We start from the raw sequence: 72089 nt of genomic DNA, 5'->3' as shown, positions 1-72089 counted from the left end.
AATATACAATTATGTTTAATAAAATTTTCAACCTTAACAAACTATTCAGTCATTTGAATTCAAGCACTAAGTCATAAAGAAATAGGATTAATGTTCATTATTTTTAAGAATTTACACTTCTATATATATGTGTACGGTCAATACCGATTGACTCAGTTGTACGGATTGGTCGAAATGATGATGTTTCGATCAAAGGGTATCTACGTGACAAGCTCGGTCGAGGTCCGAAGTGAGGGCGTCGAGTTTCGAGCTATAAGACCGATCAATGGTAAGCTCGGAATCATTATCGAGCTCATATCCAAATCGAACTACGAGGCAAGGCGTAGATTATCGAAGGTGCCTAGACCAACCAACACTCACCCCGAATATTGATACCCTAAGGCAGAATCAAGCTCGAACCTAGACCGGGGGCTCGATCCAATACCGAGCTTGAGCCAGTATCAAGCTCGCAGACAAGAGCCGTTGCGATCACAATATGAAAGAGAATCTTGGCAGAAATCAAGGAAAAGATAATTCATCGTGGGACCTCCACTACATATTTTTATTATTATAGAAAAAGTAGGATCCCTCTAATATAAAAGGGGGATGTTAACACATTTAGAGGGGTGCTTAATTGAGGGTGGAGGAACATTTCCTTTCCTCTATTTTTCGTATTTCATTCCATTTTGCCAAGAAGAAAGATTTTTACATTTCACTCTACAATTTGTATCAAGTTATATCACGTGTCCTTAGAACCATATATAAATTCAACTTTATCCGATTTTCGGGTAAACAATTTGGCGCCAACCGTGGGGCTAAGGATAACAGTGATTGTTTGATATAAATCTACAGTACACACCAGTTTATAACTTCAAATCAGCAATGGCTTTACCTATCGACCACGAAGCCGGCCTTCAAGATGAAACCAATAACTTGACACACGGGGCTGGAAGGCGAATTAACGATGCCACCAAAACTCGAGTCGAAGTACCGCTAGATGTCAATTCACAAGTGGCTCTTGAGGCGAACCAACGTTCCGAACCGAAAAAAAATATTCAGGGCGGTACTCGATCTGTAGCTCGAGACACCCATAACGTGGAGGAGATCAGAGTCAGCTTATAGATGATCTTCGAGATGTTACAAGCCCAGCAAGTAGCAATAACTCAGTTGCAGAGCCAAACTCAAGCACAAAGCAGACCGGAGCCCAATCGGCTTCGAGAAATCACCCACAGAACGGAACCAGCCTTAGTGAAGTCAAATGAGCAAAAATCGGGGACTACTCCTAAAATTACTAAAATGCTCGAGGAACTCACAAAACGAGTCGAAGCCGACGATAAAAAAGTAGAAACATATAATTCCAGGGTCGATCAGATCCCGGGAGCTCCACCAATGATAAAAGGGCTAGATTCAAAAAAATTCATTCAAAAGCCTTTTCTCTCGAGTGCAGCCCCAAAACCAATCCCTAAAAAATTCTGTATGCCCGAAATACCCAAATATAACGGAATGACCGACCCCAACGAGCACGTCACTTCTTACACGTGTGCCATCAAGGGCAATGATTTGGAAGATGATGAGATCGAATCTGTATTATTGAAAAATTTCAGTGAAACCCTGTCAAAGGGGGCAATGGTATGGTATCATAATTTACCATATAACTCTATTGATTCTTTTGCTATGCTTGCAGATTGCTTCGTAAACGCACATACCGGAGCCATAAAGGTCGAAACCAAAAAAGTCAGACTTGTTCAAGGTAATACAAAAAGATAACGAGATGCTAAGGGAGTTTGTATCTCGTTTTCAAATGGAACGAATGGATATGCCAACAGTCACAGATGATTGGGCTATTCAAGCTTTCACTCAAGGTCTAAACAAGTGGAGCTCGATGGCTTCACGGCGGCTGAAGCAAAATCTGACCGAATACCTAGCTATTACTTTGACCGATGTGCACAATCGGTATCAATCCAAAATAAGAGTCGAAGATGACCAGTTGATTTCTAGGTCCGTTACAAAAAGAACTACCAAGCAAAAATCGACCAGAGATCGATACCAGCCATATAGCAAAAACGATACCACTGATGAGTATCCGAGGCCTCTTTAAAATCAACCTCGTATACTGAGGGACTTTATCATTGAACTCATCTGTGATGATTATCAAGTTCGGTGCAAAGGAAGTTACTTCGTTATTTCATGACAAACAATGTCTCAACATGAAACGTTGTAAGAGCCAAATGATCAAAACGAACCATGCTTATATAGTTGGCCCGAGCCGGGGTGCAAAATAGGAACACATATATAATGACTTGCAAAGACAATCTTCTTTACCGATGTTCTATGTTCAAGATTTATTATGCAAATAGGATCGAGTTCGAGCAAGCATTCACTCGACTGCTAAGCCTACGGGCTACTTTTATTTCGAGTTCGAGCAAGCACTCACTCGACCATTAAGCCTACTGGCTACTTCGACCATTACGCCTACGGGCGACATTGCATCGAGTTCGAATCATTCACTCGACTGCTAAGCCTACGGGCTACTTTTATTTTGAGTTCGAGCAAGCACTCACTCGACCATTAAGCCTACAGGATACTTCGACCATTACGCCTACAGGCGACATTGCATCGAGTTCGAATCATTCCCTCGACTGCTAAGCCTACGGGCTACTTTTATTTCGAGTTCGAGCAAGCACTCACTCGACCATTAAGCCTACGGGCTACTTCGACCATTACGCATACGGGCGACATTGCATCGAGTTCGAATCATTCACTCGACTGCTAAGCCTACGGGCTACTTTTATTTTGAGTTCGAGCAAGCACTCACTCGACCATTAAGCCTACGGGCTACTTCGACCATTACGCCTACGGGCGACATTGCATCGAGTTCGAATCATTCACTCGACTGCTAAGCCTACGGGTTACTTTTATTTCGAGTTCGAGCAAGTACTCACTCGACCATTAAGCCCATGGGCTACTTCGACCATTATGCCTACGGGCGACATTGCATTGAGTTCGAATCATTCACTCGACTACTAAGCTCACGAGCTATTTTTATTTCGAGTTCGAGCAAGCACTCACTCGACCATTACGCCTATGGGCGACGTGTCATTGAGTTCGAATCATTCACTCGACTACTAAACCCACAGGCTACTTTTATTTCAAGTTCGAGCAAGCACTCACTCGATCATTAAGCCTACGAGCTACTTTGACTATTACGCCTACGGGCTACATTGCATCGAGTTCGGATCATTCACTCGACTGCTAAGCCTACGGGCTACTTTTACATCGAGTTTGAATCATTCACTCGACTATTAAGCCCATGGGCTACTTTTATTTCGAGTTAGAGCAAGCACTCACTCGACCATTACGCCTGCGGGCTACTTTACTTCGAGTAAAATTACTCATTTCTTCGAATTCAAATGAACACTTGACTATTTAAGGCTGAAGGATGTTCGAGCCCGATAAAGCAAATGAGACTACCCACAAAGCCCGAAGGCAACAGAGATTAAAATTCAAACTATCTATTTAGCTTGAAAGGCTATTTTGCTTCAAAAAGAAGAAGGATTTATATTTACAATTTTTTTGTACAGAGGCGGCTACTCTGCCAAAAGGAAGTTCTTTATACAAAAACCGAAAGCGGTATCGAAAGAACGCAGCAAACGACCTAAGGCCCTAAAGTATTGGAGACTGTATTCTCAGCATCGTCCTCATCTTCATACTCACCCGAGTCATCGGAGTCCTCCTCGGGAAAGGCCAACCTCCGAGCTCTGTTCTCTTCCGCCCTGGCGACTTCAATCTCGGCCCCCAATATTAAAGCCCTGAGCTCTGACCTCCTCGAGAGCCTCTCTCTGAGCTTGCCATTTTGCATGTTCGACCATGCTCTCAGCTTTGGCTTGGTTAACCTCGACATCGATCCTGAACTGAGCCACTTTGGCATCAGCTCTTTTATTGGCCTCGATCACCTCAGATCTGGCCACTTCAAGTTCTTTGGCTGAATCTGCTTTATCTGAAATGGCCAAATCCAACCGATGTTGAAGCTCTTTCATCTTTTCGATCAGCTCCAAAGCATTTTCTTTCGCAAATCGAAGTTGAGCATCAGACAGTTCCAACTGAGCTTCGACGACTTCCTTTTTCGAGACAAGGATATCCATACACTTTTTAAATTCTTCTGCCTCGGCTAGTAGCGTATCTACCTGTGAGTTAAGCTATCCAATCTGCTCGATCCTCTGCCGAACCTGCAGAATCGGATCATTAGTGGTTATCTCTTTTTCATCTTCATTATCATGGAACATTCGGAATACTTGCTCGGCCATCTCCTCATGCTCTTCTTGAGCCGCTGTCAAATCTGCTCGAAGGTTTTCACTAAAAAGCTTGTACGAGTCACTCTTCTCATTGAGGCTTCGAACCTCGGCATCATGCTCGTCCCGGATTCAAAGAAAGGCCTCGTGATGCAACACTGAAGCCTGCAAATAAAAGAAGAAACATTAGAATTACCTATAACTCTATGTGTAAAAGAAGCGGCGAAAACGCCGTCAAATTTACCCGATTCAAAGCATGTTGGGCCTAGTTGAAAAGATAGGCGGGCCCCACCGCATTCATCACTGACTGATCCTCTTCGGTTACCAAGGACCTAAGGTAACTGGCAATCCCCACAGAGGAAGAAAAAATTCGGGTATCTGCAGGTACAAAAAGCACTATCTTTCGCCTTCGGTCGGCATCGATACTCGGGGCCGAAAATCGGTCAACCAGTTTATGAATCGATGAAGGATCAGCAGAACCCGACCACGATGCTTTTTTGGGTAGCGACATTCCACCAAAATCGGTAACCTCCTCCGAGGTACCTGACTCGAGCCCCTCCAGAAAACCATGGATATCGGCCGACTCCTGAATACCCTTATAGGACCGATCCTCCAACATGACGGCCTCTCGAATCATGGCATCCGAAATCTGAGGGGATCCGCCAATGTCAAGTCAACCAGTTTATGAATCGATGAAGGATCGGCAGAACCCGACCACGATGCTTTTTTGGGTATCGACATTCCACCAAAATCGGTAACCTCCTCCGAGGCACCTGACTCGAGCCCCTCCAGAAAACCATGGATATCGGCCGACTCCTAAATACCCTTATAGGACCGATCCTCCAACATGACGGCCTCTCGAATCATGGCATCCGAAATCTGAGGGGATCCGCCAATGTCAACTATCCCGAACTCATCCCTTGAAATATCTTCTACTGCCCGAGAAGATCCACCCTCGTTATCCCTTTCTATCATCTTAGCTCGAGAAGGGATAATCTCGATTTCTTTTTGTTTTGGGATTATGGCCAAGGTTCCCTGATTTGCTTCCACTAAATTGGAAGGATGTTGAATCTCAACATTAGTCCGTACGCAGGATAAATTTTTCTCTCCTTCTTCGGGCTCGTCCCTTAAATGGCGGACCACTTCCGAAGACACAACACCAGAGCCCACCTTCGTCTTTCGAGATCTTTTAGCCGGTTTCTTCTTTTCCGAGCTCGGGGAGCCCGATATGTCTTTTCTCTTCCTTTCTTTTACCTGCTTGGGGACATGAACTTCTTCGCCACCAGATGGGGGCCTCATGACTACATCTTTCCCAAGTCCTACAAAAGGGAAGAGAGAGATTTACCATACAAACCACGGAAGAGGCAAGTTGACAAAAAAGATTTACCATGACTGCGGGCCTCCTATCGACCCTTTAATAATTCGACCCAAGCACACTCGGAGTACGGTCTCTGCAACACTAGACTTTCGACCCATTGTCTAAGATCCGGGATCGGTTTCGGTATTCAAGCTACGGCTGTGATTAGGAAAAAAAATGGATCAACAAAATAGAAGGCAATCAAAAAATCAAAATGGGCAAAGAGAAATGTTTACTCACGGCTCATATTGCATTTCTCGGGAAATGGCAAGTCATCGGCAGGGATCAGGTCCGAGGTTCTGATTTGAACAAAGAGGCCCATCCAACCCCAATCTCGAGTCCCGTCTATGCTCGAGAATAGCGCTTTGGTTGCTCGTCGAGCAAGCTTGATCAAGCCTCTTCGATAAAGTCGGGGACTGTAAAGGCGCATAAGGTGGTCGAGGGTGAAGATACGCTCTTCGACCTTGCTCGAGAAAAATCGAAAAAGAATCACTATCCTCCAAAAGGAAGGGTAGATTTGGCCAAGGGTCACATCGTACCTCTTACAAAAGGCAACGATGACAGGGTCTAGGGGCTCCAACGTGAAAGGATAAGTATAAACACTTAAGAAACCTTCGATGTGGGTAGTAATTATTCATCGTGCGATGGAATTACTACGAGTTTATTATCCCAGTTGCATTCCTGTATAACTTTATCGAGAAATTTTTCGGTAATTGAACATTGGTACCTCGACATCGGCTCACACTGACCCGGTATGGGAGAAGGCTTTTCAATTTTAAAATCGCCTACAGTCGAACACCCAATCGGAACGAATTTCTCGAGGCGGGGCTCTTCCACATCCTCGCCACCAGCAGGTCGAGATGAAGAAGCAATCTCTTTTTGCGCAACAGTTTTAGACGTTTTTTCCATTTAAAATTTCATAGACAAAAAATGGAAGTATTTGGTGTTCTAAGGAAGAGTTTGCAGTAAAACTCGCAGATTTGCAGGCAGAAAACTCAGAAAAGATGAGAATAAACTTAGAAAATTTGGAGGATTGAAGACGTAAAAGTGATGAATGGTGGAAAGAAAGGCTATTTATAGATTGAAGCAATAACAGTTCAATATCAGCGGTGGCCGACCACCGTCTGACACACATTAAATACCTCGGTTAAACTAAGCTGATGGGACAGCTATCACATATGTCAAAGTCGGGATCGAGGTAAACGTCAGCATATATCTGATCGAGCTGTTGGGAAATCATATCGTTTCTCGCCACATCCTTTTCCGAGAAACGAGGGGACTATCTGTGTACAGTCAATATCGATTGACTCAGTCGTACGGATTGGTCAAAACGATGATGTTTCGATCAAAGGGTATCTGCGTGACAAGCTCAGTCGAGGTACGAAGTGAGGGCGTCGAGCTTCGAGCTATAAGACCGATCAATGGCAAGCTCGGTATTATTATCGAGCTCATATCCAAATCGAACTACGAGGCAAGGCGTAGATTATCGAAGGTGCCTAGACCAACCAACACTCACCCTGAATATCGATGCCCCAAGGCAGAATCGAGCTCGAACCTAGACCGAGGGCTCGATCTAATACCGAGCTCAAGCCAGTATCGAGCTCGCAGACAAGAGCCGTTGCAACCACACTATGAGAGAGAATCTTGGCAGAAATCAAGAAAAAGACAATTCATCGTGGGACCTCCACTACATATTTTTATTATTATAGAAAAAGTAGGATCCCTCTAATATAAAAGGGGGATGTTAACACATTTAGAGGGGTGCTTAATTGAGGGTGGAGGAATATTTCCTTTCCTCTGTTTTTCGTATTTCATTCCATTTTGCCAAGAAGAAAGATTTTTACATTTCACTCTACAATTTGTATCAAGTTATATCATGTGTCCTTAGAACCACACATAAATTCAACTCTATCCGATTTTTGGGTAAATAATATGTTTATTTATATTTGTGATTCCACATATATTTTTGAAGTATGTATAAAAGGTTGTGTTTTTTCTAACACATGATATACCATAATACCATATATAAAATTAGGCATGAATGTTAAAATGCCATAGTGATCGACAAAAATAACCTCAAATGTTGACCGGCTAATATTGTTGACATATTCAAAGAACCAAAAGCTTCTTCTCCTTTCTGTAATTAACAACCACAACAGGCAAGTTTTTATGGCCAAATTATTTTATTATCTCAGGTAAGTTTTCCTTAACTAATTTGTTCATACAAGTGATGAAGAATGAAAAGTAGGGGTGTACGTGAGGCGGTTTGGTTTTTTATTAAATCAAAATCAAACCAACTATGTCGGTTTACTAAATTTATAATCAAATCAAACCAACATAAACTCGGTTTTTTCAGTTTCGTTTTTTCTATTTTTTCTATTTTCTCGTTTTTTAGGTTTATTTTCGGTTTTTCTTTTTAGTTATATTATGCTTGAAAGAGATCAAATAATCATCACTTATCCGCATGATTACTATTCATTAAAATAATATATGAGGAATAACAATTGTTCGTATGAATCATAATTCCAAGACCTTCCATAATAGAAAATGACAACAAACATGTGATAAACCAAAAGTTACAACCCAACTTGTAGTTCCACAAAAAATATCAAGTTAATTAAAGTTGGCCAAGACAAAAGTTAAAAATAAGCAGCAAGCAGCCAAGCACCATGAATAGGCTGATACTATTTTGTTTAACTGAAGTTCTGAAGTAATCAATACTAAAAGGGTCACCTGGACATTCTGGGAAAAAAAACACAGTTATATGTTAAACAATATAAAGATAGAATCAAATTCATTACGAATTAAATATATAAAATTACCTTCTTGAACTTGCTCAATTTTCTTAATTTCTTCTAGATAGTCTTGAAGCTTGCATTCCTTAGGTGACTTTATCCATTGTTGAGTGCAAATAAGAGCTTCTACCGTCTTTAGTGATAAAGAACTTCGGTAAGAATTAAGAATTCAACCACCGGTACTGAAAGATGACTCAGATGCAACAGTAGAAATAGGAATTGAATGAACATCCCTTGCCATTTTTGAAAGAATTGGATATTTACTAGATGAAGCTTTCCACCGAGCCAAGATATTTAAATCCTTGGTCTTCTCCATATTATCCGTCAAGTATTTCTCAAGCTCAGAGCATTTTTTTCTCAACATCTCCCTTATCTTCCAAATATTTTGCCCAGCGAGATAGCAAAATATCACCAACTTCACTCACCATACTAGTTTCACCTCCAGAATTGTCATTAGAAGATTCAGAGAAAGAATTATAGTAATGATCATACAAACGAGTCAAAGCACCTGTCACCTGATCTGATTTCAATTTTCCCACCAAAGGATTATATGATATACTAAGAATGAATTTCACATACTTCATCTTATATCCGGGATCCAACACAACAGCAATGAATAATAACATGTTCAAATTCTCAAACTTACCCCAGTATTTATCAAACTTTCCTTTCATCATGTTAGCCATATCAATTAAAATAAGATCTTCATTGTAAGAATACTTTATAATAGCATTTCGAACATTAAAAAATTCATGGAAGAATGCATTCGAAGTAACATATAAGCTTCCTGAAAATTTTAAAGTGGTCTGGTAAGAAATATTAAGGAACATGATAAAAGCTTTCACAATCTTCCAATCATCAACAGATGGATGTCCTTTTGTTACCTCTCGATAATACTTTTGGTACTTATGGTCATCCACGTACATTCTTGTAAAGGCCTTTTTAAATTTCACAGTTGTGTCTAACATTGTATATATAGAGTTCCGCCTAGTCTCAACATCAAGACTCAAAAGACCATGATTGTCTATCTTAACTTTTTCAACATGTGACTTGAAAGAAGCAAACCTTGAAGAGGAAGACTTGACATATTTTACCGCATTTCTAATACGAAAAATGGGATCAATTTGTTCATCTAACCCATTTTTTACAATCAAGTTCAAAATATGTACATTGCATCTAACATGTAAAAACTCATTTCCCAATATTACTAATTTCCAGTCATCAATACGTGCCTTCAAATGCTTAATAGCAGCAGCATTTGCACTTGCATTATCTAGCGTCACCGTAAACAAGTTTTCAATACCCCACTCTAACGTACAAGCTTCAATACCCTTAGCAATAGTCTATCCCTTGTGATCTGGTGTTTGGAAAAAGTTAAGTATCTTCTTTTGTATATTCCATTCATCATCAATCCAATGGGCGGTGACAACAATATAAGTAAAATTTTGGAGTGATGACCATGTATCACTAATAAAACATACATGTTGGTTCTTGATAAGTTTTTTCAGTTTTTCTTTCTCCCTTTGATAAATCTTCAAACAATCTCTAGCCACAGTTACACGAGAAGATAATTCAAAATTAGGCAAAGCCTTAGCCATTAAATTTTTAAATCCTTCTCCCTCAACAACTTTAAATGGCTGCTCGTCAATAATAACAAATTCAGCAATTGCCCTCCTAATATCCTCCACATTATATACCACCTTTTCAATAGAACTTTTACCAGTTTCTTGTCCCCCTTCTTGGATAGGTGTAAGTTTCAATGTAGATTGCTTCCTATCAACAAATCTAAAGGGAGATTTAAGACACATCAAATTTAAATGATTCCACAAAGTAGAAGTTCCATTAGTCTTGGTCTCGGAAGCAAAGTGTTTTACACAATAATTGCATTTTGCTCTACGTTTGCCTCCTTCATCAATAAATTTTGTAAAGTTCTTACACCACATATTTTCGTACGCGAAAGTACGCCATAAATAAATTGATGAAAGCTCGGAATGAGATATTACATCCCGCATTTTCGTACGTTAAAGTTTCGTCGTAAGTTAATCGACGTAAGTTCGGGAATGAGATTATTTTGCGATTATAAGCATTATGCTATTTCAAACAAGTGATGAGTAAATTCATGAAAAAGAGAGGGTAAGCAAATCAAAAAAATAAATTTCGTCGAAGTTTGACATTTTGGGATAAAATACGGTTCGAGATATAATACCCGATATTTATGGACTAATACCATACAAGGTACCATATGACCATGATAGTATGATGTATAAAGTATATTAAAAATGAGTAGTATTTTAAGTAATTTGAGATAATTCTCAATTATGCGGGTAATTAGTTAATTACCGGGTAATGGGACATTACCTAATTAACTAATAAGTTGGATAAAGATCTAAAATTTTCACCCCACCCCCACGTGGCAGCAAGCCACATATTAGATAAATGACTCTTGGTCATTTATGATTAGGTGGCAACCTAATGCATTAATTTCAAGACACCTTTCATTCTAGGATATTAATTTCAACCTAATATATTCATTTCTAGGATTTTGAATACAAAGACTTCATGTCGGAGTGTTAGCAACACTTCATATTTGGAATACAATACTTCAATCAGATTCTAAACACCACATTAGCAACGTGATTCTTCAACCAATTCCTACACACAAAAAAAATCCAATGGGAATTATTGAAACTTTAGTAACGTAAAATTTTGTGGTTCTAAAGGAGTACGGTGCAACCTTTTCCAAGAATATCATACGGATTTTTTTCTACTCCAGGTATGTTAAGGCTATCTCTTCTTTCTTTTGGCGTGATCTATACGACACGAACGAAACGAGCAAATGCACAATTTTCATAAATGACTCTATGTGAATTATTATTATATCTTATATTCATGGGTCTCAGAAAAATATGCATTTGATAAAATTTATCCGACATGCATATTATTTTTATGACATTCCGAGAGATTTTATTGACATATTTCATATGCATTTCATTCATTTATACATGTACATTGACTCATGAGCAGATGGCGTTATATACGCGTATATATATATATATATATATATATATATATATATATATATATATATATATATGGGATATGGAAATAGGTTATGGCGTTATATATGCACCACCACCTGATCAGCTGGTATACGTTGATGATTTTGCCCACAGTGGCCGAGATGATATGATGGGATGCCCTCAGAGGCTTGATGATGTTATGAACGCATATACCTATGCATGGTATGACATTTATACGCATATGCATGACATTATAAAAATAAAATGATTCACAGAGCTATGCAAACGTACATGTCGAGTCTTTTACTCCATGTTTCTCTCATGTCTATTATTTACTGATTTTCATTCCTTTCATACTCGGTACATTATTTGTACTGACATCCCTTTTGCCTGGGGACGCTGTGTTTCATGACCGCAGTTCCCGATATACAGGTCGAGAGCCCTCCAAGTAGACTATCAGCTCAGCGTAAGATGTTGGTGCTCCATTTGCTTTGGAGTTGCTTGTTTGGTTAGTATGATTTAGACGTGTATTGTCTGGTATGGCGGGACTCTGTTCCGACCTTTATGAGACTTATGTATTCTTAGAGGCTTGTAGACAGATGTCATGTACGTAAAAGATTGTATGGCCTTGTCGGCCTATGTTCAGTGTATGAGTGGTTATTTTGGTCTTATAGGCCCGTATGTCTTATGTATAAGTTGGTATTACATGTTGTATTCTACTTATCTCACGGTAGCCTTCCGACTCAGTTATCTATGATAGTATGACATGAAAAGATACATTATGTTGGTACTCGGTTGAGTAAGGTACCGGGTGCCCGTCGCGGCCCATCGGTTTGGGTCATGAAAAAAGTAGTATCAGAGCAGTTCTGTCCGAGGGAGTCTACAAGCCGTGTCTAGTAAAGTCTTGTTTATGGGTGTGTTGTGCACCACACTTATAAGCAGGAGGCTACAGGACATTTAGGATTGTCACTCTTTCTTCTTACTCTAGATCGTGTGGTAGAGCTCACTTGTAAGAATTCAAACTCCTAAATTCGATTTTATTCATAATACAATGATACCTATATCCAGAAAGACAGTTGGTAAGAGATATAGTTGTGGAAGAATTGATTAAGAGGAACTCGATTTTTGCATCATGCTTATGATGGATAAATATGAGGTATTCAACAGATCATGTATGTACTAAGATGTGTGAGCTTCTTGATGAGGATTCCTAAGGCAAGAATGTCTATCCACTCTTACGGTAAAAAGGAATAAGAGAATCGGAAGGTAGATACAAGTTTCAGCAAGCAATAGAAGCAAGGTGAAAAAGGGTACGAGGTACCCAGTTAATGAAGGTTAACGGTAATTACAATTCAAGCAGAGAAATGTAAGCATTCTGAGTTACTTTCAACAGTAATAGAGATATATACAATTGATCACACTCATTTCAGTTATGCCCTATGGGGGCTGACATGTGTAGTTTAAGAGAAGGACGGGATATCAGGATTCGGATAGGGTTAGAGTAACCCAAAATGGCGAATGGATTATTTGTGTCAGTTGACATTTCCTAAGGATATTGCAAATGTGGTAATAGATCTCCTTGTAAGACACCCAGATGGTGCACTCTAAAATAGTACAACCAGATATGAATACTACAAAGAAAGGCATTGGAATCCTGAAGGGATAAATATTATCTTAGTGTGGCTCCCGTCCCTAGTAAAGAAAGAATGTTAGGCAACCCGAAAAGCCAACAGATGAAGCAAGGGGAGCTAAAAGCAAAAGAATGTCTTGTTAAAGTTTTCAGAATAAAGTGATACACAAAAATATTAGCAGGGAAATAAGAAGAGAGATAACAAAGCATTATGAGTAAGATGTGATGCATGGATGACAACGGTTAAAAAAAATGAATAACAGTATTACAGAGTCCATAGTCAAGTGAAGGAAAAGACGAGAGGTGACAGGCCTTGAGACATCAAAAGAGTATAGGCCATAAAGTCATACCCTCATTTCGAGAAATAAGTTCGTGACTCAAACATGATTACCAAAAGGAAAAGTTAGACCCCAGAGTAATAAGAAATCAGCATGGACTGATGAACAAGATAAGCTAAACATGAATTAGGGACTGAGTGATTTGATAATAGTCGCCATTATGAGAATTTCAGATTTACGTTCCGGCGATAATAGAAGGGACGACGGAAGAATAACCTTTGAAGGTCATTTAGGAAGACGCTTCCCTAAAGCGAGCAAGGTGAGCAAATTTAAGCTTAAGAGACTGTATGTGCCAGTTACACTAAGTGTCACCCTCACGAGTAAGGAATTTCGTTATCCTTGGTACATAAGGATTGCCGCGAGGCGAGTAAGGATCATCGATGATGTGAAAAGATGCCAAAGATGAGAAGGTAAAACATCTATACGTAGATCATCGTAGCACTAAATCTTAGTGCTCCCCTAAAGGGGAAAATATGGAGTGATGTGGAATTAAGTCAGAATTAAGTGATCCTAGTAACTATGGAATAGTAAAGGAAGAATGCGAAAACAAAATATATGAAAGAAATGAGATTGCACTTATCCAAATCCAATAGATATGCTACGATTCCAGAATATTATGCAAACACGACGTCAAGGAGAGGAAGTAAGAATTCCTGCCAGAGATGTTATTGATAAATAAGGAGCTAGTGCGAGACGTAAGTTAAGACAAAGAATATAACCCAAGAAAGATTATAGGGAATATTGATATGAGAGTGGGCCAACGAGTTGTTAGTAGTTGATTCAGAAAGAGCCTAGTCATGGCTAGACAAGAGGTTACAGGCAAATCAACAGATCTTGCAAGATAAACATAGTGAACCCCGAACATAGTGAATCCAGTCTCGCAGATAATGATATCGTGACCCTTGAGATATATTCAGATAGGAGTTGTGGTAGTTAAAGGTAAATAAAAGAGAATGTCACTGGGAAGACAGTCAAAACTTCAGTTCATGAGCAACCCTACAAGTACGAAGGTGTGGAAATAAGTAACTACGGATAATTATAGACAAGGAAGAATATCAAAAATTCTGTCAAGTATACGATGTAATAAGCACGCAGCTTTACAAGAGTTAGAAGGTCTTCCCTAAGTACTACAACGAAAGACTAGCTGAGGAAATAAGGAAGAAGGCTTCAACCTAAGCACAGTGACCTAAATAGGAAATGGTCATGTAAAAAAAAGTCTCACTACAATATTATATGCACTCCATAAGAAAGTGGCACCTACCGTGGCTAATGAACGGGACGTAAAAGCAACAGTAGGATTCGAGATCATATGAGTTGCACAAAAAGAATTATTCGATCAATGATCCATAGTTAGTTACGTTATGAACGCACTTACGATTTCAGAGTATTATCCATGCTGCATATATATTGACAATCATACAGCCGTAGAAGACTCCAGTATAAGTTAAAAAAAAAGAAAGAATTGAGCCCAGGCCATAGACAAGGGATTGACTTGTTAAAATATTGTATCATGGATATTCCATAGCGCTCATGAAAGGCTAAAGTAATTTCTAATACCAGAAGCCGCAGATCGGAAGATAGCTTAAGCCTACATAAAGGCTGATCAAAAGGAAGAGGAAACTAAAGAGTTACATCAACAAAGTAAATCAGGAGTCTGATTATTGGACCCAGAAAATTATAGAAATAGTGATTAAGAACATTGCAAAATTACTCTTAATATCAGAAGTACAAGAGTACAACAACCATATTCTATAATGGCTCTACGAGAAAGCCAGTTAGAAAAGTACCAGCCTCATAAAAAGTCAGTATAAAGCTCCCACTGGATTATGTATGCACCAGAGGTGTAAGTATTATAATAGAACTTCAAATTATGGATGTAAATGATACCTTTGTAGAAAGGAGGTCATGAAAGAGATAGAAGATGTGATGCGAGACTTTAAGGTAAAGTAAGGTAAAGGTGGACAACATAAGAGATACTTAAACATATAAGGTTGTGGATAGTCCATACTTCGGATAGAAGGCTAAAAGCACCGGGATTCAGTACCAAGGAATAATAGCGGCATCATCAGTGGCATGTCTTCCAGCCTATGGTTTCTAAGTATCAAGAGGTCTAATTAAGAGAGTAAAGAAGAGTTAGAGACGATGTGATGTCTCGCTTGATGTTACAGGATGACATAAGAAAATCTATGGTGCAAGCAAGTTGAAGGAAGGTTGCAAGTAGTATAAATAGATACGTATAGGTCGCAAGCTAAAGTAAGGTAAAGCGACAAGGTTTTAGGAAGACAAGAGTAAGGATAAGAAAGGGTGAGTGAGAAGGTGACAAGAATGGATAAGTCCTCGGGATTAAGCCCATGAAAACTGTCACGACCCGAAATTTTTCACTAACGAGACCGTGATGGCACCTAAAATTTCACTTGCTAGGCAAGCCAACATTAGAGTATCATCACCAATTCCTTATTTTCATTCAGTAAATAACAATAACTAACTAAGATAAAATATAATAAGTGCGGAATATCGTAAAACTGTGTTAATTACTACCACCCGGATCTGGAGTCATGATTCACGAGCATTTTAGAATTTATTACAAGTAATAGTCTGAAAGAAATAAAACTGTCTGAATAAAAGAAACAGTAGAACAGAAATGATAGACGGGGACTTCAAGGTCTGTGGACACCGACAGATCTACTTTGAGTCTTCGGACAACGGACCAATAGCAAGATCTCGATCAACCCGAGCCAGTATCAAAATCTGCACAGAAAGTGCAGAGTGCAGCACCAGTACAACCGACCCCATGTACTAGTAAGTGTCGAGCCTAACCTCGACGAAGTAGTGACGAGGCTAAGGCAAGGCACCTACAATCAACCTGTACAATTTAACAGTGTATATGCAAATAATAGGAATGAAGAACTAAGCAGGAAATGTCGGGAGGGGAGACATACTGAGGGGAATACAAGATAAAGAACTACAATAGAATGATCACCGGAGCAGTCAATATACCATGAATCAACAGGAATAGTGAATACAGTAAAGAAAAATGCACGGCATCACCCTTCGTGCTTTTACTCTCAATCTCACCATAAAATTAATAGAAACGACACAGCATCACCTTTCGAGCTTTTACTCTCATATCATGGCACGACATCACCGTTCGTGCATTTACACTCACAATATGGCACGGCATCACCCTTCGTGCGTTAACACTCACAATATGGCACGACATCACCCTTCGTGCATTAACACTCACAATATGGCACGGCATCACCCTTCGTGCATTAATACTCACAATATGGCACGACATCACCCTTCGTGCATTAACACTCTCCCTTACCATAATGCAATGCATAAATAACAACAGAGAGATAGAATAATAAGTACAAACCTTACTTCAATATTTGGATCCATAATATCAATCCCAACTTTGAAATAAAAACTAAATTATCACCAGAAAATCCGTAAACATGATAAGAACGATAAATTGAACAACATTAGTATAACACGTAGCAATTTGGCATAGGAATGAGACAATATAAGAAAAACAGAGAAACATGGAAAACAGATAAATTGGCGGCTCATAAGTACTCGTCACCTCACATATAAGCCGCTCACATGAATTTCACTTAGCAAGTAATCTAAGGTTCCTAATTTTCTCAAGTCAGGGTTAGACACAACACTTACCCCGCTTCGAAGGCCACTTAATTCTCAATCACAGCTTTTCCTTTAGAATTCACCTCCAAACCACTCGTATCTATTCAAAAATGACTCAATAATATCAAATATTGCTAAAGGAATCAATTATACTGCATAAATTAAATTTTCCAATTTTTTCTCCAAAAAGTCGAAAAATCGACCCCGGGCCCGCTTGGTCAAAACCCGAGGTTCGGACCAAAATCTTTTATCCATTCACCCCCGAGCCCGAATATGTAATTAGTTTTGGAATCCGACCTCAAATTGAGGTCTAAATCCTCAAATTCCCAAAATCCCTATTTTCTACGCTAACCCCTAATTCTACCATGAAAACTCTAGATTTTAGGTTAAAAATTCAAGAAATATAGTGGGTAATTGAAAGGAAATAGTTTAGAATCACTTACCAACAATTTGGGGAAGGATTGACTCTTGAAAAATCGCCCCTCACCGTTTAGTTTTTGAGAAAAATGAGTTTTTGGCAAAAATCCCGTTTTGGGTTCTGTTAAGTGCTGGGCGATAGTGTTCATCGCGTTCGCGAGAGCACTGTCGCGTTCGCAAAGTGTATGGGCTGCCAAGCCTTCGCGTTCGCGAGGCAGTTCCCGCATTCGTGTAGGCTAACCTTCCCTGGTCTTCGCGTTCGCGAGACATTGCTCGCGTTCGCGATGAAGAAAAGGCTGACTCCCCCTCCCTAGTGCCTAACGCTACGCGTTCGCGATGGGCTTGTCGCGTTCGCGAAGGGTAACGCCCCCATCGCTTCGCGTTCGCGACCAAGCCTTCGCGTTCGCGAAGAAGAAATCCTTAGCTGCCCAGTTCGCGAAGGTGACATGCCAGAACAAAGATTCTGCAGAAAAAACCAGATTTCCAAAGTCCAAAACATCCCATGGCTTATCCGAAACTCACCCGAGCGCTCGGGGCTCCAAACCAAATATGCACACAAGTTCCAAAACATCACACGAACTTGCTCGCATGATCAAATCGCCAAAATAACACCTAGAACTCTAAATTTAGCACCAAATCAAATAAAATTCTCAAGAACACTTTAAAACTTCTAATTTCTCAACTGGACATTTGAATCACGTCAAATCAACTCCGTTTCTCACCAAATTTCACACACAAGTCTTAAATATCATAATGAAACTGTACCGGGATCCGGAACCAAAATACGGACTCGATACTAACAATGCCAAACATCAATCAATTCTTAAAAATAATTAATTTTTACACTTTTAATTTTTATCAAAAATTCATAACTTGAGCTAGGGACCTCTGAATTCGATTCCGGGCATACGCCCAGGTCCTATAATTCGATAAGGACCTATCGGGACCGTCAAAATACGGATCTGGTCCCGTTTACCAAAAATATTGACCGAAGTCAACTAAAATTAACTTTTAAGGCAATAATTTTTATTTTCATTAGTTTTCAACATAAAACCTTTCCGAAAACCTGCCCGGACTGCGCACGCAAATCGAGGAGGGTAAAAATGAGATTTTTAAGGCTTAAGAGCGCAGATTCAAGTTCTAAAACATTAGATGACCTTTTGGGTCATCACATTCTCCACCTCTAAAACAACCGTTTGTCCTCGAACGGACATAGAAAAATACCTGGGCTGGTGAAAAGGTGGGGATATCTACTCCGCATATCAGACTTGGACTCCCAAGTAGCTACCTTAATAGGCTGACCTCTCAACTGCACTTGAACTGAAGGGTAACTCTTTGACCTCAACTGACGAACCTGCCGGTTTAGAATGGCCACCGGCTCCTCCTCGTAAGTCAAATCCTTATCAAACTGGACAGAGCTGAAATCTAATATGTGGGATGGGTCGCCATGATATTTTCGGAGCATAGACACATGGAATACCGGATGAACTGAGGATAACCCTGGAGGCAACGCAAGTCGATAAGCTACCTCCCCCACTCTCTCGAGGATCTCAAATGGCCCGATATACCTAGGGCTCAACTTGCCCTTCTTCCCAAATCTCATAACACCCTTCATGGGCAATACCCGAAGCAATATTCTTTCTCCAACCATAAATGCAACATCACGAACTTTACGGTCGGCATTACTCTTTTGCCTGGGTTGAGCTATACGAAGCCGATCCTGTATAATCTTGACCTTGTCCAAGGCCTCCTGAACTAAATCTGTACCCAATAACCAAGCCTCCCTCGGCTCGAACCACCCAACTGGCGACCTACACCGTCTACCATATAATGCCTCATAGGGAGCCATCTGAATGCTCGACTGGTAGCTGTTATTGTAGGCAAACTCTTCTAACGGCAAAAATTGATCCCAAGAACCTCCAAAGTCAATAACACAGGTGCGGAACATATCTTGCAAGATCTGAATAGTATGCTCGGACTGCCCGTCCGTCTGAGGATGAAATGATGTGCTCAACTCAACCCACGTACCTAACTTACGCTGAACTGCCCTCCAAAAGTGTGAGGTAAACTACGTACCTCGATCAGAAATGATAGACACAGGCACACCGTGAAGACGAATGATCTCACGAATATAAATCTCTGCCAACCGCTCTGAGGAATAGGTAACTGGCACAGGAATGAAATGTGCTGACTTAGTTAGCCTGTCCACAATGACACAAACTGCATCGAACTTCCTCTGAGTCTATGGGAGTCTAACAACAAAATCTATAGTGATACGCTCCCACTTCCACTCAGGAATATCTAACCTCTGAAGTAAACCACCAAGTCTCTGATGCTCACACCTTACCTGCTGGAAATTTAGGCACTGAGCTACATAGGCAACTATGTCTTCTTCATTCGCCTCCACTAATAATACTGCCTCAAGTCCTGATATATCTTGGCGGTGCCAGGATGAATAGAATACTGGAAACTGTGGGACTCCTCAAGGATCAACTCACGAAATCCATCCATATTAGGCACATAAATACGACCCTGCATCCTCAAAACTCCGTCATCTCCAACAGTAACCTGCTTGGCATCACTATGCCGCACTGTGTCTCTAAGGACAAGTAAATAAGGATTGTCATCTTGCCGATATTGGATGCGCTCAAATAAAGAAGACCGAGTAACTGTACAAGCTCGAACACGGTTGGGCTCAGAAACATCTAACCTCACGAATTTGTTGGCCAAGGCCTGAACTTCCAATGCAAGCGGTCTCTCACCAACTGGAATATATGCAAGGCTACCCATATTGACTGACTTTCTACTCAAAGCATCGACCACCACATTGGCCTTCCCGGAATGATACAATATGGTGATATCATAGTCTTTCAATAGCTCCAGCCACCTCCTCTGCCTCAAATTGAGTTCCTTCTGTTTGAACAAATACTGCAAGATCTGATGATCAGTGAATACCTCACATGGCACGCCGTAAAGATAGTGCCTCCAAATCTTCAGCGCGTGAACAATGGTTGCCAGCTCTAGATCATGAACAAGGTAATTCTTCTTGTGAACCTTCAGCTGCAGTGAAGCATATGCAATAACCTTGCCACCCTGCATCAATACCGCACCCAGACCAATACGAGATGCGTCACAGTATATTGTATAAGATCTTGAATCTGTGGGTAACACCAATACCGGTGCCGTAGTCAAAGCTGTCTTGAGCTTCTGAAAGCTCGCTTCACACTCGTTTGACCACCTGAACGGGGCACCCTTCTGGGTGAATCTGGTCAACGGGGCTGCTATGAATGAAAACCCCTCCACAAATCAACAGTAATAGCCCGCCAAACCCAGGAAACTACGGATCTCTGTAGCTAATATGGGTCTAGGCCAATGCTGGACTGCCTCAATCTTCTTGGGATCCACCTGAATACCCTCTGCTGATACAACGTGACCCAAGAAAGCAACTGAACTCAACCAAAACTCGCATTTTGGACATGCCAGAACACAGATTCTGCAGAAAAAACCAGATTTCCAAAGTCCAAAACATCCTGTGGCCTATCCTAAACTCATCCGAGCCCTCGGGCTCCAAACCAAACCTGCACATAAGTCCCAAAATATCATACGAACTTGCTCGCACGATCAAATTGCCAAAATAACACCTAGAACTCTAAATTTAGCACCAAATCAAATAAAATTCTCAATAACACTTTAAAACTTCTAATTTTTCAACTGGACGTCCGAATCACGTCAAATCAACTCCGTTTCTCACCAAATTTCACAGACAAGTCTTAGATATCATAATGAAACTGTACCGGGCTCCGAAACTAAAATTCGGACCCGATACTAACAATGCCAAACATCAATCAATTCTTAAAAACAATTAATTTTTAGACTTTTAATTTTCATCAAAAATTTATAACTTGAGCTAGGGACCTCTGAATTCGATTCCGGGCATACGCCCAGGTCCCATTAATCGATACGGACCTACCGGGACCGTCAAAATACAGATCCGGGCCCTTTACCAAAAATATTGACTGAAGTCAACTAAAATTAACTTTTAAGGCAAATATTCTTATTTTCATTAGTTTTCAACATAAAAGCTTTCCGGAAACCTGTCCGGACTGCACATGTAAATGGAGGAGGGTAAAAATGAAATTTTTTAGGCTTAAGAGCGCAGATTCGAGTTCTAAAACATAAGATGACCTTTTGGGTCATCACAAAAAACAAAAAGAGTTGATGGTTTCTCTAAGTTATACAAAGCTCAGTATAGCCTGAATGAACTCAAAGGAGTCTAAGACTAATGACATTTAGAAGAGATGGAATGCTGCCCTGATAGTACAATGAGGGTGTAATTGTGATAGATAAAGGATGATGTTTGAGCCTTCAATTGAGTAATAATTTGATTTCATGAATTGTACATGACTAAAATACCCACATAAGGTGAATCACATCTGGATGCTATGGAATACGGTTATGAAAGCATGGTATCGCCCCAGGTGGATCAGTCTAATCATTTCAAATATTCCCCGATGAGACGTGAGCCCTAGCGGCAGTATTACATAGAAGGTCAAGTTATCACTGGTAGATTATAGATCAATATTGAGGTGAATCAATAATGGATGGAAAAAAGTCACAAAGTATGAGGTGAGATTAGGCCGTCATTCTTAAGATGAACAGTAATGAGGAAGCATTAAAGGACATCAACTTATACATATGAGATAAGCAACGAACGTAACCTGGAGTTTGGTAGCAGACCTCAGTAACGATAAATAGAGACAAGGGTTATGGTATATTATGACCTACTTAAATGTAGTAAAGTCATGCGGATAGATAACCGGATATATGAAATAAGGTATAGCAATATTCGTAAGTTCGACAAAGTATCGAGCGAAGGACTTTAGTATACCTATAGATGCCCAGAGGGACATCTTGTCAAGTTCTGTATATGTTCACAAAGTGAGGCCTAGAGATTGGCTAAAAGCTGAAGGAAAGAGTCGCATAGGCGCATTTACAAGGTCAGAGTCGTAAAGGCCGCATGATAGAAGGTAGCAACAGTTACGAGATTGGAAGGATTCCGACCACAAGTCGTGGTGTGAGAAAGAGGCCTAAAGGGAGGGGATGCCCTGGCCTTTGGATTTATTCAAAGAACAGTTGCCTAGATGGCAAGGAGAGTACTAAGTATTCAAAAGACATAATTTACGAAAATGATAAATGCATCAATCAACATTCAATGACGAATGTTCCAAAGGGGGAATGATGTTACATCTCATATTTTCGTACGTGAAAGTACGCCATAATAAATTGATGAAAGCTCGAAAATGAGATATTACATCGCGCATTTTCGTATGTGAAAGTACGTTCCTAGAGATTTTATTGACATATTTCATATGCATTTCATTCATTTATATATGTACATTGACCCATGATCAGATGGCATTATATACACGTGTATATATATATATATATATATATATATATATATATATATATATATATATATATATATATATATATATTATATGTATATGGGATATGGAAAAAAGTTATGGCATTATATACGCACCACCGCCTGATCAGCTGGTATACGTTGATGACTTTGCCCATAGTAGCCGAGATGATATGATGGGATGCCCTGAGAGGCTTGATGATGTTATGAACGCATATACCTATGCATGGTCTGACATTTATACGCATATGCATGACATTATAAAAATAAAATGATTCACAGAGCTGTGCAAACGTACATGTCGAGTCTTTTACTCCATGTTTCTCTCATGTCTATATGTACATTGACCCATGATCAGATGGCGTTATATACACATATATATGTATATTATATGTATATGGGATATGAAAAAAAGGTTATGGCATTATATACGCACCACCACCTGATCAGCTGGTATACGTTGATGACTTTGCCCACAGTAGCCGAGATGATATGATGGGATGCCCTCAGAGGCTTGATGATATTATGAACGCATATACCTATGCATGGTCTGACATTTATACACATATGCATGACATTATAAAAATAAAATGATTCACAGAGCTGTGCAAACGTACATGTCGAGTTTTTTACTCCATGTTTCTCTCATGTCTATTATTTACTAATTTTCATTCCTTTCATACTCGGTACATTATTTGTACTGACGTCCCTTTTGCCTGAGGACGTTGCGTTTCATGCCCGCATCCGATAGACAGGTCGAGAGCCCTCCAAGTAGGCTATCAGCTCAGCGGAAGATGTTGGTACGCTCCATTTGCTTCGGAGTTACTTGTTTGGTTCGTATGATTTAGACGTGTATTGTTTGGTATGGCGGGATTCTGTCCCGACCTTTATGAAAATTATGTATCCTTAGAGGCTTGTAGAAGATGTCATGTACGTAAAAGATTGTATGGCCTTGTCGGCCTATGTTCAGTATACGAGTGGTTATTTTGGTCTTATAGGCCCGTATGTCTTATGTATAAGTTGGTATTACATGTTGTATTCTACTTATCTCACGGCAGTCTTCCAGCTCAGTTATCTATGATAGTATGACATGAAAAGATACGTTATGTTGGTACTCGATTGAGTAAGGTACCGGGTGCCCGTCGCGGCCCATCGGTTTGGGTCGTGACAGAAGTGATTCCAAATCTGAGATATTTCTCTTCCAATATTACCAGGCTTAGAATCGGGATTTGAAGGATTTGTCCTTTTTTGCTTTTTAGGAGGAGTACATGTATGAGGAGTGCTTTTACCTTTCTTTTGAGGTGCCACCGGCACAATCAGAGGATCATTGACAATCATCTCCACATCTATTCCAATAGTAGTTTCCATCTAGAAAGAGAACCTCTACACATAATAAAATATTCGAATTACTTACTGAAATTTAAAGAAAAATAAATGAGAAAAAAGAGAAGTTCGGAAGCTTCTCAAATTCATGTTACTTCTTAGAGAACCTTTAACATTAAGCAGTGATTTCATCACAAATACAAGTACAATATTGGAGTGAAAGAACTCAACTCGTAACATCAAATTTCAGGACCAACAATCTAAGATAACAATTATACCCAAATTTAAAAGGACAAAATAACATAATTGGTTTAATCAAATACTTTAGCTTACCAAATTGTATTGGAGCAGTAAGACTAATATGTAATTACAAACTTGAACAGTGGCTCGAAATTGCAAAGAAGGAATTGTCGTGAAGTGGATGGAAGGGTTTTTACTATTTGGGGTTCTTTGACTTTGGAGTTAAAAGATAAGAAAGATACGGAAGAATGAAGATAAGGAATAACCTATTTTATTATCTTTTCTTATTGAGTTTTAGTTTGGGCTTCAAATTAGGTTATGTAGTTAGAATCTATTAAGTAGATAGTGAATTTACAAGCCCACAAATAAATAATATCTCAAGACATTGAAAACTATAAAATAATTTAGAAAATACTTACAAATTAGATTTTAATGATTATTTTTTATGTATATATATATATATATTATGTCGGTTTGGTTTAGATTCGGTTTGACTTTTTTTTTGTTTGTTAATATCAAACCAAATCAAGAGTGATCGATTTTTTATTTTCCAACACCAAACCAACCAAACCAAACCATAAGTCGGTTTTTTTCTTCGGTTTAACTTGGTTCATCGGTTCGGTTTAACTTGACGATTTGGCTTGTACACCCCTAATGAAAGGTCATAATGAAATACTCATGGTATGAATTAGCTAAAAAATGTAACGTCTTTGATATTTTCATAAGTTGTATGAAATCAACTATTTTTTTTAAACAAGAATTAGTCGCATTTATTGACTATTGTTGTAGACTTCTAATATCTATTGATCTCTTACATTGTTTTTTATTTTTTCATCTTTCTGTTTTTCGGTCCTAAGAACTTACGTGCGAGGCACGTACATACAGACTAGTACTATATTAAAAGCACGAAGGCCCTTAGCCAAATGCCGTTCACCTTTTTTACCCTTTTAAAATAGAGTTCACATTAAATAAAATAGTCATTTGACTTGAAATCAACTAAAAATTAGGTTATTAGATATTTTCTTATTTGAATTATTTAATTTAAGATGTCCTAATATATTTAGAACTTTTCAAGTTTACTAAAATTATCCAACTTTGACTTTTTCTACATCTTTTTAACAAAGAGAATCGAATCTTGGACTAAACTAATAGTTAGGCATTTGTATTCCAACTTTAATTCTCAAAATTGCGTAAGGAAAATCTATCTATTTTTGTTGTGAGAAACTTTAATTTTGCTGCTTATCAAGCAGTAAAAGATTTAAAACTTTCTCGTCCTTTTTGGTAACCAAAAGAGAGCAAAACAAAATTCTATTGTTAATTTGATCCTTTGAAATATGTTCATTAATCTTATTTCTTTTATGTCAAAGTATCAAAGTATTTTTTTTACGAAAAATAAAAATATCCTAAACGTAAATAAAAAATTATTTTTTCAAGAAGGGACGGAATTGTCCTCAAAGTATTTAGCAATTTTAAATTTAAATAAAAAGACATATACTGAGTGTAATTACAACTTTGTCTAATACTAAAATATATTTACGACAAGTAAAAAAAATCCAAACAAGTTAAAAGAAAAATAGAACACTTCTAAATTCCTCACGCAAATAAAATAAAAATAAAAACATGCATTCCTAAAATTCATACATAAATAAATGAGAAAAATATGTTTTCAATAAAGAAGAATTAACCCAAATAGCCGTTCACCCAACCACTTAAACTAAAAATAGCCGATGAAGGTATAATATATGCATAATTTATGTATTATATATGTATAATTATATATAATCTATGTTTATAGCTAGAAAAAGTAAACAATGATAATGACCGGCTATTTGTGTAAAGATCCCTTCAAAAAATAATTAGATTTTGTTCATTTCCTAAAATTTAAGCTAAATAAAAGAAGAAGAAAAAATTTCAACAAGTAATCGAATTGTAAAAAAAGAGTAAATAATTTATTAAAAAGGAAATTCTAATTAACTACTTTTGTTATGGAAATTTTTGAGAACATTGCTCCTTGTCAAACAAAAATTTATGAGTCTTTTCTTAACCCTTTTGTATTTACGTTTTAAATTTTTAATATGTTATGTTTTTACTTTGAATACAACCTAATTTCTTCTTAAAAAGTTTCAAGGTTCATGTTAATTTTATGTAAGAAATGAACCATCCTTACTTTTTTATAAAATTATATTTAACATTAATTTGTCACTAAAATTAAGAATTATAACTCATATAATTATTTATGGATGAACATATCCTTTAGCATTGACAGATCCTCTTATCCTTTAATCATGTACTATTTCTTTAAAACATAATACATACTCTCTCCGCCCCTATTTATATGGCAGTATTCGAATTTTGATAGTCAAACGAGTTTTTCTTTGATTGTAATTTTTTATATGCCTTCTAAATATTTAGATTTTTAAATAATGTAATTATAGTACTTTTGAAGTAGTTTTTAGATATGTAAATTTAACGAATCTATCAATATCAATTATTTTTAAAAACTTATACTTTTTCTTTAATTTTTATTTATGCAATATAATACTGTCATTGGTCAAATTGATAGTCAAAGTTGTATTACTTGTATTCCAAAGAGATGTTAGGCGAGATATACTAACATAACATATTTATATCTTATTTAACAGGATATTATAATTACAACTATTATATAACTAATTCAACTAAACTCATCATCTTTGTATGTTAAGAAGATATTTTTTCAATGCATGCAATAATTTATTTTTCTTATATATATTTTATATCGATTGACGTGAAACACACGTACAACGCACGTACACTAAAGCTAGTTATATTAAAAGCATGAAGGCCCTCAGCAAAAAGTCGTTTGTTTTTTTTGACCCTTTTAAAATAGAGTTCGTACTAGACAAAATAATCATTTGATTATTTTCCTAATATTTAGGACATAGTCAATTAATAATTTTTCTAATATTTAAGACTTTAATAATTTCCTAATATTTTGTACTTTTATATTAACTAAGTTTTTTATATGATTTTGTTTCTTATTTTAATTATGTAGTATACCATATTTGCAACAAACAAAAAAAGTAATAACACGTAATACATAAAAACCACACGTGATACATTAAAAAACACATTTTTAGGTATAGAAGCTTTAGAAAATATTGCAAATTCACCTTAGTTAGGAGAAAAGAAATTTAAAAGAATTACAAGTAGAGAAAAAAAATATTGATTAAAAGGGGGATGTTTCATAACTAACAAACTTAACAGCCTGTTTGGATGGTTGTTATATATCGTTTCATAATATATCAAAAAGTATTTATAACGATCCGCCTGTCGTTTTGAGTTGTAACGACCCAGCCGGTCGTTTTGGCTATTACAATCCCGTTCCCCCATTTACTGCTCAAATTGTGAATTACAGTTGTTATTTGACTTGCCGGGGTAATTGATTTGGGTTCGATGAGGTTTTGAAATGATTCGGAGAGCTTAGCTCCAAGGTTTAGAATTTAAGTTGAAATGGTTGACCGGATGTTAACTTAGGTGTAAAGACCCCGGAGAATTTTTTCTAAGGAAATTAAGATTTGACCCGACCCAACTTCGATTTAAAGCCCTTGAAGCTCATTTTTGATACAAAATCTGATATTTTAGAGAGAAGTGAGAGCATTTTAGAGAGAGAAACTGAAGACTTGGTCATTTATCCATCAATTCTTGTTCAAGGTTTGAAGATTTCACAAGGATCTTGCTAGGGCTTCAAAGAGGTAAGAATTTCTTTCCCTAATTCTTCAATTTCGGGTTTGGAGTAAAGATGGGTGATTAATAGTATGATTCTTGGGTGTAGAGTATCATGTATACATACCAATAAGGATGTGGAAAGATTGTTAAGTTCAAATGGGTAAGGATTGGGTTGAAAATAGTAGAAATCTTCATAGACTTTAATTGAAGATTTGAGGGTCGAGTTGGTATCGGATTTTGGTAAAATTTATATGGTTGGACTCATGGTTGGATGGGCGTTCATATTCTGTAACTTTTGTCGGGTTCCGAGACGTGGGCCATACGGACGATTTTTGAGTTAATTTCAGATTTTATTGGAAAAATTAGTATTTTCTTATGGAATTAATTACAATAATTTGTATTGACTGATTCGAATTAATTGTGGCTAGATACGAGGCTTTCGGAGATCAATTCTCGTAGTAAGGGCATAGCGGAATAAATGATTACACGGGTTGAGGTAAGTAACAGTTATAAATCTGGTCCTGAGGGTATGAAACTCCGGATTTTGTGTCATGTAATTATTTTGGAGGTGACACATATGCTAGGTGATGGGTGTGTGGGCGTGCACCGAAGGGATTGTGGCTTGGTCCGTCCCGTAAAACTGTAAAGTTGAATAACTTGTTGTTAGCTATAAGCTCTCTTTATGTTAAAGAAATTTGACTGTAAATTATGTTAAAAATCATGCTTAGGCTATGTGATAGTACTGTTGGGACCCACAGAGATCGCGTACTTGTGGAATTAATTGCTAATAGTTATGTTGTACTCCGTCATGATTTTTCTTGCGTATTATACCTCAGTATTTCTTGATATTTATTGATATACTATGTTATCCTTGTTTGGGCTAATCTTTGTGAGTTCTGAGAGCCCGAGAGACTTAAAAGGTTGAGGACTGAGTAAGGCCGAGAGCCTGTTGGTGAGGTAAGGATATTATGGCACGTGAGTTGTCCGTGCAGGATATTATAGCACGTGAGTTGTCTGTGCAGCACGTGAGTTGTCCGTGCAGATTATGGCGCTTGGGCTGTAGGAGCCCCTCCGGAGTCTGTACACACCCCCAATGAGCGCGGGTACCCATTGAGTGTGAGTGTTGAGGGCTGAGAGCCGAGTGGTTGAGCTGTTGTGATGAACTGAGTGACTGTTGCCTGAGAGGCTATACTTGCTTTGAATATGTTATTGCACTTGGTTGCTATTTGTCATTGTTGTGAAATCTCTGAAAGAATTTATATCCGGATTACTTGAAATTGAATTGTATAAAATTGATTTGACTTAAACTGCCGGATTTGAAATCATGTCTATTCTTTGCTGGAACTACTGAAAGTGAACTATGACTGTGTAGCTTGTCATTATCTTCAGTTCCTTAGTTATTATTGTTACTTACTGAGTTGGTTGTACTCATACTACACCCTGCACTTCGTGTGCAGATCCAGGTGTTCCTGAACATAGCGGGTGTTGATCATTTCACGCAATTAATTTTTAGGAGATTTTGAGGTAGATGTCGTATTCCGCATACCTTGTCTCTCCTTCTCTATCTCCTTGTTACTGTATTTGGTCTCAGATTATTATTATAGACCGTATTTTCCAAACATGTACTCATATTAGATGCTTATGTACTCAGTGACACCAGGTTTTGGGAGTGTTGTATCGGATTTTGCTAGATTTTGGTATTGTATTAAATGTTATGCTTTTAAATTGAAAGGAAATCGTGGGTTATTGATGTTGTCGACTTTCCTAGTACTGAGATATTCGCCATCACGATAGGTTAGGATTTTGGGTCGTGACATGAGTATTACAACTGTGTTCCCCCATTTGCTTCTCAATTTATGCTTTACAGTTTTTATGTGACTTGTCGGGGTGATTGGTTCGGGTCCGACGAGGTTTCAGAATGAATTGGAACACTTAGTTCCAAGGTTTAAAGCTTAAGTTAAAATAGTGAACGGATGTTAACTTATGTGTAAACGATCCGGAATAAAGTTTTGATGATTCTAATAGTTTCGTATGGTAATTTTGGACTTAGGAGCGTGTCCGAAAATTTATTCGGAAGTCTGAAGCTAAATTAGGCTTGAAATGGCTAAAATAGAAATTTGTGACCGGATAATTTGTGACCAGTATTTACATGAGGCCCTTTTACTGAGATGTCATATTCCTCATATCATTCAGTATTGATCTATTTCACTTGTACTGAGTTTAACTGTTAAATTTGAAAGTATGCCTACATTTTGTATCATTATTTATACGGGACTATACCTGCGGAGTTCGTCATTGCTTTCAGCCCAGAGGTTAGTCTTGTTACTTATTGAGTTAGTTGTACTCATAATATACTCTACACCTCGTGTGCAGATCCAGGTGCTCCCAGATACGAAGGCTGTTAGAATTCGGAGTTCTTTCCTTTGGAGACCATAAAGGTAGCTGCTTGAAGACCGCATACTTGATTCCCTTCCTGTTTAGTTATTGTACTGTTCTATATTTCAGACAGTGATTTTTATCAGTCGGACTTTGTATTCATTTAGATGCTCATGTACTCAGTGATACCAGATTTAGGGAGTGTTATATTTGAAATTGTGAGGTTTTCTTCCGCTTAATTTAATTATGTGTTTTCAAGTTTAAAAGATATGGTGGTTTATTGAGATTTTTAGTTCGCCTGGTATTGAGATAGGTGTCATCACGACACGTGAGGTTTTGGGTCGTGACACATACCCTTAGAACCAAGTTTAGAAGTGTTACTTACCTCAAACCGTGTAATTTCTTACTCCGCTATGCCTTTGCCTCGCGAATAGGCCTCCAAACGCCTCGAATCCCGTTGTTTTCCTTGAAAATCTCCCAAAAACTGCCTCTTCTCGAGCTCCAATCCGTCAAAAATTACAACATCCGAAAGCCCATTCAACCACGAGTCTAACCATACCAATTTTACCAAATTTCGACATCAACTCGACCCTCAAATCTTCAAATTAAACCAAGAGGGTTTTTTAAATTTTCCAACTTAATTCACCCATTAAATGTTAAAAACAACCATGGAATCGGATAATTTGACCAATATTGAGTTAAGAACACTTACCCTTGTCAAACTTCCTCGGTACTATTTATGGCCAATCCAACCCAGGGTGTTCCAACCCATATATATAAATACACATCGACTGACAGTCAGTTACCCAGTACCGTATAAGGCCAATCCAGCCCTGAGATAATTTTATCCCCAAATATAACTGATACAGACAAGATCCATGTCCAGGTAAACTCATTACAATACAAATAAGTAAGGCAAGTCTATGCCTTGAGAAATCCATCCCGAATATATATATAATCATCGTAAGTAAGGCAAATCCATGCCCTGGGAAGTCCATCCCGAATATATATATAATCATTTACGCTCACTGGGGATGTACAGACTTCGGAGGGGCTCCTTCAGCCCAAGCGTGATATAAAGCCAATATGGCCTACTGCAGGCGGGCAATCCCGATCCGTATAATAACAAAGCCTATAAGGTTTGCTGCAGGCGGGCAACCCCGATCCATAAAATAGTAAAGCCAATAAGGCTTGCTGCAGGCGGGCAGCCCCGATCCAGAACAATAATAATGTATAAAGCCATTCTGGCTTGCTGCAGCGGGCAGCCCCGATCCATTAAATAATAATACATATAGAGCCAATATGGCTTGTTGCGTTGCGCAGCTCAATCTCATAAATATCCTCACAATGGACAATTATTACTGAGTGTGAAATGTATATTTTTGAACAATTAATTCAACAACACGACCCCATGGTCCCAAAATATTGGCACGTAGCCTAAACATGATCTTTAATAGGAGGCTCAACTCAATTTCTCTAACACGTGGAGAATGTTCAGATAATAACATAATTCATTAATCTTACAATGACACATGGTTTATTCAAGACACAATTTATGTGGTACACGTCCACATGCTCGTCACCTATCGTGTGTATCACCTCCAAACAGTTTATATCATATCAAATCCGGGGATTCATACCCTCAGAACCAAGTTTAGAAGTGTTACTTACCTCAGACTGTGTAATTCTTTACTCCGGTATGCCTTTGCCTCATGAATTGGCCTCCAAACGCCTCGAATCTAGCCACAAATAAATCGATATAGTCAATGAAATTTATTGAAATCAATTCCATAAGAAAATGCTAATTTTTTTTATAAAAATCCGAAATTTAACTCAAAATTCGCCCGTAGAGCCCATGTCTCGGAATCCCATAAAACTCACAAAATTCGAACCCCCATTCAATCACGAGTCCAACCATATCAAAATTACTCAAATTCGACCACAACTCGGCCTTCAAATCCTCAATTAAAGTCTATAAATGTTTCTACTAGTTTCAACCCAAAACACTAATTAGATGATAAATTCAAAGATATAATCATGGGATTTAATGAAAACCAAGTAAGGAACACTTAACCCAATCAACTCCGCAAAAATCCCTTCAAGAATTGCCCAAATCCATGATCTCTAGCTCAAAATATGAAAAATGGGCTCAAACCCTCGATTTTGGATTTAACACTGTCTGCCCAGATTTTCTTAATCGCGATCGCGGACATGGCCTCGTGACCGCGAAGCGCAAGCAGACTGCCCACACATTATACCCTACGCGAACGCAGAATCATTCATGTGATCGCAGAACACTGCCTCTCAAACCTACGCGAACGCGTTCAGCCCCACGCGATCATGTAGAGCAATTGCCTCCTTCTACGTGAACGCGACCTCATCCACGCGTTCGCGAAGCACAACTTAATTCACTTACGCGATCACGTTTCTTCCTCTGCGACCGCATAGAACAAAAATCACCCCTGCACCAAATAAGCTTACGCGATCGCGGATGAACTTATTTGATCGTGTATAAGGAAACCATAAGAAAAATACGAGTAATGGTTTTAGTTCCGAATTTGATCCGTTAACCCATCGAAACTCACCTGAGGCCCCCGGGGCCTCAACCAAATATACCAACAAGTCCTAAAACATCATACGAACTTAGTCAAATCTATAAATTACATCCAACAATACTAAAAACACGAATCACATATAGATTCAAGCCTAATGAACTTTGAAACTTTCAATTTCTATAAACGACTCCGGAACCTATCAAATCATGTCCTATTGACCTCAAATTTTGCACACAAGTCATAAATGACATAACAAAACTATTTCAGTTTTCAGAATCGGATTCCGACCTCGATATCAAAAAGTCAATCCCCCGGTCAAACTTCCCAAAAATTTAACTTTCGGCAGTTCAAGCCTAATTTTACTACGGATCTCCAAATAATTTTTCGGATACAATCCTAAATCCAAAATCACCATATGGAGCTATTGGAATTATCAAAATTCGAATCCGAGATCGTTTACACATAAATCTACATCCGGTCGACTTTTCTAACTTAAATTTTTAATTCTGAGACTAAGTGTCTCATTTCACTCCAAATTCCTTCCGTACCCGAACCAACTATCCCAGTAAGTCATAAAATAACTGTAAAACATAAATTGAACAGTAAATAGGAGAACAGTACTGTAATACCCAACACGACCGGTCGGGTCGTTACATTATGAATCCCCGAATTTAGTGTTATATAAATTATTTGGAGGTGACGCACACGATAGTTGACGAGCGTGTGGACTTGCACCATTGAAATTGTGACTTGAATAAATTATGTGAAGTTATGAAAATTAAAGAATCATGTTATTATCCAACATTTTTCACGTGTTAGGAAAATTGAGCTGAGACTCGTATTAAAGATTATGATTGGGTTACATGCCGATATTTTGGGACTCACAGGGTCGTGTTGCTGTTGAATTTAATTCTTTTAAAATGTATATTTCATACTGAGTCATATTCATCCATTGTGAGGATATTTATGGGATCGGAACTGCCCGATTGCAGCAGGTCATATTGGATTTATATATATATTATTACTATATGGAACGGGACTGCCCGCGTGCAGCAGGCTTAATAGGATTTATTATTATACGGATTGGGATTACCCGCCTGTAGTAGGCCATATCAGCTTTATATCACGCTTGGGCTGAAGGAGCCCCTCCGAAGTCAGTACACCCCCCCCAGTGAGCGTAGATGATTATGTATTCGGGATGGACTTCCTAGGGCATGGATTTGCCTTACTTATTTATATTGTGTTGAATTTTCCTGGACATGGATCTTGTCCGTATCATTTTTATTTGGGGATAAATTACCCTAAGGCTGGATTGTCCTTATACGGTACTGAGGGACTGACTATGAGTCGATGCATATATATATATATATATATATATATATATATATACGGGATCCCTAGGTTGGATTGGCCATAAACAGTATCGAGTGACCGAGTAATTAGTGATCGTGAGTGCACAAGATTTTCCACTGAGATGTCATATTCCTCATATCATGCAGTAAGCTTATACTGAGTTTAACTGTTGAACTTGAAAGCATACCTACATTTATGTACCATAATTTATGTACTGGACTGTACCCGCGGAGCTCGTCACTACTTTCAGCCCAGAGGTTAGTCTTGTTACTTATTGAGTTGGTTGTACTCATACTACACTCTACACCTCGTGTGCAGATCCAGGTGCTTTCGGACACGGCGACTGCTAGACCTCAGTGTGTTACCAGTTGGAGACTATCAAGATAGCTGCTTGGCGTCCGCTGACCTTGTCTTTCTTCCTTTCAGTTATTGTACTGTTCTATATTTTCAGACAATATTTTTTTTATCGGTCAAACTTTGTATTCATTTAGATGCTCATGTACTCAGTGACACCGGGTTTTGGGAGTGTTTGTACCTGAAATGGTGAGGTTTTCTATTAAATTCAGTATTATGTTTTCAAACTTAAAAGATATAATATTATTTTGGGGTTGTTGGCTTACCTAGTATTGAGATAGGCACCATCGCGACAGGTAAAATTTTGGGTCGTGACAGTATTGTATTATTTTGTTGTATACAATATTTGGATAAATTATATTATTTTTCGTCGTTTTATGATATCATGCACCAACAATATGAAGAATAAATTTACAATATTATAGAGAAAAAGTAAGGTACGAGGTAGAATTATTATATAAAAAGATAGGGTAAAGGATAAGATAAAATAATTTAATAATATGAAAGGGCCACATGAGAGAAAAATTAAGGGAATGACGCGACCACACCAAATCGGTCGTTCCATAAAGTAACACTTTTCGTCGTTACGTAACAACTGATTTAACAATGCGATACAATAAAATTTAAATAACCATAAAAAAAACTTGTATTTAAAGTAATAATACAATACAATATAACATGTAACAACCATCCAAGCAAGATTTAAGAGTCTTTTTTCTTTTGTTAACTTTTTTGTAAAGATTGATTCTTTGGAAATTCAGTCTTTTAGAAAAAGTTAACAATTACATAATGCAATTTCGCATTATGTTCTTCTAATAAGCTACTAAAAAATTAACATATAATTCAGTACTCTAATTTATTATTAAAAAAATTAATGGATGTAATATTTATAAGTTGTTAATCACTAACATTAATTATTAAGTAATAAGTTTCATAATGCACATATATGAAAATATTGTTATCAAACGAATTAATGTAAACAACAAGATTTGAAGAGAGCCTCGAAGAGGAGTCGAACCTCCACGCTATTTAGCACAAGATTTTGAGCCTCGCGTGCATTAAAAATAGAAGATTTTTCATATAAAATATTTTATCAAATCCACTTTCATGACACGATGTTAGTGTTCTCACCTTCTAAAATATAATTAATGAATAGAGTTTTTGACGAGTCATGTGGTTAATAATGAAAATTTATGATCTTTAAAGTTTTACACACGATTGCACAAGAATCGTATGACGAGCCCGTGCTTAAGCCGGTGGGCCATAACAAGTGTCTGTCCTCGCGCTTGAGGCATAAGCTTGCAAAGACAAGAGCCCACACATAAATTCAAGAATATCTTACAAGTGTCTCCAATTTTGCCTAACCTTTATTTGGCAAGTGCAAACAAAAGTGATTAGTAAAAGCCAAAAAGAAAGATTCAAAACTGATATATTCATTAATGTTTTACCTTTTGAATCCTTCATTGAATAGTTTTGGAAGTCTTGATATTATAAATTTTGAAAGTAATCGATATTTTAATTTATATAAATTATTTCTTATTTGAATATTATAACATTATCATAATTCTTTTTATATTATAACATGACTATAATTCATTCGATATTATCTTTGAACTCTTTAATTATCTGCTCAAATAATACTTTTTACTTCATTAGTTTTTTGTATAACATTTTAAAATGATAGTGCTTAACAATCAAAATAAATAACAAACAAATAATTAAGAACATAGAAGATAAAGATAGAGGGAGGCAAAAAGAAAGAAATAAGATAATCGGATAAGTCATATTTTTTCATTAATTGAAACAACTAAATAGGATAAATATTCATCATTTTTTAAGAATTTATATTTTTCTAATTTTATTCTATAATGCAAACACGTTATTTAATATTTAGACAATTTCTTAATAAGTTCTATACTCATTATATGAATACACGCACAAAACGCGTACCCTAACACTAGTACTATAAAAAAGTTACAGAAGTATGACATTTTTTGGGTGATCTTTAACTTTTGACCCCTGCTTATCTCATATACAGAACTTCAAGGTCAAAAGTTAAAAATATTTTCTATGGGTCAAGCGAGGGGAAATACTTGTCAAACTTGAAGTTCTGACCATGGGGCATGTAGGGACAAAAATTCAAGACCATCCACTTTGAGAGCTATTTCCGTTTAGAGGAATTAACCCAAATAGCAACCCACCCAACTACTTAAATTAAAAGTAGCCGGTGGACGTATAATATAATATGTATATAATCATGTATAATCAGTGTATAATCTATGTATACCGGCTAGAAAGAAAAATAATGAATCCGGCGGGCTATTTGTGTGAATATCCCATTTGTGTATTGCTTGCTCCATAGGCCACTAAATGATTTATTTCTAGACTAGATTCTGAAGCTGCAAGTATCAAGGCCCAATTTTTAAAGAGAATGCAACCCGGAGGCCCAATTTTAAATCATGATCTAAAGTTGGGTGTTTGGGACTTTGGTTTACAAGTGGGATGGAGTTTGTGTAGTTGTGCCACATGAGATTTAAGCGCTTTCGAAGAAGTGTAAGATTCTTGTTTGCTTTGTTCTTATTAGCTAGTTTGGTCTTAAAAGGGGAAAGAAGAAATAAGTCTTTAACAATAATAAGGAACACAGAAGTTTCAATAATTGTTTGGATTTCATTTTTATACAGGATCTTTCTTAGCTTGTTTCATTCTTTTATTTATCTTCTTATTTCAAGTATAACTAGTTTGTGGTTGTGATTTGTTAATTTACTTATCACAAGATCCATTATCTAGAGTTCTGAATTTGCTTGGCACATAGATATCATTTGCTATCTGTGGGTTTTTCAGTTTTGTTTTGGGCCTAAAATCTTTAGAATTGCTTGTTGTGACTTGCGCAAGTGTACAGTTTATATGGATACATGTCATCAATTAGGATTAATTTTGGTATAAGCATATTGCTTATAGATTGCATAGTTATAATTTTTTCATTAGAATTGTGCGGGTAAAATTCTTTCTCCGTTGATAATTATATTCTAATATAAGGTCAAATATATAATCTATCTATCTATCTATTTATATCTATACTATATTAAAAATAAAAATTCTTTAACTTAAAAGTCCTTTTATTATTTAACTAAAAACCTAGAAATAGAGCAGACGCTACAAACGTCCACTTCGACCATTCGATGCACCAGTTTCCATTAACCTTATTTGCCCCTCCCATTTGGAAGAATGTTTAAGTCAATCTCTTTGTTGTGTTATACTTTTCTTGTCATTTTTTACTAGTTCTTCATACTTTGTTGTCTTCTGACATGGTCATTATCCAAGTTTGAGAACAAGAGAAATCGAAGAGAAACCAATGTTTAACGCTTTTCATTATTAAAAAAATGCCTAACTTTGGAGACACTTAGTTCCATCACTACATCTGAACAGAGAAGAAAAATTCAGAAATTAAATAATAAAGTCGACGTAGGTTTCATGAGTCAAGAAGAATGGAATTATTTACGCTAACTATCCAGAAACAAAATAAAAGATTACGCTTGAAACCTTTTAATTTTCTCAGGTTCAAAATAGACCCCCGAGAATATATTTGACATAAGGAAGAGTTTATTACGATATGGGACATAGAAGGCATTGCATGCAAGTCCAAGTGGGGAAATGGATGTTGTTAATGGGGACCAAATTAAAGTCTCCGATTTTGATTTCCACTCTGCAAGGTATGATAATGGTACCAAGTGCACTTAGCCTAACAAGTAACAAGTGTCTGATTACGCTTGGATTATTATGGAGGAAGTAGAAGTCAATTATCATGTACATCTAATAAGTATTAGAATGTGAACATATGAGGCTGAGCAACAAAGGACAATAATTAAGGATCGATGGTGGTGGTATAATCGTAATCCAAAGGACAATGCAACTTCAAATTCATTACTCAAAGAATTGCATATCCGAGAAAGAAAAAAAGGTGAAAGTGTTTATACTTTTCACTATGAAGATGAACAAAGGCACAACATCAAGATGATTTGAGAAGAAAGTGTCAATAAAAATGGGTTCTACTTTCTTAAAATTGTTCATTCTTTAATTTTTATCCTTCTAATTTATGATATCTTGTTTCTACAAAAGTTAGTTATGTGTTTTCGTTATGTCAGGATCTCAAAATATATTTTTATTATATTATATGACATAATTAAACATAACATGTGGTTGGAGGTAAATTTCTGCTATTATATTCCTTTTACCAAATAAATCAGTGTGTTGGTATAGATTAGGTATTTAGGTACCGTTCATGAAAATATGTGCAGATTGTTTCCGAGGTTGTAATACATGAATTAAGCTTACATAAAATCTTGGAAATTATCTTGAGATCAATCTGAAAATAATATATTACATGTCACTTTGGATCAAGAAAGGTACATGCTTATGTTTATTCGATTAACTAAGGAACAAAATTTTGATTGTATGTTTAGGGGTTCAACACATTAGTTGAAATCCATTGGAAAAGATAGTTAAAATCCTGTTAAAATTTTGATTGTTCATCTCGGTAGCTTCAGATAATATCTAATTATCTCGACCGCAGCAAACAAGTCACCATATGATGATTCACATTAACTATTCATAAAAAATTTTACTTTATTCTTTCACGTAGAATTATTTAATCAAAGTTTTATCTTAATAATATGATATAATTTTATAATATCGTTTATTACATAAATAATATACATGTGCAACGTGTCGAGAAACTAGTGGCATGACAAGAGATAGTAGTTGAGCCTAATACATTAGGTCAGTATTAAGTTCATCTTCAAGTATTTGAAGTTGGTCAGTTTTCGTCACTAAATGCATCCTTAAGTTATATGTATTGTTTGTGCAGAAGGTGCATCAATGGTTTCAGAATCGCCCCTTCCACCATAATTATAATTTCCATCATCACTCATCCATGTTCAGGGGCGACCTACGTGGTGTTAAGTGGATTCATATGAACCCGATTCGTCGCTAAATTATATTGCTCGTGGTGGAGCCACATGCACTCAAGGGGTGTCAACCGACACCCCTGAGTTAGAAAATTACACTGTTTAGCTCGATAATTTTTTTAAAAAAAATGTATATATACTATATAATGATACCCCTTGACTTCTTGGTGAGTTTATTTCTTTATAATTTGACTCCCCTTAATGAAAATCATGGCTCCGCCACTGGCTCATATAGGTATATTCAATCTGCTTCCGAAAGAATTGTAATGACCCGACTTGTCATTTTGTGAATTAGCGTCTCGTTCAGCGACTTAAGGTCCCGAGCAGCCTTGTGATGTGTATTATGATTCAGGATTAAATTGAAAGAACAATTCTTATTTTTGAAGCTTAAACGAAAAGAGTTGACCAGAGTTTGACTTTTAAGCAAACGACTCGGGGATGGAATTTTGATGATTCCAATAGTTTCTTATGATGATTTTAGACTTAGGAGCTCGACCGGATATTGATTTGGAGGTCCGTAGATCATTTTGACGTAAATTGGCGAAAGTTGAAAAATAAAATTTAAAAGTTTGACCGAAAGTTGACTTTATCAATATCGGGGTCGAAATCCGATTTCGGAAGTTGGAATAGGTTTGTAATGTTATTTATGACTTGCGTGCAAAATTTGAAGTCAATCGGAGTTGTTTTGATATAAATCGGCATCGATTTCGGAATTTGGAAGTTCATAGTTCGTAGGCTTGAATTTGGGTTGCGATTTGTAGGATCGAGGTAGTTTTGATGTTGTTATTTGTGATTTGATGCCTTGAGTAAGTTCGTATTATGTTATGAGACTTGTTGGTATATTCGAACGGTGTCCCGAGTGGCTCGAGTGAGTTTTGGGGGTGGTTTGGACCACTTTTAGGCATTTTGGAACTGCTGCTAACTAGTGTCAGATGTGTGCTATGCAATCGCGGATGTCTGGTACGCGATCGCGGAGAGTAAAGTGCAATCCAGGCCTTGTGAATCACGATCGCGGGAGGAAGGGCCGCGATCGCGTAGAAGAAAATTCTGTTGCACTAACCCAACTTTGGAAGCTTATATCTTGCAATCTATAAGGAATTATGAGATGATATAAAAATGAAAGTTGTAGCCCTTTGTGTATAATTTTCAAAAAATCAAATCTTTTGTCATTTGGAATTGTGTAAAAAAGAGTTATAGTTAATATACTACAGGCTGTTTGGGAAGAGTTTGAAAATCGCGAAGAAGAAATTTCTGCTGCATAGGGCTTGTTAGGGAAGCTTATATCTCGCAATCTATAAGAAATTGGGAGATGATCAAAACATAAAAGTTGTAGATCTTGATATCTAATTTTTATAAAGTTAAATCATTTATCATTTTGAGTTATGTACAAAAAGTTATGGCTATTACACTACATGGTGTAGGAGAAGAGTTTTGGGAAGAGTTAATAGAATTTGTTCATCGCGATCGCGGGACAATGGCCACGATCGCATAGAGTAAAATTGTTCTGGAAAAATTTTGTTCTTCGCGATCACAAATAATTTCCTGCGATCGCGAAGGGTAAAACCCTGGATGGAATATATATTCGGGGGTTTGGTCATTTTCTTCATTTTTGAATTTTTGGAGCTCGGCTTTGGGCGATTCTGGAGGATTTTTTCATAAGCTTTATTGGGGTAAGTATTCTATATCCGCATTGACTTTTGGTGTACTTTTTAATATAAAATTTTAAGTTGACATTTTATTATCTGGAATTGTTTCCGATGAATTTTAATGAAGTTATATAATAAAATTTGGATAGATTTGAGCTGTCCGAAGGTCAATTCAAGCAATAAGTCTATTTTGAAATATCGGCTTAACTTCAAAAAGGTAAGTATCTTGCCTAACCTTGAGTGGAAAAAATTATCCTGTGAGCATTGAGTCTTATGTGAAAATTATGTAATTGAAAACTATGTACTTGAGGTGATGAGTATGTACTTGATTTATATGTGTAAATTATATCGGTTAAAGTTCGTAGACGCCCTTATGTATTAAATTGGAAATTGTTGGCACTTATTAAATTCTGTATTTGTCATCCCTCATTCCTTGTTTGCCGAGGTTATTTTTATATGATAATTTAGTGTGATTATCACTTTGATTTTTATGTGAAATACCGTGGTTAGTTGGGTTGACATTTCCTAGAAATAATTTCATTATGGATTCCTTATCTGTAAATAATTATTAAATAAGTTTAAAATGAGACATTAATATATATTATCAAAAAATTGTATTAAAGAAGGTCTTGTCTTATGCTGAGTTAAAGAAGGTCTTGAGATTTTATATACGATGTGTGGAGCCTTGGGCTATTTGCTGTGAAATTAATTAATTTTGTTGTATCTTTGGAGTTGGTCGTGGCATGTGGACATATTGTGATATGAATTGTTGTATTGTGTTGTCGTTTAAACACTCTCCTTGATGTTATTTATGCTTCCTACCTGACTTGTTAATGATATACATGTGCTTGGTAAGGAAGAGTGTAAAGCACGAAGGGTGATGTCGTGCCATTCGTATACATTAATATGCACGAAGGATAATGCCGTGCCATTTCATATACATTATCATGTGAGGGAGAGTGTAAATCATGAAGGGTGATGCCGTACCATTTCATATATATTATCATGTGGGGAAAAGTATAAAGCACGAAGGGTGATGCCTTGCCATTCATATACATTAATATGCACGAAGGATAATGTCGTGTCATTTCATATGCATTATAATGTGAGGATGAGAGTAAAAGCACGAAAGGTGGTGTCGTGCTATTATTTTTATATTATCATATGTTCATGGCACGAAGTGTGTTTCCGTGCAGGCGGGGACGAGATACATACATTATATTGTGATATCTTTTCGTAGTGTATACATTCATGCCTTTATCTTGAGCTGTTATTGTGCACCTATATTTTCTATGTGACTTGTAGTCGTTGTTGCTTCCTGTGTGCCTCCTACTTTATTCTTTTATTGTTATTGGCATTCCTCCCACCTAGTTGGTACTGTTATATGTATGCTCGGAGAGAAAGAGATAAATGCACGAAGGGTGTTGCCGTGCCAATTGATTTGATCTAATATATATATATATATATATTGGGTGAGAATGAGACAAGTGCACGAAGGTATTACCGTGCCATTCGATGGTATATGTTGAATATATTTTTCAGACCAGAAAAGTTAAATGAGGTGTCACATCCCAGTGGAACTCCAGTGCAGCTGTGATTGATTGATGTAGAGCACCACAGATTCTAAGCGAGAACCGAAAACGAAAACAATTGGCTCCTCATAGTATATAGGAAAAAGTAAGACCAGGAATACAACATGGCTATTGAGAAGATTATAGTCATTTTAGTTGTTCATTAAGTTACCAAAGTCCAAAGAGTAGCCAGCAAATATTGATGAAACAAAAGTAAACCAATTGAAGCCTGTGTTTGGTAGTTTCCTTTTCCTATGAAGGTAATCTAGTAGTTATCCTTTTCCATTCTTTTGCAGAAAACATGAATTACTAACACTTGCTGCTTGAGGATAAAAAAGAAAGAAGTTACTTTTGAAGAAGCTGCTGATAACGAATGAATTCGGGAAGGTTCAAAATGCTGCTCTAGCTGCAAGACACAGAAAGGATAAGAAAATGAGATTTCTCGGGCGAACTAGCTAAATAGTCAACTAGTGTTCAGCTTTATGATAATATATCGGGCACAAGAAAATACACTTGAGAGTTTATACCTCTGATTTAGAACTGGGGTGGAAGACAACTGCACAAGTTACCATGATAAACTCAGGCGAGGAACAATAGAAGCATCATATTGGGAAGTTCTCTCATTAAAGCTATAAACGAGAAGTAAAAGATGTATTTTTGGGAGAACCTGGATTCGTTTTTCATGCAACAGAACTTACCTCATGTTTACACGTCCTTCAGAGGAGTAAAATCATCATTGTCTTTTCAAGTATTCGCTTTTTGCCACAGTAAACTGAAGGTTTAAACTCTGACAACATCTGAAAGTAAATATCTGACATCATTACGTAAGCCAATAGAGGATTCTGATTAATGAATCTTGTAAAACGAACTTCAAACAATGAACTTATATAGAGCACGGGCAGAACTTCAAAAGTACTTCTTAACACAGACTAACAAGATTTCCTGCATGCTTGACATTACACATGAAAATTTTAGGACAACGAATATCAAAAGAACATGAAAAATGTAATTGTCAGAACTAAAATTTACACATGGTAACTAAATTGTCATGGATTCAGAATGCAATGTGTGAGAACAGTTCAATTTCCAGAAAGGTCTCACTGCTGAAAATGTCCGTAGAAAGAACAAGAAAAACAAAAAGCTACCCAGTCCTAGTCAATTTAGCGAGTTCTTTCGGTATGGTATTGTCTCAAAAAGCATAGAAACAAAAGGTCTTCTTTGTCTCTGTCTCTGATAATCATGAATAACATTTCACCAACACTACAAGACATAATTAACCCATCAAATGGTTGTACTAAAAAAAGAGATCTCTTTTGTTAAGAGATAAGCTGACTCCATCTCATCTCTCTACTATATATGTCAATATAATAGGTATGCGCACATCCACGCATAGCTTTTAAACATGCCTTGAACTTAATTAACTCAAATGTCACAAGTGAAAAACAAGACATACATAAAAGGTATATGAGATTTTTGATAAAATATAAAAAAGCGTATGAAAGAAAAAGGTACATAAGATAATAGAGGAAAAAAAGAACATTGACTAAACCTTTTAAAGGGAATCATAACATTTGTCTCTAAAATAAAATATAACAAGAAACATAACCTTGAGAACAATATGAGAAACATCCCTGCTGACTTTATAATAATACGAGGAATGGAAAATTGCAACATTAAGCTCACATAAGGTGACAAACACAACCAAGATACAATACTTTGAAGCAACTCAAGCAAGGATGTTGTAACTACTGTCTCTAACCTATAAATCTCTCTAAGATTATCAAGTACAGAGACTCTCACACTACAGCTGATTAGTTGTGGTTATTTTCAGCCAAATTCTCCTCCTTCTTTAATGTGGCTACCACCTTCTTCAATATGCTTTCTGTTGGTTCATGAGAGTTCTCTACGGCCTTGGCTGTAGCTTGCCATTTTTCCCCATGCTTCGGCTCTGCAGCAATGCACCTTTTCAATACATCATTCCTCTGCTCCTCTGTTCCATGCTGCTGTTCGAATTTCAAGTACAATGCCCAGAAATCACCAATATCTGGTGCAAGGGTCACTGCCCTGTTGAACCAATTTCTTGCTTTGTCTACTTTCCTCTCCTGCCAAAACAGCTTAGCCACAGCAACAATAACATGCGGATCATGATCACATTTCTTTAGAGCATCAGAGCTCTTAGTTTTTCTTTGAGGCCGAGGCGCCATCTCAATTGACGCAGCCCATAGAATGCCGCTGTTGGGGCACTCCTGCAATGCTTTAGCCATCAGCACATCAGCTTCCCTTTTGTATGCATGCCTAGCTTCAGCTCGCACAGCTGCAAGCCATAGCTCAGAGTTCTGAGGATTCTTCTTCCTGGCCATGGTCAGAACTGCTCGAGCTTTGCTCAGACCATTCATCTTCTCATCTAGAGACGCAAGGGACAGCCAAAGGGGTATACAATTGGGACAATTCTTAATGCCAGACTCATAGGCATCCTTTGCCTTGTCAGAATTACCAAGTCTCTCTTCCAACTGTCCCAACATCAACCAAAGTTTAAAAAATGAGGGGAAGCGCCTCAATGCGTCATCCAGCAATCTCCTCTCCTCGTCCACATTCCCGAGCTCTCTCTCCACAATGGCTGACTTCATCCAGACCCGTTCCAAGCCTCCCCTTTCACGTGCCTTAGCAAGAAGCTTCCTCGCCCTCTCTGTCTCACGGTTCTCAAACTCGAGCTTGAAAGCAGCAAGCCATATCTCCTCAGAATCAGGAATTGCAGCAAATGCTTCCTCCAGAATTGCTCGAGCTGCAGGAACATCACCAGCAAGCCACTTCTCCTTCGCACCCATCAACCATAGAACCTCAGCCTTTGGAATGTAAGTAACTGCTTTTCGAAGCAATGCATCAAGTGATTCCCTTGTGCCATGGCTTTTCTCGAGCTGTGCTGCTTTAAGCCAGATGCTTTTCTTAGTTCTAAATACAGTAAGAGCATGTGCATAAATGTATTTTGCCGTTTCGATGGAACCCCTTTTCTTGCACTCCTCAGCATCAGCAACCCAGGTCCTCTTCCTATCTTCTTCCTCGACACCAATCCCAACAGTGTTATTTATTATAGCCTGGCAAGTCCCAAGAGAACCGGCTCTTTCACATCCTTCGGCCTCCTTCATCCAAGCCTCCCTGTCAATCTCCAAACCTTCTCTCTGCAAAGCCCTGATTGCCCTTTCAATAATTTTCCCAACAGAAGCAGTATTCCCATTGGCTTCTTCCAGCCTAGCTGCAGTGATCCAGATGGCAGGCTCCTTAGGAAGCTTTTCTCTAGCCTTGTTAAGTACCTTCTTTGCGCTTTCATAAGTTTCCAACTTAGCAAGAGCAAGCCACAGTTCCACATGCAATGGACAGCATTCCACCGCCCTCTGAAGCAAAAGTCTAGCATCTTCCTCATTAGCCAACTCCACAACAGCTTTCCACAACCTCACCGAATCGGGGATATGCTCTAGACCTTTCCTCAACACACGGCTCTTATTCGCTGTATCTTCCTCCAACTTCGAGGCCTGCATCCACAATTTCACTGAATTAGGATTTGCTTTAACACCTTGAGCAATCACTGCCTTGGCCTCAAGAGGGCTCGCCAAACGACACGCCTCCAACCAAACATCCTCATTCTTAGGACACTCTTCACAACCTTTCATTATCAACTGCCTCGCTACCTGCATCTTTCCCGCAACCTCCTCCAGTCTAGCAGCTGCTATCCAACCAGGAGGATGCTTCGGATTTGTCTGAGTAACTGACTTAAGCAACAACCTAGCCTTCTTTATATCCGAAATCTCAGCATCGCTAGTAATCTTCATGCTCTTCAAATCAGTCAAGTATCCCTTAGGATCCACAACCGTTTGCCCAGTAACCGAGTCCAAAATCCTATCCAACCTCACCGATAACACGGTTCCTCTCCCTTCACCCACGGCAGTCAAATCAGCAACGGGCGTCTGAGCGGAAGGCGTATCCATGCCACCAACTATCCTGCTCCTCGGATCCAATGCACTTACATGCTCTTTCTCCTGCCTAGCCTTCTCCAAAAGTGTATCAGGAACAGGCACAAAACTCTCAAACCTCTTTTTCTTGTTTCGTAACGAGTAATCCCCGATTTCAGGTATACTATCCCACTCATCACTCGACAATGTATACAGTTTCCTCTTCAAATCAGCAAATTGTTCAGTAATCTTCGGGTTAGACGCTCGATACTTTTCAATCTCTTCCTTTAACCTGGCTTCTCTTCTATCTTTCCTCCTCGAATCCATTCTCTGATCAATAGCTTCCCAAATAGCATCAGCTTCTTTATCATCTTCATCATACTCAGCAGAAGCAAATAGCCCTACATCATTACCTTCAAATTCGTCGAATTTCTGGTTCTCATCGTAACCTTTTTCCTCATTATCATCCTCCTCATCTTCCTCTCCGGCACCACCCTTGCCGCGGCCGCGGCCAACGCCGCCAGCTGCCGGTGCAGCGCCACCAACAGCAGCAGCTGAACGATCAGGGAGGTCAGGAGCAGCACGGGCAGGCCCAATATCAGAACGGGTGGTGAAACCCGTGGCACCACGGCCCAATCCAGCAACATAATTCGGAGGCGGCCTTGTGTTTAGGAAATCGAGTCGGGCTTTTGGTGCCCCGGGTGCTTGCATACCTCCGAGGAGAGGAACGTGTAGGGTTAGAGTCGAATTAGGGAAAATTCCTAGATCGGATAACCGTACGTCGGTGTTCAGTAACCGCCGGCAGGAAAGAAAAAGACGCTGTTGGGTGGTTGGGATGTGGAAATTTTCATTGATTTTTAGGGTTAGGGTTTGTAGAGAAGTTATACAAGGATTAATGTCTAGGAATAGGGTTTTGTTATCGGGAAGATTGATAAAAACCATGGCTGTTGATGCGCAAAATGGTTACCCAGAAAACACAGTATTTAGAACAAAGATTTGTAGCTATATTCTGTTGAAAAGGGAAATTTGATTTGGATCGCAGGAAAGGGCAGTTTATTTATCAAATAGAAACAACGGAAAATCGATATGTTTCAATCGTTTAAAATTATGTTTGCATAAAAAAGAATTTAAAGGACAAATGGACAAAGTTAAAGGGATATTAGTGCATTTTATCATACTTTTAATACGAGTAGCATTTAACTTTTTATTGCGTAGAATTGAAAGAATGGTGTCAAAGACATTTGACCTTTAGTTATCCATGCTGTAAGTATTTTAACTTGTTTTTTATTTTATTAGTGTACTAAATTTGTTGTGAACAATTACATGTTCATCATTATAAATAATATTAAAAGTGAATATTCATATATTATAAAATATGTATTATACTCCATCCGTTTTAATTTATGTGAATTTGTTTGACTGGACACGTAGTTTAAGAAAAAATAAAGATTTTTACAATTTGTGGTCCTAAACAAGTTAAAAAGTGGTTCAGAGTATTTATGTGGTTATAAAAGCTTCTCATTAAGGCTAGAATTTAAAATTTAAGCTAAATTATTTCCAAATTTAGAAAATGGTCATTCTTTTTTAAACGGACAAAAAAAAATAGGTTCCTGGAACTGAGATAGTACTATATTTGGTGAGCAAGTTTTGGTTGAAGACCAATATAAATAGAAGACAATCTAATTAATAATTGACTAATTTAGTTAGGATCTAACTAGTTATTTGGTGACCGAGTATTTTCTTCCTATAAATAGGAAGATTCTCTTGCCATTTGCAAGATCATTAAGAAAAGATCTAGTATTAATTCTCTCTAAATTTTTCTTGTTTCACCTTTTTCTTATTATTCTATAAAAACATTATCAGCACAAAGTTTCTAACCACTTTCACTACCATTTTGATGTTTAGTTTCATTTTGTGTTTCAGGTATTATTTTATATACTTTGTGCTAATTCAATTTCTTATTGTCCTATGTTAAAAAGCATTTGGTTAATTAAGAATTAAAAAAAAAATTCTGTGATTTTAAATTTATGAATAATACTAAATAGTCCCCTTAACAATGGGTTGACTTTCACAATGATAAATAGCCAATTTCTTTTAAGTTAGTATTAAAAAACATAACATAAAAATGACTTGGTCTTCAAAGGATAGTTTCTGGAAAACTTTACTATTCTTAATCTTATTCTTAGTTTCTTTGTGGAAAAGATAAAAGTATTACCTATCTTTTGCTCAAGGACACGTTGAAAGAAACGACATATATTTTTGGTCATAACTGTTAGTCTAGACGGCTAGACCCTTAATTTCTATTAGTAACCTTGTTACAGTATTTGGTGTGACCTTATATAGTTTTATAATACTTTGTCCTGATTCTTTTTATAATATTTTATTATTTAATTTTTATTAATATAATTATTGTTATCTCTAACCATTGGGTCTTATTGATAGTTTCGCTCCGTCGAAATTATCAAACCTTTTAATTTATGACACTTAGACTCTAAAAAAAATTATTTATTATGGGTCTTTCATGCTAAAACTCACCTCCTACCTAAAGGCATTGGGAACACTATTATATAAGAAAATTAAGCATCAAACCAAGATAAAGCAAAGGGTATCACTTTCCTTCGTCATCATCTCGACGAAGACTTAAAGACAGAAATACTTGACCCTGAAAGATCTATTTAAATTATGAAGCAATATGAAGGAATAATGCAATTGTATTGTCAAGTGCTCGGTATGGTGGATTCACTTATGATTAAAAGATTTTAAAACCGTAAGTAAAAAAAATTTGATGTATTCAGGATAATTTCCTAACTTAAGCTATGTGAATGATAAGCACTTAATGGAAAAGACTCTTTTCACTTTTCATGCTACAAATATGGTATTGCAGTAACAATATCGTGAAAAGGGTTTAAAGAAAATATTCTAAATATATTGATCTCATGCCTCCTAGTGGTTGAGCAACATAATTACTAATTTAATAAAAAATTATGAAGCCCGTCCCACTCGAAATCTTTATTCAAATCAAATTCTATTCCCTTCGTGTTAATTTATGTGAACCTATTTCCTTTTAGTCTGTGCAAAAAAAAATGATCATTTCCACATTACTTTTATGTAATAATTTATAACCACACAAACATATGATATTGTCCAATCAAAAATCTTCTCATAAACATGAATAATCTTCTCCTTATCCTTCCCAGGGTCCAAGCTCTTCCAACAATGAGATGGGGCGAATTAAGAATATGTTTAAACAAATGATGAAGAATAATACTGACTCTGATGCTCAACTAGCCTCTCACAATACTTCAATTCGCAAAAATCTTTATTTTTTCTTAAATTTTGTGTCTAGTTAAATAGATTCACGTAAGTAGAGAACAATTGATCTTAAGTTCTAGTAATTTCTACCAAGGTGTAAAATTTGCAAATACTTATATCGTTTCAAAATACTACTTACTAATAAAAAAAAGAAATTTTACCTAAACTACACGTAAGGCTTGACAAAATCTACGTGGACAGATGCTTCATTTTCAAGGAGCAGCAAAGGGGAGACCTTTTCCACAGTGCACCGCTCTCTGCGTTTCATTCCATCTCAACAAACAAACATGCATTTCCATTTCCATTTGCATATAGAATAGAAACACACATTTTCACAGGGGACCTTTTCAAACACTTTGCAACAATGGAGAATTTCGATGGTGAAGAGATCCCGTCGACCACAAGTCCCTTTGACGATCACAACTACGACGGCTACGACGTTCATTCCCAGCGTTACGAGTTCGACGTTCCCTCCGCCGATGATGGCGGTGTTCCTCCGCCGGTTCCGTCTGATATAGACGATTTCTCCGCCGGCGAACAGCAGCAACATTACTACCATCATGATAACATGCAGTCGCCGGAGAATAATGACGAGTATCATGGTTCACCTTTTGAAACATCGGAGGATCATCGTCAAGGATCCGATGTGCAATCCAAGCCCTATGATCTCGGAACTGATACAGATGGCATTTTCTCCTCCGGTACTGATGGGCCGTTGCTTCCCGATCCTACCGAGATGCGTGAAGAAGGTGCTGCTTTTCGCGAATGGCGTCGGTCAGTTTTTAAAACTCTAAACTTTTGATCCTCGGATGATACATATCATTTGCCCATTACAATGTGTATGCGTATTTTTTGGGCTCAAATATACTGAATTATATTTGAGTTTTTTCCATTTTTGGTTTTCAAATTTTTTGGATTTGTGCTTGACTTAATTGCCTTAATACGCCTTTAGTTTTATGGAGTCCTTGTATGGCAAATATATAACCTTATCTCACAGTGGAATTAATAAATCAAGAGTCAAATGGACTCATTAAAGAGGTGGATCCAGCATATGAGCTGTCAAGGATTCGGAGTGTATGTATCTCGAGAAGAGTTTTTAAGTTCTTCACAATCATGGTGTAAAAGGTCACTTAAAATGTAATTGTAGGTAACTTTATTTAATAACTAACCTAGAAAAAATGTTAAATTATATTGATGGTGTAAAAAATTCATTACATTGTCCGTGTATATAACTTAAATCCTTTGAATAAATGTATATAGAACAATTCCTCTGAATATTGGATCTGCCTCTGAGCCTGATTCTCCTAGAAGATGCTGTCAAGTTGTTAGAAACCCAACATTCTAGTGTCATATATATAGATATGCACACAGTAAAAGATCCATATACTAAAGAGTAAAGCCCCCTTTTCATTAGCTGCATTTACACTGGACATCCTCTCATGTAGAATATGGATAATGCAACGATATGCCAGTGTGCTCTAACTGCAATGTATATTTAGTCCTTTTCATCCTTCGTACTGGTACAATTTCTCAGTTGATAACTGCTGATGAATGGGGTTAAACTGCAAGGGCGCTTGCTGTTGATAAATGATATGCATCGGGATTACATAGCTCAAGTTTGCAGGTGCATTAGGAAATAAATAACGTGGTTGCACTTTGGTATTTTATTCTGATATGATATAGCTGAGCATCTATCATTCATTGAGGAGCTATATCATCGTTAAAGATGCATGACGGTGCAAATTTATTTGACTTTATGCGGTTAGAGGAACTAGACTAGGTAATTAATGCTGCTCGCAATGCAATATGTTTTACGTGAAGTTAAAAGTGTCTAGGTTCTTGAGGATTATCTGAGGAAAACATTTAAATAGGCCTTCTGAAGTGCATTTGCTGTTTGATGATGTTTCTTTGTCAGGAAATATTCCTCAACCATGCATTATATATTAAGAGATTCCAGTTACTTTTAGCTCAGTAAATCCAAAGGTTGCAATCAATGTATTAAGTTTGTTTTCCATCTTCGTGGATTTGAATTATTACATTGATATGAGACACATCAGTAGTAAATCAAGTGAAAGACAGTGACTAATGAATCTATGGATTTAAATTATTTCTTCTTTTTTCATTCTTGAGTCACATTCGTCCAAAATCTCAAAAATTAGAGCAATGGTCTGCTGAGTTTACCAAAGATATCAACTTGAAATGGTGATTGTGTTTTTTTATTGGATATAAGAGAAAAATGCACTGGCAATTATTTGACTTTGTCATTTCGAAGTTTAGATTGTAAAATCTGCTGTTTTATGAGTAAACCTCAACCTAGTTATTACGAATTGTTAAGAATAAGTAATGGTGTTCTAGAGATATATTAGAAAGGAAGCATCAGGAGCAATTTGATTTGTGCTAACTCCTTTCAGTCCAGATGTTAAAAACACAGAATCATTCTGAGACTTGCTGGATGGTATCTGCAGTGATTACCATAATTGATTTTCTTTACCGCTCGATATGAGAACAAAAGAAAGTAACGACAGCTTCAAAACTTGCAGTAAAAGATTTCCAAGTAGAGCCAATAGCTTACTAAACTAAACTAATGTCATATTAATAATTTGTACCTAGAGTTTTGCATGTCTCTGGGGCATCTTTGGATCAGTCATTGTATGCAAGAAGCCAGTCATCGCAATAAGACCTCTGTCAGTTCAGGAAAAGGAGGGTATGGTAGTGGTGTTGGTGTAGTACAGCAGAAGACTAACTTTATCGTATATGATCTTCAGAGAAATTTAAATATCTAGCTCCCTATGTTTTGCACTCAGCTCTGATTTTCTCGTTGTTCTCCTTTTTGGCGATTAAGCGTTGAACAACAGTCTGTTTTCTTGGTCAATGTTATTATCATCGTCAATGATTGTGATTTTTGTTTTTTGTTTTTTTGGGGGGGGGGGGGGGGGGCAGATGACGACGGTCTGCTTCCGTGGTTAATGTTATTCTTATCATCGGCAATGATTGTGATTGTGTTGTTCTGTTTCTAAATGTCCTTTCTAGGATAAAATGTACACGTATTATGAATAGTTGCTTCCTCCCTCATTTCTCTCCTTTCCTCCCTCATTTCTCTCCTGTCACTAAGCTTTGTGTCCTCCTCTAATACACTGTTTCCACAATTAACTCAATAATTCAACTTTCAGCAGTTTTGAACACAATCAATAACAGTGTAGGAATCTTTTTCTTTTTTTTTTTCATTCGGTGAGATTTTCAGCGGGCTATGAATGATAAGTATAATTTTTTACTGAGAACACTGATGTTTAACTTACTTCTATGGTTAGCACTTCACATGATGTTAATTGGTCAAAATTTCGTCAGTTGCTTATTCAGTTGTGGATATTTAGCGAGGAACTACATTTGGGACCTCAAGGAGATTCGGATCAAATTCGGTTTCTTACAATGTTTATGAACGTATTACGCTATTTTACTTGATATACACCATGAGATGCATACTGATGCCAATTGCTTTAACATGCATACAATGCTTGCCAAGATCAAGCATATTTGCTATCTGATAGTCTCTCCTGTCTCTTTTGTGCAGCCAAAATGCCATTTATCTTGAGGAGAAGGAGAAGAAGGAGAAGGAAATGAGGAATCAGATTATTGCTGAAGCTGAGGAGTATATACGAGCATTTTATGAGAAACGGAAGCTCAATTGTGAGTCGAGCAAAGCTAATAACCGAGAAAGGGAGAAAGTAACTGCTTGCACTCAAACTTCTTATATGAAAAAACAGTAACTGATAGGAAATGACCATGCATGTGCTTTTGTGCAGTTGTACCTGGCCAACCAAGAGAAATTTCACAAAGAAGCTCACAAACAATACTTTAAAGCAATTGCAGAGATTATACCGCATGAGGTCCCTAATATTGAGAAGAGGCGAGGCAAGAAGGAGGAAGAGAGGAAGCCTTCAGTTGCAGTTATCCAGGGCCCAAAGCCTGGGAAACCCACTGACCTGTCTAGAATGCGCCAGCTTTTTCTCAAACTGAAGCAGAACCCTCCACCACATATGCTACCTCCTCCTGAGAAAGACAAGTATGGTAAGGATGGAAAGGAAGCAAAGGATGCCAAGGATGCGAAGGAAGGAAAGGATGCCAAGGACACGAAGGAAGGAAAGGATGCCAAAAATGAAAAGATTTCCACACCAAAGGAGGCTAAGGATGGCAAAAATGAGAAAATCGCGACCCCAAAGGTGGCTAAGGATGCCAAAAATGAGAAAAGTCCCATAGGAAAGGAAACTAATGATGCCAAGAACGGAGAAAATGCCACACAACAGGGATCTCCAGCTGCTGCTATTGACAAGGTTGTTTCACCAGCCAAGGATGTTGCACAACAAGGATCTCCAGGTGCTGCTATTGATAAGCTTGTTTCACCAGCCAAGGATGCTGCACAACAGGGATCTCCCGCTGCTGCTAGTGTTGGTACTCCAAAAGGACCAAAGGCCGATACACCAGCTTCGGCTGAAGGCGGTCAAGCTGCAGAAAGTGATTCTGCCTCAACTGCATAAACTAGTTCCTAGTAATGCCTCTTCACTTCTAGCGTAATTAATTCTTATTACACTGTTCTGGAGTTATTATCATTCATTCATTCTTTTTTCCTTGTTGCTTTATGTCTAGTTGCAAATAAGAGCGACTGGCCTTTGAGGACATATGTTCTGCAGCCAGGGGCTTTCTTCCTGATATGCTTCAGGCTTTTTTTTTTTTTTTTTCCTTGCTTAGACGCACGACCGGGATGAGTTTGTTGTTCCCTTTTCCTTATACAATTGGAAGCAGCTTTTGTAGCAGGAATTTCAGCTTGCTATTTGTGTGCTTTGAAGTTTTTCCTGGCTAGTTAATCTTTTAATTAAGGTTAAGAGACAGCAGACCTTAGGTTGAGCATTCTTCGGCGTTCTGTCGCATCCACACATGACACATTCTTTTCATTCGTCTAGTTTGTGAGTTTTTAAGTTGTTCTTTTTACGTTACTTGAACAGAAAGGGGGCATCTCGCAAGTTAGTCTCTTTATACCACAGCTATTTTAATTAGCCTTTTGTTTTAGAGAAAGCTTCTATGTTGTAATAATAATCAAAGAAAGCTATATGGTTTGATCTAGAACCCCTAAATCAGATTTTAATTAAACTATAATACCCTTTAAACCTGCTCATAGACAAGGAAAGAGAAGGTTAAAAAGGCCCAATGGTAATGAAATAAAGTCTTGTAAAATGAATTACTGACATTATTTTACTTTGATGGTCAAGCTTGTTGAGTCCCCCATCGGTGGGATGTGGATTTCCTCGGCTACTTATATGGTCTTGGACAATCCTCACTTCATTAGCTAGCTTTTGGAGTTGAGTTAGGTCTGAGTCTATTTATCAAGGTATCATAGTCAGACCCATCCCAATTTATTATTATCGAGGCTGGGCCCCCATTTATGTTGTTCATGCTCCAATTTGTAGGCCTGGGCGTGAGGGGGTGTTGAGTCTCACATCGGGGATGTGGATTTCCTGGACTCCTTATATGGTCTTGGGCAATCCTCACTTCACGAGCTAGCTTTTGGGGTTGAGTTTGGTCCGAGGTCCATTTATCAAAGCTTTTCAAAAATTTCTCAGTTTAATTGGTCTTTTGCAACTAAGAGTAGATCTAAATCATAGGTTTTGCGATGGTATTTCTATCTTAATTTTACATTTCTTGTAGTGTACCCTACTAAGTTTTTTCTATTTCCAAGTTCTAATTTAGGTCCAATATCGTTCCAGAAATTAGTTATTTTTTCATGAATAATCTGATATATTTGAGCATATCTTGTTCTTTGAGTTGTCGATTAACGCGAAAACGCAAAGTAGAACTCCACGTACTTGCATAGGACTGTAATTTTGTAGTTGGAACTGTGTTGGTGCAAAGTTCTTTCTCCATTGATAATTCTATTCTAACATAAGGTCAATGATACGATGGAATGATAAGCAGGTAGAGATACTAGTTGAGCCCAACACATCAGGTTAGTGTTATTTTCACTTTCCAGTATTTGAAGTTGGTCATATACTCTGTTCCCAGTTTCCATCTAATAATATACCTTGATCTACGTTTCTTCATTGAATGCACCCTTATGTTATTACTTTTAGCCCTTCCAATTCATACTCATATGTAGATGTACTGTTTGTGTGGAAGGTGATAGAGTTTAACTTTTATAAACTTATTTTGTAAAAGAACTTTTACACTATCAAATCATCTAAAATGATGATTATAGGTAATTGTCACAATAAGTGAGATAACAACCTGAAAAATAAGGTAGGTTATCCGCTTCAAAATTAAAATGCATTGATAGCATAATTTTTCTTTAGATAATGTATTGTATTCTTACCGACTTAAAGTCCACGTTAAGCCCTACTCCTAATAGTTTGATGTTGCAAGGACCAAAGAGTTGAATGTTTGTGCCCCTAGTTTGTCCATCTCTACATAAATGTTAAAGAGAAATCTTGAGAATCATAGCTAAGGGACCTCAGTGTGAATTCTCCTTTATCTTGGGAGGATTTGGGCACATGCCCATTCACATGTGTAGAACTGAGTGTCAGTTGAATCCAAATATGAAGTTAGAAGTAGTAACTGTTTTGTAATTGGGACCGCTTCCACGTGTGGACAAGATCATTCTTGTCAAGACTCCAAACTAAGTTCTTTACTCTTATTGCATGTGACAGAGGTGTGTTCGTTTCAGAACATATGTATTCTTTCATAACTACTGGCCACTCAATTGCTTTGCCCCAATCTTGAAGTCAAACCCCACCTCCCCCACCCACCCCACATCCCAACAACACAAGATCGGGAGAAATTTTACTCGAATCCGATGTTTACGTTAAGAAATTGAATGAAAGATATTTTTACTTACTATGGTTAACCAATATGAAGCATATTTATACTTTTACTTGTGATTCTTATAGTTGAATTGTTTGATTTGGTGTAACACTGGGTATGGTTAAGTACGTGTGCTCTCTGCAGTGTTAGATGTAGTAGGGTTTTGATAGTAGGTGAATGGGGGGATTTAGACCGTTTTTACGATATACGTGCCTTTATCCCCTTTTACCTTTCATGATAAATTGGCTAAACTCGTAAAAAATAAAACAGCATTGAAATCGATTTTTATTGACCAATCAGAATTGCCTTCAAGGATCTATAATTGCCTCAAAATGTCCAATATATATATATATATATATTGTTGGACCTTTTGAATAACAGCCAAGAAGATCTTATGAAAATTGAATATTTTCGTAGCGAAGATGTAAAACAGATATTGGGCATTTTAGAAAAATATTTCGTAATTGATTTAGCAAAAAATAAGTTTTAAATCTATTGGACTTACTTAGTGAAAATAGATTGAAAATCTTTGACGAACACCTTCGCTAATAAGACAAAGAAATGGAGAGTCTATGCCATGAATGATTCAGTAACAACGAATTAGTGGAATGAGGGACCAAAAGACGGATAGGGAGGAAATGGCCTATCAATCATTGGTTGACCTTCCCTTGAACCAAGGAGCTCTTAACTGAGTTGTTTAGGTTCTGGAATTCCATCTCTAGTTGGGGGTTTATTTTATATATATATTTCGTAAAATTGATCTAATATTATTTGTTGGCTCCCACGCTTCAAAAAGGTCGAATGATGCACCTGATTGAATGCTGAGTTATTTATCCAAAGGAACATAAATCAATTCTCACTTAGTACTTCTTTCGTTTTTCGGTGCATTCATGTTCTAAAATCCTAAATACGCCGAATGAAAAGATAATCGTCGGTTTAAAGTTTCTGAATTCGTTTCTGTTTATTTGTCATAGTAAATTTGTATATGATTAGGATATGAGCAACCGTTGATAAGTTGATCAATTTTTTGTGTTGCAACCACAAGATATTAAATATAGTAGGAAACAGAACCAAACTACCCAAAGGGCAGAAGGTCCCCACATCATTCATTCATGTTTCCATATCAAGCAACATTACATTACATGTGCATTCATTTGGTCCTATCCTCAGTTAAAACCCACAGAATAGGACCCCACTAAACTTAACCTACAGCCCAACAAATTAACATAGCACCACACACTTATTACACCCAAACAAAAGAAGAAACACAAGGCAAAGCGCTCACTCTCCTTTGGAGAGGGCTACTAGCAGTTACACACAACAACAAAAGTAGGAAAAAGAAGAAGGAAAGAGCCTTGGATACTTTTTTATGCTGATCCGAACGGCTACTTTTCCTTTTAAAAAAAAGACATAAAAAGCTACTACTTGAGAGAGGCATTGGTATATTAATTCTTCAGTAAATTGGGAGCCAATTAGAAGAAGTTAAGGCGAGAGGTGTAAGTGGCTTTAGGAGACCAATTGCCTGGAATAACATCTCTTGCTGAGAGGGCTTTGCCAGTTGAGAGTGTTGTTAACTTCACTGAAAAAGGTCCTTGCAATGGTCCTCCAATTATGCACCAATTTGCTCCCCATATATGTGTCATCTCTAACCATACATTCGACTTCGCCTGAAAAATTAGCAAATTTTAGAGTCTTTTCAAAAAAAAATCCAAAATTCTTGTCTGTCTGATAAAGGAAAAAGAATCTACCCTTCATAAACCAATGAGGGAAGAAGACATTTTTAATTGTATTTGGTTAAAAAGAGGGTCGAGGTCTATCGGAAATAACCTCTTTACCTTCACAAAGTAGGAGTAAGGTCTGTGTACAGATTACCCTCTCCAAATCCCACTTATTGGATTACAGAGTTTGTTATTGTTGTTGAAAAGAGGAGGTAACTTTTATATGTATTAACACTTTTGCACTGTTGTAAAACAGTGATAAAAAGAAAAGCATGTGGAAAGTGATTGAAGTGCATAATACTTTGGACAACCAAGTCAAGATGGAGAGGAACTTTTCATATTCATACCCAAAAAGAAGATATACTATCTATATTCATGGTAAAGCAATGGTGTGATTGTGGCAGAGAGAGTATCAAATGTACGCCAAATGAATCTTTCATAATGTCAAACAAAGATTTTGCTTTGTCTGGCATCACGTGATTCTTAAAGTTCTCTCTAAGCACCTAAATGTTCGGATTTGTCTAATAGGTATATTTTTAGATTTCTTGTAAAATGTAAAGAGTCTTCTAAAGCAGAGGCTAAAAAACCTCAGAGGTCCTTTTTGATAACTGTGAAAGTGCAGACCATAACATGTTCCCTCATCCTTTATAATAGTACTCGAAAACTTCTTTTGACTAGGAAGCTTTCAATCTTCAGTTTGACCAATTAAATAAAGAGCTTAAGCTATACACAAGTTGTTATTTTGTAGTGTAAATACTTTTTACATTATAAGTGTATATTGTGCGGAGCCAAGGAAGAAGCTACGATTCATTTGAACCAATAGTTTTGCCTTGGACCCTGTATATGTATTAATAATCCGACTAAGTGCAAAAAATATATTCTGAACCCAGTAAATTAAATGTGAAGTGGTGCAATTTTGAATTTGAACTCATAAATTTTAAATTTTGGTTTCGCTTATGAGTGTATATAAATAAAAGCGGAGACATAAGATATGTACCTCTCTAATATGCATGGATCCAACATCACCATCTCCATCCTCAAATTCCACAAGAAGAGAAAGCCAGTAAGGTGTTGAGCCTTCATTTACATGGAAGGCTATGTTCTTTCCAGGGTACTTACATGGAGTTCTACACCCACAAATTCAATAATATTAGTGCCCATCATCTATTAAAGTGTAAAAAAGCTACTACTTAATAAATTACTATGAGGAAAAGAGAATAATATTAGTCATCCAAAGAGAAGATAATAGGAGTAATAAAAATATCTTGAAAGGTAACCACAAAAATGGAGAAATAAATATGGTCAGAGGGAAAGTGGTCATCAGTCAGACTCCAATTCATGCAAACCAAGGAAGTAGCAGTGAAGTTTTTGACCAAAAAGGATATAAAACATACAGAAACTACACACAAGGAAACAGAATATAATTAACTTTTTCGTGTGTGAATGTGCGCTAATAACTAAGCAGCATTTAATCAATACTAAAATATATCATCAGCAAATAAAAAATGACCAAAAAAGATACAGAAATAACCCCAACACAGTCACTTAACTCAGGGGTGTCATTGTCAACAAAAATAGTACTACTCAAAAACTTTATGACATACAGAGCACTTTTGGATGGGCTTTTAAGCAGTTTTTAACGTGTTTAAGTGTTTGACAACCAAAAAATGAGCTTAAAAAAAATTAAAATCTACTTTAAAAAAAAGTTAAAATAAATAAGTTGAAAAACCTAACTTTTTCTAAATTGGCTTAAAAGCCATATTGCTTTGACCAAAGATATTACATTCTTATCCCTTATAATTTTTTTTGATTCCGAAATTATCCCTAAATAAAAACCCTACAACATACTATTTTTTTTTCCATTCTTCAATATTTGTCAATTTCTTGAAGTTCGTAACGTGAAGCAAACAATAGTTTTTTAAATAATGTTTGATACATTCCAATATTTTGTAAATATTATTCTTTTGGCTTCTTTTTTTGGTCCATAACATTTAATTTCCTTGGTAGTTGAATCCTTCCTTTTTTTTTAATTGGTGTAACTATATTCTAAAATCAAACCATTCAATGAATTTACGTGGTACCCCTGAATTTGAAGCTATGAACGGAAAAAATAATATTATGGTCATCTTCTTCTTTATAATATTAACAATTTTAAGGATATTTCAGTCATTTTAACGAGAAAAAGTATTTACCAGTACTTGTTTACCAAACACTTCATCAGCTTGTTTTAAGTTTCAACACTTTTATCCAAATACGTAACTGCTTATTTATAAAACAAATTCCAGCACTTATAAAGTAATTTTAAGCACTTATAAAGTGTTTTTAAGCACTTAACCTAAAAGCCACTTTTTTTTAAGTCAATCCAAACGGGCAAATAGTAAATTAAATTAACAACCCACTAAACACTAATTGACAAAATAGGGAAAGAAAAAAAAACAAGACCGTTATCAAGAATAAAAAATGACAAAAGTTCCTTACCGGCGGTAAATGACGGAGATAACACCACGGTCACGGAGGCTACCGCCGTAACCAGAAACAGCCATGTGACCAAAGGCGGCGCCACTAAGGTCAAAGTGAACTCTGCCGCCGGAGCAGTACCCACCGGGACATTCATCTGTAATAATCACCGTCGCAGCTCTTCTTGAACAAACGGAACGGTCCAAACACTTAACTTTATAGCAGGCCCCACATCCTTCACCATTTTTAAACAAAATTGGACTCACTGCTCCTACTCTTGCCCTGAACGGCCTCACATCCACCATATTCCCGTACCCACATGCCCCACCTGACCAAAAAATACCACCATTAAAAATCAAATTAATTAGCTTACAAAAAGGAGGGGAGCTGTCCGTGAACACGTTACGGATTCGAGCCGCGAAAGTAACATCTTGCAAAAATAAAGGGTGAAACTGGGTACATTAGACTCTTGTGATCAAGCTTTACCGACTCAGACATACATAGCGGGAGCTTAGAGTACATTTTTTTTTTAATTAGCTTACTAAAAGAAAAGCTGATAACTTTGACTCAATTTCTTTTGAAAAATACTCCATTCATTTATAAAGAGTAACGAGTCTTTCAGTAAATTTATATCAAATCAAACAACATAACCTTAACGGTTACAATTTAAAATGAAAATACATATCACTTAACCATAATTAAGTAATAAATTTACCGGTACTGCCGTCGCCTTCGGGGCTGCCGTACCAAGTGGCAGTAGCAGGGTACCAATGTGTGTCCTCAACACGTCGGAGAGGGCCAGCAGAAGCAATGACTGCCCAAAAAAACACAACCCCAGCAACCACAGAGTAAAAACTAGTGAAACTAAAATTTGGGCAGTGAATTTCCATAATGTAACTAAGTGAAATGTGGGTCAGTACTACAATTATAACCACCTCAAATCCTCAGTTTCCGGCTAAGCGGAGAAACCGAGGTTAGTGTGTAAACAAGAAAAAAATAAAAAATAAAAATAGAGGAAGTTGTTTGTCTCTGCCGACAGTATTCTTAGACTGTGGTTACAGTGTTAGTGATTTTAGGACTGAGGTGTGTAGTGCAGTGTTCCATTGGAGAGTGGAGAATGTTGTTATTTTTATAAGGTGGGAAAATACGAAAAGGTTAATGTAAGTAACTTTTTTATGTCAATGTGACCCATTGTTGGTTATTATATTAACGATAGTGCCACTACTTTAATAGAGTGGACACCGACGGTTAAGGCGTTAAATCAGCAAGCTTCGACTTGTCTTTTTAGAATCAACTGTCAGTGCTCGAGGGTATAATGGGTATTTATGAAACAATAAGAATAGATCATTCTGCCGTTAATCTTGTTTGTTTTTTGGGTTTTGAGCTGATTTTTGGGTCTTTTGTTTTCCTCTCAATATGTGCAGTCGTAGCTTGGTGTGAAGGGTTTTGGCAGCTTTTGCTGACCATCTTCTTCCAGAATTTTACGAAGAGTTAATTTCTTTATTAATACATCAAAACTACTTCTTTATTTATTGAGAGAGGACTAGACCAAGACTCAAAAGAGAGTATACCCTCATAGGCGTATGTACTGTAGTAGTAGTAGTAGTATTGGGTAGGTACTTTTGAGACGGAATATAAATTTTGTATAAAACTTTATTAAAATTGCAACATAACCCTTGACTTTATAAATATAATATGCTCAATACAAAAAATCTTAAAGATTGAATCCACAATGTGTAAATACTGGATCCGCCTCTGTACCCTCTAATCTCAAAGAGTAAAAGTTTTTAACCAGCAAAATATTTTACAACAACAACAACAACAATAATAATAATAATAATTATCTCTCAATATATTGGAAGCAGGTTGATGTCGATATTGTATAGGCCAAAATCTGGCTCAAGGAGATTCGACATGAAGTGGTATTATGAAAAGTAAATTGGCCGAGGTAGATTAGTAAACGGTAGGGCTCAAAGTCGAGTAGTCAATAACGGCCGAGGTCGATTAGTAAACGGTATGGCTCAAAGCCGAGCAGTCAATAACGGCCGAGGTCAAGTATCACGGGCAGTGGTTAACGGCTAGTTTTGCAATAGGATCTTTAGAAGAATATCCCATTGAATATTCTCTGTACTTGTACTTTTAGGGTTAACTAGGGGTATGTCCCATATAAATAGAAGAGGAGATAAGGTGAAAGGCATGCATTATTCACCAGAAGTACTCTGGGCCTACCGCACAACACCAAAGACGAGCACAGGAGAGACGCCCTACTCATTAGTCTATGGGACTGATGCAGTAATACCAATCGAAGTCGGAGAGCCCAGTTTGAGATACTCCCATGAGAGCGGGCCGAAGAACGACGAAAGCAGAAAACGGGAGCTCGACGAAGTCGAAGAACGGAGAGATATGGCCTACATAGGGATGATCGCCCAAAAACAGCAGGCATAACGCTACAATAACATAAAGGCCAAGATCAGACCACTCAAAGTTGGGGACTACGTGCTCAAGGCCAAACACACAAGCAAGCAAAGACTCGCGGGAAGTCAAACTAGGAACGAATTGGGACGGCCCATACAAAATCACGGCAGCAACAAACAAATGGTCATTTCAACTAGAAACAATGGAAGAAAAACTACTACAAAACAACTGGAACGTCGCCCACCTCAAGTACTTCAACTTTTAAGAATAAGCGTCCTCCAAGTCGTACTCTTTTTCCCTCACTTGAGTTTTGTCCCAAGGAGGTTTTTAACGAGGCGACAAGGGAGACACTTCAAGTCGAAGTACGAACATAAAAAGGCATCGGATGGTCAATTCATTGCCCAACCTCTCAACATGTCTCCAGGTCACCCAATGAAGGGACTAGATAGACTGGGACTGGAATGCCATCTCGAAAAACATATTTCTCCAAGTATATGAGCGAAACACAAATGTATACATGTTTCTCCAAGTTAATGAGCAAAACACGAATGTATGTTCGCCCATGTTTCTGCCAGAGCAACGTTGCCTCAATATCTTCTCGGCCCTCGGCCACAATTGAAGAAATAACATTTGACCTCACTCGAATTAAATCACATTCGACCTCGCTCAAATTAACATTTGTACGACCCCCGGCCATTGTTAAGTTTAAGTTACATTCGACCTCGCTCGAATTAACTGACATTCGACCTCGTTCGAATTAAATAACATTCGACCTCATTCGAATTAAATCACATTCGAACTCTCTCGAATTAAATCACATTTGACCTCGCTCGAATTAAATCACATTCGACCTCTCTCGAATTAAATCACATTCTACCTCGCTCAAATTAAATCACATTCGACTTCGCTCGAATTAACTACGAGTTACATTAGACCTCGTTCGAATTAACATTTGTACGGACCCCGACCATTGTTAAGTTGAAGTTACATTCGACCTCGCTCGAATTAACTGACATTCGACCTCGTTCGAATTAAATAACATTCGACCTCGTTCGAATTAAATAACATTCTACCCCGTTTGAATGTGATTTAATTCGATCTCGCTCGAATTAAATCACATTCGACCTCGCTCGAATTAAATCACATTCGACCTCGCTCGAATTAACTATGAGTTACATTTGACCTCGTTCGAATTAATATCTGTACGGCCACCGGCCATTGTTAAATTTAAGTTACATTCGACCTCGCTCGAATTAACTGACATTTGACCTCGTTCGAATTAACTGACATTTGACCTCGTTCGAATTAAATAACATTTGACCTCGTTCGAATTAAATAACATTCGACCTCGTTCAAATTAAATCACATTCAACCTCGCTCGAATTAAATCACATTCAACCTCGCTCGAATTAAATCACATTCGACCTCGCTCAAATTAACTATGAGTTACATTTGACCTCGTTCGAATTAACATCTGTACGGGCCCCGACCATTGTTAAGTTTAAGTTACATTCGACCTCGCTCGAATTAACTGACATTCGACCTCGTTTGAATTAACACTTACTGGTCCCCGGCCATAACCAAAACTAAATTCGATATTCGACCCCGTTCAACACACATAAACCAAGCTTTTACGACTAAAGCTGCCAAATGGCAGAATAAAAGAAAGAATCGTACATGCCCGAACAGAAGAAAATAACATTTCATACTTCAAATATATTCCTTACAAGGGCTAATACAGACGCCCGCAAAAGTGTGCACAAAATTTACAAACAAAAAGAAGAATAATTACTCGCCACCTGACCCAGCAACACCTTCTCCACCATCGCCGTCACCATCGGAATTCTCATCCTCGTACCAGGCATCCTGCTCGATCCCATCCACTCATCCTCACCGACCTCTGGGTTAGCAGGGTCATAGCCACAAGCGACTCGAGCTGCACGCGCCTTAGTACGAGCATCCTCAAAGTCGGCTTCAAGGACCCTCTATGCCATCATCAAACTTTTAAATATATCTAGCTGAGCCTCAGCGTGGATCCACTTCTCATATAAATCCCTCGGAACAGCAGAGAAATAAGAAGCATGAGAGGAGGATGGTTGAGCCGATAATTGCGCCTTCTCGGCCTCGAGAATGATGACTTGGTCGCCAAGGTTGGAAACCTCTTTTTCTAGCTCCCATATCCGCTCATCGAGCTGCTCTTCTCTGAGTTTAGCCGTCTCCAAATTGTTTGCCTGCTCAGATCGAAGAACACGGATCACATCATCTAAAGCTTCCACTTTTGTTAAAGCCGCCAGCCGAGCCAACTCGGACTTCTCCATGTCAGCTGTCTTCTCGGCGATCTCGCCACTCAAGGCATCGGCCCTGACCAAACATTGCTCGAGTTCGGCCTGCAGAGAGAGCACTTGGGCCTGAAGGTCTGAACATTGGGCCTCAACTCCCCTGCTCACCTCGAGCTCCTCTTCTTTGTCCCTCAACGCCCCTTCAAGGATGCTACACTTGCTGATGACCCTCATTAACTCGTCATCTTTCTGCCTCAGCTCATCCCTGATAGCTTGGAAGTTGCCACTCTCACCAAACCACCTACAGATCTCACGATGTTTGTCATGGTATTCAAGGTACTTCCTCTCCATCTTCTTGAAAATGGTTTTGTGCCTCTCCTCTCGGCGAGTGCTCTCAATCTCCAAGATAATGATCTGAAAAGAAAAACGAAAAAGAGGAAGAAAATCAGTTAATCAAAAGAAAAAGTGTGCAACGCAAGCAAACTAGAAAGGTCGGAAAACTTACCCTAAGGGCAAGGCCGTCTATGCCCGTCGACAGGGTTCAACGTCTCGAGGGTCTTGCCCTCCGCATCGGAGCAAAGAGGACCTAAGGAAGGGACCACGTCTTCCGTGTTCACCAGCAGGTCCCGGTCCATAGGGATCACGATGGTATGAGTGGACCCTTCCAACCTTACTTCCACTCGAGTGGACCCCTCGCTCAGCATCCGCACCTCATTGGGGTCAATATCGGAGCCGATTTCATAGCCGTCCTCGGCGACGCCCTTATATCTCCCCTCAGCTGACGAAGGAATGTCAACCGGTATCGAGGACGATGACTCATCTCTCAGTACGGTACCCGCAACTTCCACAGGCGACCCGCCAACTCCAACCTCAGCTCAGGCAAAGGTATACTTCCTACGGCCCCCGTTGACAGCAGAACAGTGGTCGGCTCACAATCACCCCTTATATAATCCACTACTCGAATTGTTTCGTTGCCAATATCCATCGACCTCCTTTTACAAGGGACCAAATCCTCCTCGCTCGGTGATGACTCATCTATTAAACTCAGTAAGGGAAGAGCCGGAGTCCCTGATACTCAGGCCGCCGATGGTCGAGTTGGTCTAGCCGGAGCCAGAGGCTGAACAAAGATAGATGACCGGGTAGGTTTGGTCGCGGTCGCGGCTGGGGCAGGCCCCGTTGTAGTGGTCATTTGGCGGAACGCATGAGTAGGAGCTTTCAACCTCCTCGAAGTTCCCCGGGCTAACAACAAAAGAAAAGAAGAAGGTTGAGGCAAATCCCCACAAAACAATAAGAAGTAGCCGGTCAGAAAGCCGCAACAACAAAGACTAAGACAAGCAAACTCACCGGTAAGCTTAGGCCCGAACTTCGTGCGGAAGGCCGACCATTCATGAATCCCTATTGTATGAGGGAGGACCCGACTAACCCAATCGTGAATATCCTCGACCAAAGGAACGGGTTCAACCTCGGCTACATGAAGAGCAGACGATGTCAATACAATTGAAATCAGCCAACACAAAATACAAGGAGAGAAAAAAGAAGAGGTACTTACGGGTGTAGTTCCAAATCTCGGGGAACCCGCTTGCATTAACCACCACATTCTCAGTTTTGACGTAGAAGTAATTGAGCCAAAATTGGCGGTTTGCCTTGTCATCCATTTTCACCACTAAATATTTGCTGCCTTGGTGGCGAAGATATAACATCGTCCCTCTGTGAAATTTGGGAGCGAAGAGGTGCATCAAGTGAAGAAGGGTCACGTCGACCTCGGTTAACTCCGCATACTTCGAGATCATACAGATGAGTTTATAGATGTAAGGGAAAAGTTGAGCCGGGCAAATTCGGTAATTGCGGCAGAACTCCTCGGCCAAGGGGAGGATAGGGAAAGAATAGCCTACATGGAAGGGGTATGCGTAGAAGGCGCAGTACCCATGGCAGTGTATTTGCACCGCATCATGCCCTGCAGAAATTAGGTCTATATGAGCGGGAATTTTGAATTTAACCCTAAACTCGGCAAGGGCCACCTCTTTCATCAATGACTCCGAGATCTCGGGGTCATCCTCAGGCATCTTCGAGAAGTCAGATCTAGCCTTCTCACTATGGGAAATTATTTTCTCCACCGTAGGGAAGTTATCATCCTCAGCAACAATGGCCGCCCTATCGTCATGGGAAGGCGTGCGCACTGCCAAGGGAACAGGATCAGATACTCCCCAAAACTAGTAAATGCATTAACCATCTTTGTGTGTTTATATGTGAAGAAGATACAAGCACGGAGGAGTCGTGAGTAGCAGAGGTCACTAGAATCGGAGAAAACAGGGATACAGGAGTAAAGGTAACGAGAGCAGAAACTCTAAGTGAAGAAGGAAGGAAGAGATATAAGGATTCAATATTTGAGAATGCAAAGAATAAGGCGAAGGATTTCCTATCCCTATTTATAAGAATCCGAGCATCAGTATCGAGAAAGCAAACCGCCGATGACCACCGCATTTAATCCCCTACCAATACTGTTCTACGTTATTTGTGTTAACTGATTATAGATCTGAGATCATTATCATTAGCTAGGTTTAACCCCTCATTACATAAAATTAATCAGTTTAATCAAGGGTTTACACTTTTTGGTCAAACAGATATATGAAATATTTGCATCATATTTGAATATTAGGTTCTAATCATGTCGGTAGGATAAATTTCGTCTTTAAAATTTGAATCACAATTTAGTGAACTAGGTTAACGGGACATAATTTAAGGAGGGGCCTCATGTACAAATGCTCTAGTCATATAAATTCTCACTGCTCATATAACTTCATTCATGCTTGTCGATAAAATGTAATGCATACTAGGAATATTCAAAAGGATCGTATTAATATATTTTCTCTGGTTTTCTGTTTCGACTTTGTTCGAAAAGGAAATGAAGAATCAAAGTTGAAGTTGATTCCATTACATGTAACGAAATATTACAAAAGAGTTCAAATTAAACATTGAGTTACATTATCTGCAAATATTAGAGCATTCATTCCCATATTACGAGAAACATTACTTTGATTCTTTATCTAGGGTCATAAGTGGCATGACTGAATATCTCAAATAGTACTGTACTTCATCTTAACTTCCAAGGAATATATACATATGGCTGATTGAGGTCCTAGTCTATAATCGCAATATAATGGGTCTTCTTTTGAATTCATATTTTCATTATAGCTCGTAAACATGGCAATTTGTCGCACTTATGTGCGTGAAGTTAGAAAATTATTAATTAAGATGTCATGCAATGTATCATAAATGAACAATTTATACGATACATTCAAGATGGGTCATGTTAAACGTGCAATAAAAGACATGCAACTCTTATGAGTCTTATCAAAAGTTTTTGAAAAAAACATCTCTTACAATTTTCTTAATTATAGCTATCAAAGGAACATATACAACAACAACATCAACAATAACAAACACAAATGAGATCTGGGGAGGATAGTGTGTGAGTAGACCTTATACTTGTCTTGTGAAGATAAAGAGGTTGTTTCGATACACCATCGGCTCAAGGAAAGCAAAATTATATTAACAGAACATATCACATACGTTATTCTATCTCTTCCTCCTTTAAGAATGGGATGATTATTATACGTAATTACAAGGTTAGTCAAGCATTAAGGTTCTCGATAGCTAAACAGAAAAAGTACCATTTACTTATAAGATTTACATGATTTATAAAGTCCTCAAAGTCTAATTTTTATTTATTTAATTGACTTCTCGAAATAATTAGGTTTTACCATTTTGCACTGTTCTCCTTTTTCATTTTATTTATCTGTTGGTGGGAGAAGGAAGGGGTTGCTTGGGGAAAGATTTCATCAGCATGTTATTGCTACCAATAGAGTTTAATTAACATGCACTATCAGCATAACAACATTTTACCCTATTCAATCACTTAAAAGTAATTACAGGTAAATATTATAACATTATAAACTAATAACCCGTAAAATATAATAAACTATTTGTTATAACAAAAAAAACTATATTAATAGTACAAATTATTACATTATCGGTCTATATAAGTTATTAACAGGGTATAGTACAATGTTCATCACTTTGACAATCTACCAACTACCAAAGTTTAAAGTCATAAAAAGAGATATAATGATTAATATTTTGATATTCAAGATGGAAAATGACCTTATTTCCCTTTATCACACCCTGCATTCTTTTAGTAGGAAAGAGAGTTACGTTGTTTATTTTTGTCTTTAGAAAAGAAAGAAAAGAAAAAAGCAACGGTGAATGGATATCTCATTGCAGAATTTGTGGCATGAATGGTGGTGTAAAGAGCAACACAAATTTATTGTAAAACAATACAGGAACCTCTTTGTCTTTCTTCAACCGAAAAACTAATATAGTAAGAAATAAATGGTCTTGCAAATATGAACAAAAGGTCTTTAAAAAGTCGGAGATATTGGTGATTTGTGGGCCAATGAGTCAATAACATGTCTCGTGTTACTTCCCTATCCGTCCAAAAAATTGACCACTCACTTAATTTCTTTATTTTTAGGTAAAAGACATAAGCTAAACAATTATTTAAAAAGAGCGGGAGCGCGGACAAGACATTTTACTTATTTTAGAACGAGATATGTGAATGTAAAATTTTAAAAATGTAAAAAAAGAAAAATAAATAAATTGAATCTCTAGGCATTATATATATATATATATATGCCATATAACGTGCCCGAGATGATTGTCATACATATTGCAGCGTTAATCACAGGGACTTCTACTTACCATGGTCGTCTGAAACTTTTTAATTTTGTCTCACACTGAGTGAGCTCGAATTAATTGATAATTTTGTCTTTTAAAATATTTTCATAAATTATGTAAATATATAAGGACATCATCCACTTCTTGGCATGAAATATAACGTGTTCTAAACCTGGCCAGCTTCTTAGTTACTCCAAACGACTTGAGAAATAATATTGGAAGGGCCAACCATCACAAGATCTTATAAAGAAGGAATAAAAATAAATAGTACTGTTTATGATGAACCCGTTTGTTTTTAATTCGTATATTTTGTGAAAAAAACAGAATGAGATTATTACAAATGTAAAGGTAGTTGTAGAATATCCAACCCCCAATATTACAAATTATTAGAAACTAACAAAAAAATCGGTCTTGAGCCAAGGGTCTATTGAAACAGTTTATCTACCTTCACAAGGTAGGAGTAAGGTCTACGTACATACTACCCTCTCCATACCCCACAATGTGAGATAATACTGGTATGTTGTTGTAACAGAAAAATCGGTACTTATTATGCAACATTTTCCGTGTCTTTAATTTGTTGGTTTATTAATTATATGGTATGTAATAATAATCTAAGAATATTAAAATCAGACTTTTTATAAATACTATCAAACAAAAAATTTTGGTATATACATAGATTACTTACTGACAACACCTGTTTCATTGAATTTTCTTTCTTCAATTCGATTTAACTTTTAGTTTATTCTATCATTTATGTGACTGATTTCCATGGAAATAGAATGTTTGAGGAGATGTTAAATGCAAATAGATCTCAAAGAGAAATATTTTTCTACTCTACTAGTTTATGGCCAAATAGTAATCTGAAAAGGTTGAAATCTGTATAAGGACAATAAAGTTTTCTCAATTGATTCTTTCCATCTTTCTCTTTTTTAAGGTTTTGAAATTTTTTATATTACTAACAATTGATATATAGTACTCAAAACCGGTTTCGGCCTTCATATGATTAGTCAAGATTGGAATATAATGGACCGAAGGTCATCTTCATAATATCAGGTATGAGATCCGAAGCCAGGTTACCGAGCTCAAATTTCTGGGACCGATCAAATACCGAACTCGAAGTCATTACCGAGTTCGAATCCAAATCGAACTATGATGCGAAATGACGTCATCGAGCTTGAGAGTCAGAGACCGACCAATACCGAGCCCAAGTCAATACCGGACCCCGAGTCAATATCGGGCTCTAAATCTGGAAACAAACCAATACCAATTCTGATCAAGATCGAGCCAAGTCCGATCAAGATCGAGTCAAGGGACAAGAGTTATAGTCTCACTAAGGAGAGAGAATCTCGGCGGGAATTAGGGAAAAACTATTCTACCATGGGATCCCCACTATGTA

At 37.5% G+C, this 72089-nt stretch overlaps 4 protein-coding genes across 5 annotated transcripts; 1 reads left to right on the top strand and 3 right to left on the bottom strand.

Annotated features, from left to right (window-relative positions):
- Positions 1-8761: 8761 nt before the first annotated feature.
- On the bottom strand, positions 8762-10363 carry LOC117273124 (zinc finger BED domain-containing protein RICESLEEPER 2-like). Its single transcript, XM_070180042.1, has 2 exons — positions 9902-10363; positions 8762-9763 (listed from the first exon to the last, which is right to left on the bottom strand). Exons 1-2 carry the CDS (start codon positions 10361-10363, stop codon positions 8762-8764), a joined length of 1464 nt encoding a protein of 487 aa, XP_070036143.1.
- A 34146-nt stretch (positions 10364-44509) lies between these two features.
- LOC104088299 (protein STABILIZED1) lies at positions 44510-48030 on the bottom strand. Its single transcript, XM_009592958.4, has one exon. It carries the CDS (start codon positions 47872-47874, stop codon positions 44800-44802), a length of 3075 nt encoding a protein of 1024 aa, XP_009591253.1. The 5' UTR covers positions 47875-48030; the 3' UTR covers positions 44510-44799.
- Positions 48031-50350: 2320 nt separating this feature from the next.
- Positions 50351-55079, top strand: LOC104088292 (clathrin light chain 1). Of its 2 annotated transcripts, XM_018768087.3 has the most exons (4): positions 50351-51018; positions 53813-53966; positions 54045-54787; positions 54897-55079. In XM_018768087.3, exons 1-3 carry the CDS (start codon positions 50609-50611, stop codon positions 54774-54776), a joined length of 1296 nt encoding a protein of 431 aa, XP_018623603.1. In that variant the 5' UTR covers positions 50351-50608; the 3' UTR covers positions 54777-54787; positions 54897-55079. The 2 variants fall into 2 exon arrangements, with proteins under 2 accessions (XP_018623603.1, XP_009591244.1); XM_009592949.4 differs by having other exon boundaries at positions 50352-51018; positions 54045-55079.
- A 3066-nt stretch (positions 55080-58145) lies between these two features.
- On the bottom strand, positions 58146-62367 carry LOC104088285 (expansin-B3). Its single transcript, XM_009592939.4, has 4 exons — positions 61981-62367; positions 61287-61593; positions 59806-59935; positions 58146-58757 (listed from the first exon to the last, which is right to left on the bottom strand). Exons 1-4 carry the CDS (start codon positions 62153-62155, stop codon positions 58563-58565), a joined length of 807 nt encoding a protein of 268 aa, XP_009591234.1. The 5' UTR covers positions 62156-62367; the 3' UTR covers positions 58146-58562.
- Positions 62368-72089: the final 9722 nt, after the last annotated feature.

This window comes from Nicotiana tomentosiformis, chromosome 7, assembly GCF_000390325.3.
Source record: "Nicotiana tomentosiformis chromosome 7, ASM39032v3, whole genome shotgun sequence".
NCBI lineage: Eukaryota > Viridiplantae > Streptophyta > Magnoliopsida > Solanales > Solanaceae > Nicotiana > Nicotiana tomentosiformis.
This window is presented reverse-complemented; position numbering and strand designations above follow the sequence as displayed.

Coding starts and splice junctions, on each gene's coding strand:
- LOC104088299 (XM_009592958.4), bottom strand. CDS start 47,874: ATGGTTTTTATCAATCTTCCCGATAACAAAACCCTATTCCTAGACATT.
- LOC104088285 (XM_009592939.4), bottom strand. CDS start 62,155: ATGGAAATTCACTGCCCAAATTTTAGTTTCACTAGTTTTTACTCTGTG. Junction 61,594..61,980: donor CGAAGGCGACGGCAGTACCG/GTAAATTTATTA, acceptor TTTTTTGGTCAG/GTGGGGCATGTGGGTACGGG. Junction 59,936..61,286: donor ATCTCCGTCATTTACCGCCG/GTAAGGAACTTT, acceptor TTGTGGGTGTAG/AACTCCATGTAAGTACCCTG.
- LOC104088292 (XM_018768087.3), top strand. CDS start 50,609: ATGGAGAATTTCGATGGTGAAGAGATCCCGTCGACCACAAGTCCCTTT. Junction 51,019..53,812: donor GCTTTTCGCGAATGGCGTCG/GTCAGTTTTTAA, acceptor TCTTTTGTGCAG/CCAAAATGCCATTTATCTTG. Junction 53,967..54,044: donor ATAACCGAGAAAGGGAGAAA/GTAACTGCTTGC, acceptor GCTTTTGTGCAG/TTGTACCTGGCCAACCAAGA.
- LOC117273124 (XM_070180042.1), bottom strand. CDS start 10,363: ATGTGGTGTAAGAACTTTACAAAATTTATTGATGAAGGAGGCAAACGT. Junction 9,764..9,901: donor AACTTATCAAGAACCAACAT/GTATGTTTTATT, acceptor CACAAGGGATAG/ACTATTGCTAAGGGTATTGA.